Genomic DNA, 72089 nt, shown 5'->3' with positions numbered 1-72089 from the left:
AGCTCAAACTGTTTCTAAACAAGAGCTTAAAATGTTTCAAAACAAAAGCTTAAAATGTTTCAAAAACAGAAGCTCAAAATGTTCCACAATAAAAACTCAAAATGTTTCACGATAAAAGCTCAAAATGTTTCACAATAAAAGCCTTCTCCTCAGTCAGCTTACCCTGATCACAAACACGGGACACTTGACTTTGTTGGTGGAGGTTCGAACAAACTTTGTGGTGACGGCGTTCATTGGGTTGGTGCACATTCCCACAGGAGGAACCAGCTGAGGAAACAAACATCTGGTTCAGTCCTTCACATCTGGTGCTAAACACACAAGCGGTCATGAATATTAAGTGATGAGCAGAACCGGTCCGGACTCACCTCGTTGTAACATCCTGCGTCCGGCTGCAGGGCTCTGAAGTCTCGATGGTCTCGCTGCCACAAACGATTCTAAAACAAGTCAAGTTTTAAATGAATTATAAGGAAACAAGGTTTAATATCCCGTAAACTATTTGTTGATTTGGCTGAAAAAGATTTACTCTAAAGTAGATTTTTAAACCGGTGTATAGCAGCGTCTGGTCCATGTGCTAACGGCTAATCGTTAGCAACCGTAAAACATGACAATGGTCCATGTGCTAACGGCTAATCGTTAGCAACCATAAAACAGACAATATGAGCAGATCTCAAAGGACTTCTTCAGTACATTTGATTCTTCATTACTGAGCCTTTTTAAAGCCCTGTTAGCGTCACACAGGTGTGTTTACCTCCAGGTGTCTGATGACAGACGGGTTGTAGTCGATGGTCTTGCGGTTCACGGCCTTCCTCATGCGTTTCCCGTCGAAGGTGAGCTGCTGCATGGCCTGCTGCTGGGCGAAGTCGGGCCTCTTGTAGAACACCTGTCGTGGCGCTTGGTGCTGGAAGCGCGGCATGTGGAAGAACCGCTGCGGTGATCCGATGTCCGTCGCCATGGTGACCCGCTAAACCTGCCGGGACGGGACACCAGGTGGTTAGTTTACCTTTGGGACGGGTCCTGAAGGGGACGGGTCCTGAAGGGGACGGGTCCTAAAGGGGGCACGTAAGCTTTACAACCACGGCACGAACCAGACAGGAGAAAACACATCCGAGACGAAAAACAAGTCTGTCCAGACTGACCCTGATACCCATAAAGAGTCCTGATCCACGTCAACTAGTCCACGTCAGCAAGTCCACATGAACTAGTCCACGTGAATCCTTGTCAGCTAGTCCACGTCAACCACATGAACTAGTCCAAACAGCAGGAGAACCCTGAGCCTTCCTCTCAGCACTGGTTGTGTTCATGCTAGTGTTTCTGTGCGTCTGCTCTGGTTTATGCTCTTAGATGTTTAAAGGAGATGCACTCATGACTTCTGGTGACGAGTAGTTCTCTTGAACACGATGTTGAACACACTGACTGTAAGTCTCTTTGGATGGAAGCGTCTGCTGAATGACTGTGATGAACAGGTACTGATCAGTCATCATGTAAAGGGTTAAAGGACAATGTAAATATGAAAGAATGTTTCTTTATAATAAAGGAATTCCATCTGAACATTAAAGTCAAGGCTGATCAGAGTCCTCGTGTAGTGATTGTGTTCGTATCAATGTCACAACTGATGCTAGTCTGCTGAACACACACATGACGCTGAACACACTTCAACTACCTTCACTGGAAACTAATGAAACAACACAACGGAGTTAAAAAGCTGCTTTGACTCTTTATACAACACTTCATCCTTCAGTTTATCACAAACATTAAAGTACAATGTTTACCTCTGAGATATAGTGAAGTAGAAAGTACCCCATTCTAGTTCCTTAAACACAGTACTTGTCTAAATGTACTTCGTTACTGATATTCTATAAATCAATCATCTCTAAAACAACACGAGGTCTCTCATTGGTTAGCTAACCATGTGGCTAACACAGAGCTAACATTGCTACAGATGGTGTGACTTTTAATAATACAATATTATGAAAATGAAGATAATATGATGATGATAATGTTAAACAGACAGTTTGTGGGCGTGTTTCTCTGGTACTCAGAACGTTACTTTTTTAAACCATAACGTGTTTCTACCCGTTGATGCTAACGCCGTTAGCTCGTTGATGCTAAGACCGTTGGCTTGTACTCCTAGTATGGTAACAGACAGACTGTTAGCACATGTAGCTTACACTACACTATGTTAGCACACTGCTGACATATTGTGACTACAAGTGTAGTTAAACGTGCTGCTTCAGATGAACTGAACACTTCTCTGTGGAGCTTTATGTGGTTTATTAAGGGGTGTTTCACTGTGTATGGTAGCCGGATTAAATGGAGGCCCAGTGCTACAACAACAACGCTACTTATAGCTACTTAGCTAGCTACTGCTAATAAGAAAACTCACCCGACAATCTCCGCTGTAGAGTTCGCTCTCTAGCTATTACTAGCGGGCTCGGATCGTAAAGAAGCTCCGGTGAAGAAACATGGACGTCTCAGACTTTATTACTCTGGACTGACGAAGGTTTTGTCACGTTAGACTCCATTATGACGCCTCTTCTTCTTCTCCTTGGCCTACAGGAGAGCATGCCGGGAGATTTTGTTTAACAACGGGCGGGATAGCCAAGCGTCATCCTGCTAAGGATTCTGGGAAATTAGTTTTATCAGTTGCTTCATTTTAGAAAAAAAGTTAAAAATCGAATAGTTAAAAAATACAGTTTAGAGGACTTTACATTTGAATGTCACGCTCACATTTAGCTTCTTTATTAGCAAAGTACAACAGTATAATAACGTCTCTTTATTAAACACCACGGCACCTCGCTGTTCTCCGGCTGCAGTTCCTCGCTCTGCCTGTAGATAGAGGTGTTTCCACTAAAGGCGCCAGAGAGCATGAAGAGAGGAAGAACCTCACCAGTTATTGCAGTTCATCCTCTGGCATGTGCTGAATATATAACTATAATATATAATTATAATAATAATAATTATCATTATTATTATTATAATTATATTAATAATAATAATGATAATAATGATAATAATAACAATGACAATAATAATTATTCATGATTATCATTATTATTATTATTATTATTATTATTATATATTTAAGGTGTAAAATAAATATAACATATCTATAATCACACATTTTACAGTTTTACATGGACGGAAATAGAAAATATGAATGAAAGTACTTTAATTAGTTTTATTTCAACAGTTTTACATTTCATTAAAACTTTAGCAGCATTACAAGCTTCTTTTTTATTCTTTATTTCTTTTATTTAACATAAAAAATAAATCAAAATAAGCAACTTCTTTTATTTAATAAAGAAATAAATAAATCAAAATAAGCAACTTCTTTTCTTAAAAAAGTAAATGAATGAGTTACTTCTTTTATTTAATAGAGTGAGTGAATAAAGAAGCGACTTCTTTAATTAAATAAATAAATGAGTTACTTTTGCAGCACGTCTAACGGACATCATAGCTATAGTGACGTCACGACTGGGTCTGTCCAATCAGAGGAGTCCCTTTGGTCCGTGACCCCAGAGCACGAGCTCGTCTCTTAACGTTTCTCCTCCGCCAACCGTCGCCGGTAAGTTCTCTGATCTCATTATATTCAGATATTATAGATATTATAGACATTCAGCCGGTAATCTACCGGCACACGTTAAACAGACTCACACCGGGATAAAGCGCCGGTTAGATCTTTTTATTCTCCCACTTTAAACGTCATGAACCGTCTTTACGTCACCAGCTGGCGGCTAGCTAACGCTAATGCTAACGCTAGCCGCTAGCTCAACCGTCACTCTGAACCACAGACTTGTTTGATCGTTTTGCTCGGTTTTAATTTGATAAAAGTAGAATGTTGTTCCTTCTCTTAATGCTGCTCACCTGTTGGATGATGAAGAAGTGACTTCACCTGTTTCTGAATTAAGATCAGATGTTTATGAAGTGATGATTGGAGTCAAACAGCTAACTGATACAGAGGAAACATATTGAATGATGTTCACACACTGCAGAAGGTTAGGGTAGTCATTGTACAAATGTTCAATGAATTGATTATTTAGTTATAAACACTGATCACGTGACACAGAGGTGATGAACTCTGTTTCTTCCAGAAGTTCAGAGTGTCAGCGTTCATATGAGAAGCAGAGATGAGCAGCAGAAGCCGCAGGTCCTGGTGAGAGCTTCTCACACACCTGTCCTACCACACACACTTGTCCTATCACACACACACCTGTCCTATCACACACACACCTGTCCTACCACACACACACCTGTCCTATCACACACACACCTGTCCTACCACACACACACCTGTCCTATCACACACACCTGTCCTATCACACACACACCTGTCCTATCACACACACCTGTCCTATCACACACACACCTGTCCTATCACACACACACCTGTCCTACCACACACACACCTGTCCTATCACACACACACCTGTCCTACCACACACACACCTGTCCTATCACACACACCTGTCCTATCACACACACACCTGTCCTATCACACACACACCTGTCCTACCACACACACACCTGTCCTATCACACACACACCTGTCCTACCACACACACCTGTCCTACCACACACACACCTGTCCTATCACACACACCTGTCCTACCACACACACCTGTCCTATCACACACACACCTGTCCTATCACACACACACCTGTCCTATCACACACACCTGTCCTATCACACACACACCTGTCCTACCACACACACCTGTCCTACCACACACACACCTGTCCTACCACACACACACCTGTCCTATCACACACACACCTGTCCTATCACACACACACCTGTCCTACCACACACACACCTGTCCTATCACACACACCTGTCCTATCACACACACCTGTCCTACCACACACACACCTGTCCTACCACACACACACTTGTCCTATCACACACACACCTGTCCTATCACACACACCTGTCCTATCACACACACCTGTCCTATCACACACACACTTGTCCTATCACACACACACCTGTCCTACCACACACACACCTGTCCTATCACACACACACCTGTCCTATCACACACACACCTGTCCTATCACACACACACCTGTCCTATCACACACACACTTGTCCTATCACACACACACCTGTCCTACCACACACACACCTGTCCTACCACACACACACCTGTCCTATCACACACACACCTGTCCTATCACACACACACCTGTCCTATCACACACACACCTGTCCTATCACACACACACCTGTCCTATCACACACACCTGTCCTACCACACACACACCTGTCCTACCACACACACACCTGTCCTACCACACACACACCTGTCCTACCACACACACACCTGTCCTACCACACACACACCTGTCCTATCACACACACACCTGTCCTATCACACACACACCTGTCCTATCACACACACCTGTCCGATCACACACACACTTGTCCTATCACACACACCTGTCCTACCACACACACCTGTCCTATCACACACACACTTGTCCTATCACACACACCTGTCCGATCACACACACACTTGTCCTACCACACACACCTGTCCTATCACACACACACTTGTCCTATCACACACACCTGTCCTACCACACACACCTGTCCTATCACACACACACCTGTCCTATCACACACACCCTTGTCCTATCACACACACCTGTCCTATCACACACACACTTGTCCTATCACACACACCTGTCCTATCACACACACACTTGTCCTACCACACACACCTGTCCTATCACACACACACTTGTCCTATCACACACACCTGTCCTATCACACACACACTTGTCCTATCACACACACCTGTCCTATCACACACACACTTGTCCTATCACACACACCTGTCCGATCACACACACACTTGTCCTATCACACACACCTGTCCTATCACACACACACCTGTCCTATCACACACACACTTGTCCTATCACACACACCTGTCCTATCACACACACACTTGTCCTATCACACACACCTGTCCTATCACACACACACTTGTCCTATCACACACACCTGTCCTACCACACACACCTGTCCTTCCTGCTACACATGTGTCGTACAGTTGTTGCTGTAACTCTGTGTGTTGTGTCAGTACAAAGAGTCGCTCCAGATGTTTGGGACGTAAAGGACGATCCTCCACGCTGAATCTACAGACACCTGGATGGACAAAAGACGAGGTGATGTCATCATGTTAGCATTCAGGGCTAAATCAGGCTAACTCTGTGGAGAGTGGTTCTAATGTTTTAGAATATATATTATATAGATATATTAGAGCTGTGAAATGATTACAAATTGTAATCAAATTAATCACAGGTTTCTGTGGATTAATCATGATTAATCACATATTACCGATTTTTCTCATTATTGTGCGTCTTTGTGGTGCTTTGATGCTCGAGTCCCCCGTTGCCACTCGTAAAACTTCCCCTCGTCCTCAACAATATTAATCGGTCTACAGCTTTTTGTAATCCATTTGTTAACTGTGCTCGTCAACTTGTCCCAGGCAGACTTAGTGAGGGAACTACGTAGTTCAGTGAGGGTGGTTTGGTGCATTCCACTTAAACTCCCCTCACCGACCAACGCATGCGTCGCGGTGAGATGGTACTTTAGGCTGGTAGTGCTGCGGTGAAACGATGACGTCTTCCCGTTTACGTTTACGCCCCTTTTCCTAGAGGCGGGAATCGCCCCCTCTCTACGGCAACACTGATGGGACATATCTTCAACACCAGAAAGGACAAACATGAGACAGTCTGTTACATGTGTTTGTTTGGATAGCAGCTAACGTCTGACTGCATTAGACATGTTTGGATTGAGACCTGTATGCTTTTGCTTCCATTATTGTTGTGTCACCTTCGTCATCTTAATGTTTAGGATATATCCTTCCACTGCATATTGCAGTCCCTTTAGCCTTGATCCGGAGAATATCGCGGAGATATTACTCCAAACAGTCTCACTGACACTGACAGATATAGGCTGGTCCCGTCCTCACCGTGCTTTAGGGTCGACGTAGCAACAGTAACTAAGGGGGCGAACGGTCAACTGTGGGATATTAGCTCATTCTGCGCATACGTTAAATACGTTAAAAACAAATAACGAATTAATCCTGTAATTTAATCATAACGCGTTATTTTTCACAGCTCTAATATATATATATATATATGTTATATATAATGTATATATTTAATATATATTTACCCTCACCGGAAAGAAAAAATGAGTCTTATGGTGATGGTGATGATGATGATCTTCCTCCTCAGGATGAGAAGTTGCACAAACTGATGAAGGAGTTTGGGTCAAACAAGTGGTCCTCAGTTTCTCTGCATTTTAAAGTGAGTAGTTGTATTTTACCTCCGTAACTCTGGTCACAGGACAAGACAATGCTCGGTGTTCAGAAGGCGTCCTGACTGTCTCTGTTGTGTCTCAGGGTCAGAGGACAGAGCTGCAGTGTCAGCGGAGGTGGCAGCACATTAAAAATCCAGAGCTGGTTAAAGGTCCCTGGACTAAGGAGGAGGATGAGAGGGTGAACACTCACTCTCTAACCGGTCCACAGTACTATACTACTAGACTATAGTACTACTATACTTTACCTACTGTATCAAATTGCATCTTACGTAGTAGTCAGCAAGTCAAACTTTTTGACTCAGGATGTGTGAACATGACTCTGGACTTGTTTGACATGATTTGAGACTTGTTTGGCGCTACTCGGAGCTCATTTGACGTGACCCGTGACCCGGGACTCCTTTGAAATGATTCTGGACTTGTTGGATGTGATTTACCAGAACTCCTCTATAAACTAATAATCCTTGTGATGTCACTTCCTGTCCAGGTCCTCAAGCTGGTTCAGACGTTCGGCGTGAAGCGCTGGTCGCTCATCGCCAAACAGCTGCTGACTCGTAACGGGAAGCAATGCCGCGAGCGCTGGCACAACCACCTGAACCCGACGGTGAAGAAGAGCGGCTGGACTCTGGAGGAAGACCTCACCATCTGTCAGGTGCACCAGCTGCTGGGGAACCGCTGGGCCGACATCTCCAAGATGCTGCCGGGCAGGTTAGTAGATGTTTAACATCATTATTATCTTTAATATGATGATCCAGACCAAATCAGACCAGAACCAGAGATGTACCCGACATCTCAGATGGAATATTGAGATTTAAAGTGGAACTAAAAGTAACATTAATCTTCACAGGACAGACAACTCCATCAAAAACCACTGGAACTCCACCCTGAAGAGGAAGGTGGAGAAGGAGGGATACCTGCAGGTCCTGCACATCCACAACTCCCCCACACCAGCACCCAGGACCGCAGACCCCCCTAGCACAGCCAACATCCCCCCCAAGGTCAATGTCCACACATGATGATGGTGATGATGATGATGATGATGATGATCATGATCATGATCATGATGAGAATGATGATGATGATCATGACGGTGATGGTGATGATGTTCATGATGATGATCATGATGATGATGGTGATCATGATGGTGATGATGATGATGGTGGTGTTGGTGATGATGGTGATGATGATCATGATGGTGATGATGATGATGGTGGTGTTGGTGATGATGGTGATGATGTTCATGACGGTGGTGATGATGGTGATGATGATGGTGATGATGGTGATGATGATGATGATGATGATGAGAATGATGAGAATGATGATGTTCATGATGGTGGTGATGATGGTGATGATGATGATGATGATGATGATGGTGGTGTTGGTGATGATGGTGATGATGTTCATGACGGTGGTGATGATGGTGATGATGATGGTGATGATGGTGATGATGATGATGATGATGATGAGAATGATGAGAATGATGATGTTCATGATGGTGGTGATGATGGTGGTGTTGGTGGTGATGATGATGATGTTCATGATGATGATGATGATGTTCATGATGATGATGATGTTCATGATGGTGGTGATGATGGTGATGATGATGATGATGATGATGAGAATGATGAGAATGATGATGTTCATGATGGTGGTGATGATGGTGGTGTTGGTGGTGATGATGATGATGTTCATGATGATGATGATGATGTTCATGATGGTGGTGATGTTCATGATGGTGTTGGTGGTGATGGTGATGATGGTGATGATGGTGATGGTGGTGTTGGTGGTCTCTCCTCCAGCAGGGGGACAGTCTGTCCAGTGTGAAGGACGAGTCCAGCTGCTCCTCCAGCGATCAGACCAACCCTGCTCACCTGTGCTACGTCTGCGTCCCCGCCTCCTCCTCAGGTTACGGCTCCTCACTGAGCATGTGCGAGCTGACGGCGTCTGTGGAGCTGATGGAGGCGGTACGTCTCAGCTGAGGCTCTAGTTCACCTCAGATATGTTTGTGACTGGAGAGAAGCTGTGTGTGTTGACTCTACATGTACATACTCCTGATCTCACCTCACAGAACACCTGGAGCTGTGGCCCAAAGGAAGTGACCTCGTCTGTCTCCACCTGTCTGGACAGAGAGGAGGCCGACCCGTCGGTCATGGACCTGAGCAGGAGTTATGTAAGACAGCGTTTCAAAGTCTTCAGTTAGCTAACACCATAGATTCACTTCCTCATTCATCACATGTTCATAGCTTCACTGTCTTCAATGAGCTGGAAACAGTGACGGTGTTGTTGTCTGCAGGTTGCAGGCCTGAAGGAGCAGCTGGTGACCCGTGAGGACGGAGCCTCCTTCATCAGCAGCACCTTCTCCCCCTCTGAGGTGAGGACAGCTGGAGACGCTGCTGCCGTTAGTCCTGCTGAAATGTCCGTCTGAAGTCTGTCTGTGTTCAGCTCCTCAGCCTGTGTGGTGTGGAGGATCTGAAGTTACAGAGCCCGGCTCTCAGCTCCACCCCCGTCTGCTCCCTGAAGCACTCCACCCAGAGGGACCACTGCTGTCTGCACTGCAGCCGGTACGTCAGGCTGCTCATGTTTATTCATCATGTTACACTGTACTCAGTGAGCTCATCTATCTTTACTGTGTTCAGGACTTCCTCAGAGACCAGGGACAGCGTGAGAGCGCTGTGGACGCCGGCCCCTCAAACACCGACCCCGCTGAAGATCAGCAACAAGAGCCGGGCCGAGGTGAGAGGAGCCGGGTGGTAAAACAAGCTCGCCTCCTTTAGAGCTGTGGGTTGAGTCTCCTTTGTGGTTCAGGGGTCAGTTTGTTGGAGCGGCAGGATGAATGTGACGTGGGAGGAGCCAAGTGTGAATCCTGAGAGTCCTCAGTCCAGCAGCAGCTCTGAGGTCTGACACACACACACACACACACATCTACAACCTACACACCATGTGTGTGTGTGTGTTGGGATCCAACAGTGTTTGGTTATCAGCAAATATGAAAACATCAATTCAATTGACATCAATAGAATCATTAATGTCAGTAAGATTATGAACATGGACCAATAACCAACCATAATAAAGTCTCATAATTAACATTCACTCACAACGTCAGCAGTCTGAGACACTGAAGGTTTGATATCAGCTGTTATAACAGAGCTTATTACCTTCTAATACTAATGATCTAGTCAAGTAATATCTAAACTAACAACAACTACAACTCTGAGCCGCTGTCTGAAGTCCTCACACAGGAACCTGAGCTCCTGCCACCTGATTGGCTGATTGGATATTTGAGTAAACGAGTTGAACAGGTGTTCCTGATCAAAGACCTGATCTCACCTGTTCAACGTGGTCTACCTTCTACCTTCAAACACACAGTGAACACCTGAGTCAGGGATCTGTGAGGGGTCCGGACTCATCCACACATGTTGGACTTCTGTCCTCCAGGTCCAGGGAGAGAGTCTGCTGAGCTCCATCCTGCAGGTCCAGGGAGAGTCCAGATCTGTTTTACAGGACCAGGAGGAGTCCAGCTCTGGTCTACAGGTCCAGGGAGAGTCCAGCTCTGGTCTACAGGTCCAGGGAGAGTCCAGCTCTGGTCTACAGGTCCAGAGGGAGTCCAGCTCTGTCCCGGGCTGTGAGGACTTTGGCTGCTTCCCGTTGGATGGGCAGAAGGAGGTGTTGTGGTGTCAGCGGCCGGTTGGTTACCTGCACTCACCAGAATGTCCCGCATACAGAATGAACCCCTTTGAGGTGAGGACTGACCCTCTAACACCCTGAGACCTGAACCACAAGGATTCTGGTGCTTTGAGTCATTAATAACATTTTATTTAAATTAAAATACGACCTCTCACTGTCTCTATTGTGACTCCCACATGTAAATACTCACTAAAGTAGATTCATCCGCCTCTGAAAATAGTCCCCGACAGAGTCTCTCTACAGCAGGAACCAATGAGACGCAGACAGGAAGTGAGACGGTGTTAAGAGACGCACCGACGTGTTGAACGGATGACGTGAACCTGATTGTTGTTGTTGTTGTTGTTGACAGCTGAACGGTGAGTTACAGCTGCTGATGTTTGGGAAGACAGACGATCAGCTGAGCCTGACGGAGCAGGCCCGCCTCTACGTGGAGCCATGACATCATCACCTTCACCTTCATCTTCATCAGCTGAGACTCTTTTTACGATGGTCTCATGATGAAGGAAGCACCGAGGCCCCGGTGAATCATGAGCCGGTCGCTGCACAGAGCCGCCATCTTTTATTGATTTATAGCAGTCGACACGCATTTTATTTCTGTACTTTAATCAGTATTTTATACAAAAACACGACATTTACTGTAGTTTTACTGAAGACATCAGAAGTTTTTAGTATATTTTTATATTTTTAAAGGAACGGTCTTTTTAAGCTTCTATGTATTGATGTATTGATTATTGTTTGTTGTTTATTTCTTGAATCTGTCTGCTGGATGAACTCAGACACTTTATATTTATTCAAACTAAATGTTGCACTTTAGATCAAAACTCAACGTCTGAATCTTTATTTGAAACAAAGTGAACTTAAGGAGCTGAATGTTGATTGTAATGATTTTATTTGAATGAAATGTTTTCCAGTTATTGATCCTTTGTTCTGTTTCACACAAAGATGTTTAATAAAGTTCTGATCAATAAAAACAAACATCGTCTCTTATTCCCTGAGCTGTGACTCACAGGTCAGCGGTTCACTCTAGTCCGGCTGGAAGGCGGTGTTGATGGAGCCGGTCTCCAGAGGAGGGGGGGGGCAGCTCCTCCTCCTGGACTTGGACAGGACGCGGTGCAGGAGGCTGGGGGACCCGTGAGGAGGAGGAGCCACAGAGGCCCCGTGAGGAGGAGGAGCCACAGAGGACCCGTGAGGAGGAGGAGCCACAGAGGCCCCGTGAGGAGGAGGAGGAGCCACAGAGGACCCGTGAGGAGGAGGAGCCACAGAGGACCCGTGAGGAGGAGGAGCCACAGAGGACCCGTGAGGAGGAGGAGCCACAGAGGACCCGTGAGGAGGAGGAGCCACAGAGGACCCGTGAGGAGGAGGAGCCACAGAGGACCAATCGAGTCCAAGAGGCTGACGGACGCTGTTCTTCCTCAGCAGCCTCGGAGTACTAAGACCACTACGGGTTATAAATGATATTTATTACATTTATTACATTTATTACATTTATAACATTTATTACATTTATTATATTATATTTATATCATCAAAGACGTCGTGTGTTGTTGCCGTAGTTACCTCGTGCAGCCACAGGGGGCACCTTCTGTCATCATAGCAACCGGTACCGACCCCCTCCTCCCCAGCAGGGGGGGGGCTCCAGACCCCTGCAGGACAGAGACAGTGACCAATCAGCAGCTAGACCAGAGTCAGGACCACCAGAGACCTGATACCAGACAGAGACCAGAGACCTGATACCAGACAGAGACCTGATACCGGACAGAGACCAGAGACCTGATACCGGACAGAGACCAGAGACCTGATACCGGACAGAGACCAGAGACCTGATACCGGACAGAGACCAGAGACCTGATACCAGACAGAGACCAGAGACCTGATACCAGAGACCTGATCTCATCCTCCTTAAACAGAACCTGGATTAGGTCTGTCTGGTTCAGGTCCAGCTCCTTCTGCCAGCTGGACCGGTGCTACATCACCGCCACCACCTGCCCATCAGAGTCCAGAAGGGTTCAAAGACTCCCTCCTCCTCCTCGGTGTGTTTAGTCATGTTGAGATGAATTTACTCGCTCGTCTGTTTATTGTTCAATCAGATCCACGGTGATGGTTTAATGGACTACATTCATTGGCTATCTTTGTCCTTTTGTTAAAAGTCAATTAAATGATATTCAATATAATTCAGCTCAGCCCTCCGTCACAGCAGGGACCAGCTGGAGCTCAGTGTTGGGACCTGGTCTGGGATCCTTAATCTGCTTTAAATATCTGCTCAGCTCAGCAGGCTGTAAATACTCAGAGGTCAGAGGTCACACTGATGTAACCCTGGTTAACACAAACACACTGTTCAGATCATTGATCAGCAGAGTGATCTGATCAATCACTGATGGACATCCTGTCAACAGATCTCTGGGTTCAGATGGATCCTAAAAACTGGATGTTCATAATGCAATAAACCACCCAGTGCTTCAAAAGGAAGTCAGTGTCAAGACCTCAGAACTGGAGCATTGTGATCCACTTCCTGGTCATAGTGAGACTCAAAACCGACATAGAACGACCACAAAGAGACTCAAAACCACAAAGACTCAAAACCACAAAGAGACTGAAAACGACCACAAAGAGACTCAAAACCACAAAGAGACTCAAAACCAGAGACTCAAAACCACAAAAACTCAAAACCAGACTCAAAACCACAAAGAGACTCAAAACCACAAAGAGACTCAAAACCACAAAAAGACTCAAAACCACAAAGAGACTCGAAACAACCAAAAAAAGACTACAAACCGCCAGAAGGAGCTGTTAGAACCCCACAGACACAGGTGGACTCCTTAAGACTCACGGTTCATCATGTTGTTAAATATTTCCCGTTCATGTGGAGATGAAGGTGTTTTCAGTTTGTTTCATGTCGGGTTAGTTGAGGGTCATTTAAGGGCTTGTTTCTCTGAGGAGACGCACTCATTTACCACAGAAACACAAAGCTTTGACCTCTCTTCACCTTCTCTTCCTCCACATGTCTGGTCCCGGTCCCGGACCCGATCCCGGACCTGCACACTGACAGACAGGAGGAAGGACGTGAACACCGATCACTTCATCAATCCTCGGTGGTGACAGACGATCAGTACGTTACCTCGAGGAGAGAAGACGGTGGTGTAGACCTGGAGGTCGCTCTGCCTGTAGATGTGCTGCATGCTGCTCTCACACAGGTGAGCTCAGGTGTGTGACAGCTCTGTGGTGCGTTCAGGGTCACTCTGTGTTCAGCTCATGTTCTGATCTCAGGGTTTAACCAGTTAAACACAGTCAGGTGAGGATTATATAACAAGTGTTCCTGGATCAGATTAGACCGGATTAACACGAGAGGCTCTCCTAAGAAACACACTCACATCACACTAACACACACACACTAACACACACACACACACTAACACACACTAACACACACACACACACACACTCACTAACACACTAACACACACACACACACTCACACACTCACACACTCACCAACACACACACACACACACTAACACACTAACACACACACACACACTAACACACTAACACACACACAGTGTGTGTCCTCGGGTTGGTTGAACCTCTTCTTATCGGGTCATTATTAAAACTAATTGGTCGATAATATTCATTTGTTTAAAAACCTTGAAGCACCAAATTAATGTACCAAAAACACCTGAAGTGTTTTGAATCCGTGGACCAGGTCCTAGACCAGGTCCTGGTCCAGTAAGGACCCTACAGGATGCAGTACAAACAAACAGAAGACGACCCGACGTGTAAACACAAGTTTTATTTCACATTTATATGTAAATATATGTTGATGACGTGACGTCAGTAGAGCGTCAGTAGAGCGTCAGAGCGTCAGAGCTTCAGTAGAGCGTCAGTAGAGCGTCAGTAGAGCGTCAGTAGAGCGTCAGTAGAGCTTCAGTAGAGGGTCAGTAGAGGGTCAGTAGAGCTTCAGTAGAGCGTCAGTAGAGCGTCAGTAGAGCTTCAGTAGAGCGTCAGTAGAGGGTCAGTAGAGGGTCAGTAGAGCTTCAGTAGAGCTTCAGTAGAGCGTCAGTAGAGCTTCAGTAGAGCGTCAGTAGAGGGTCAGTAGAGCTTCAGTAGAGCTTCAGTAGAGCGTCAGTAGAGGGTCAGTAGAGCTTCAGTAGAGCTTCAGTAGAGCGTCAGTAGAGCTTCAGTAGAGCGTCAGTAGTGGGTCAGTAGAGCTTCAGTAGAGCTTCAGTAGAGCTTCAGTAGAGGGTCAGTAGAGCTTCAGTAGAGCGTCAGTAGAGCGTCAGTAGAGCTTCAGTAGAGCTTCAGTAGAGCTTCAGTAGAGCGTCAGTAGAGGGTCAGTAGAGCTTCAGTAGAGCTTCAGTAGAGCGTCAGTAGAGGGTCAGTAGAGCTTCATGGAGGCTTCAAACAGGCGGCTCAGGTCGTCCTCAGTGTGACTTCGAGGGGACAGTTTGGTCACTCGCTCCTGAAACCAGATCAAGAACATGAATCCTTTAGAATATATTTAAACAAACGGATCCTTCGTCCTCAGTGGATGAAGTATAATTATTATAACCATTCAACATATAAACTGTTTGACTTCATGATAGAAGTGATCCTTCCTCTCCTGAACCGGACTGAGGAAGAGGACTCATGAGGTTACCAGCATCAGACCAGCATAGAAGAGGCTGAATAGATCCTTAAGGGTCCTACCCCCCAAGAATAGAGGACAAGAAGACCCTTCTACTGTCTACCCCCTCAGAGGGGAGAATACAAGACGCTTCTGCTACCAGAGGAGAGAGAGAGAGAGAGAGAGAGAGAGAGAGAGAGAGAGAGAGAGAGAGAGAGAGAGAGGGACGGACTTTATACCGTTAGTAAATCAGTGAGAGCTGATTGAGAGGAACTCTCTCACAGTAGAGTGATAGAATGAGTTCTTGTGGCACAGAGACTGTTTCATGTGTTCTTTAGAACCATGTAGTCCTCTCCTCTGTCCTCTCCTCTGTCCTCTCCTCTGTCCTCTCCTCTGTCCTCTCCTCTGTCCTCTCCTCTGTCCTCTCCTCTGTCCGGTGACGCTGAGAGGAGCTTCAGGTGAGTCTCTGGTGGAGACTTCTCAGTCACAGATGGAGAGAATGTTCACACTAGGCGATAGTAAAGTACGACTCATCCTGGGTGTTCGGGTGACTACTGAGAGCAGGCCGTTAGCCGTACAAGACTTCCAGACAGACAATAATTCCAAAATCCTAACGACTCAGCTACGGGGTGAGATAAAAGGCCGAAGGTCTTGTTCCGACACCTCCAAGAGGAACGCATATCCTCACAGGTGGGCCAGCTGACGGAGTGACCACCGTGTGAGGTGCGTAAGACAGGAGCCGCTCACGCTACAGACCTGAGGGATGGTTCCTTTAACCAGCGCAGGGATGTCGTCGGTGCTGTAACCCACAGCTCCCAGTCCGTCCTCCACCTGCAGATCAAACAGGAAGTGACGCAGCGTGTCGGCCAGAACGGCGCCCGCGTCCTCTCTCTTCACCTGTCGGATGTCTGCACCTGAACCATAAGATACATCGATTTATTACGTTACATTTATATTTATTGAACAGGTGAGCAGGTGAACAGGTCTACAGGTGAACAGGTACCGAGGATCTCTGCAGCCTCCAGGTGGCGCTCTGGACACATCGGGGCTGTGAAGTTGAAGACGGCCGGAGACGTGAGGACGACTGAGAGACCATGAGGCTGAGGACACACACACACACACACACACACACACACACACACACACACACACACACACACACACACACACACACACACACACACACACACACACACTTAAATAATAAAATGTTCAGAGCTCTGTTTCTGAACTAAAAGTCACTTTTTATTTCTGATTGCGTTTGAAATGATATCATAACGGCTGAATATTTTGTTTTAAGAGTCAGATTTTGGTTGATGTCTTGAAACCAAAACAACATGTCAGCTGTTTAAGTGTCATATTAATGTATATATTTATATACATACAGTATATATATATACAGTATATTTATGTGTAGTTCCATGACTCACCACCAGAGCGTGATCCACGCTGTAACCCTTCGCTGAATGAGTCTTCACGTTACCGGCGATCGGATACGACATCCCGTGACTGAAGAGAGAAAACGTTTCATCTTAACGGTTAATCAATAGAAAGATCAATGATTTAGACATTATACCTTAATATACTGACACATTAACAGTGCTATGAATCATTATCTAAACAAATTAAGGACCTTTTACCACTTTAAAATGTTTAAAATAACATGCAAATTCTGAAGTTCATTCCACATTTTGGGGTTTATAATGAACTTAAATATTATATTATATCTGAATAACATCAAAGGTTTCTCACCACAGGTGAACTCCTGCATTTCCAAAGCCGATGCCGGCGAACACGGAGGCCAGGTGCATGCTGGACCGAGCCTCCAGATCCTCGGGGTCCCGCACCGCTCTGTAAACAACCAATCAACCAGTCAATCAACCTGTCAACCAACCAACCAACCAGTCAATCAACCAACCAACCAACCAGTCAACCAACCAACCAACCAACCAATCAACCAACCAATCAACCTGTCAACCAACCAACCAACCAACCAACCAACCAGTCAATCAACCAACCAACCAGTCAATCAACCAACCAACCAACCAATCAACCTGTCAACCAACCAACCAACCAACCAACCAGTCAATCAACCAACCAATCAACCTGTCAACCAACCAACCAACCAACCAACCAACCAGTCAATCAACCAACCAACCAACCTGTCAACCAACCAACCAACCAACCAATCAACCAACCAACCAACCAACCTGTCAACCAACCAACCAACCAACCAACCAGTCAATCAACCAACCAACCAGTCAATCAACCTGTCAACCAACCAACCAACCAGTCAATCAACCAACCAACCAACCAGTCAACCAACCAACCAACCAACCAACCAACCAACCAACCAGTCAATCAACCAACCAACCAACCTGTCAACCAACCAACCAACCAGTCAATCAACCAACCAACCAACCAGTCAACCAACCAACCAATCAACCTGTCAACCAACCAACCAACCAACCAACCAGTCAATCAACCAACCAATCAACCTGTCAACCAACCAACCAACCAATCAACCTGTCAACCAACCAACCAACCAACCAACCAACCAACCAGTCAATCAACCAACCAACCAACCTGTCAACCAACCAACCAACCAACCAATCAACCAACCAACCAACCAACCTGTCAACCAACCAACCAACCAACCAGTCAATCAACCAACCAACCAGTCAATCAACCTGTCAACCAACCAACCAACCAGTCAATCAACCAACCAACCAACCAGTCAACCAACCAACCAACCAACCAACCAGTCAATCAACCAACCAACCAACCTGTCAACCAACCAACCAACCAGTCAATCAACCAACCAACCAACCAGTCAACCAACCAACCAACCAATCAATCAACCAACCAATCAACCTGTCAACCAACCAACCAACCAACCAACCAGTCAATCAACCAACCAACCAACCAGGCAATCAACCAACCAACCAGTCAATCAACCTGTCAACCAATCAACCAAGCAATTAGTCAACCAACCAACCAACCAACCAAACAGAATCAGAACAGTTTATTGCCATGGTATGTTGAACATACAAGGAATTTGACAAGACGGGAGGTGCATAACATTTAACAATCAACAACAATCAACACAGTGCAAAGTAGAAAGATATAAATAAATAAAGTGAAATATAAAATAAAGTGCACAAACGAACAGATAACAGGACTATAAACAAGTGAGATGTAAGTGTAGTGTAAAAGTGTCGAGTGTAATTAAATAAGAACCTAGAAGGGATGTGCAGGGGAGTGACCGGTAGGAAATTGTCCTGGGAATGACCGAGTCAGTGGGGGACCCGGGCTCTGTTAATGAGCCCGACTGCAGATGGGAAGAAACTAGTCAACCAACCAACCAACCAACAGAACCAGTCAACCAACCAACCAATTAGTCAACCAATCAGTCAATCAACCAACCAGTCAACCAACCAATTGTTTGCATTATTTGTTATTTAATAAAATTATTATTATGTATTAATCTCTGTGTTTCTTAATTTCTTGTGTATTTCTCAGATATAACATTGATGAGGATCAACTACCCGCTGCAGTAAAAACACTAAATAAAACCTTTAGAGATCCTCCAGCAGGTCTGGATCTGAGGTGGAGTTCCTCAGGGTCCAGGTCCTCTGTAGTTCTCCAGTTAAACTTTATTTACCGCTTCATGTACTTGGCGACCACATGGAGGGCGTGGCGGGACCAGACGTCACTGATGGGGTTACTGCCCTGATAGGCGGGCCGGTTGATGGGGTTGGGGGGGCAGGGGCTCCTCTGGTGGTACGGCAGGGCGGTGTAGGACTCCAGAGCGTGACTGAGGAAGTAGAACCCAGATTATTATGTGCCTCCAGGTCACATGATGTCACTTCATATATCATATCTCACTGTCTACTGTAGTTTCATGAACATCAGGCACCGTTAACCCTCCGTACTGTTAAAACACTGTTAACCCTCCTTACTGTTAAAACACAGTTAACCCTCCTTACTGTTGGGGCACAGTTAACCCTCCTTACTGTTGGGGCTGTTAACCCTCCTTACTGTTGGGGCACAGTTAACCCTCCTTACTGTTGGGGCACAGTTAACCCCCCTTACTGTTGGGGCACAGTTAACCCTCCTTACTGTTGGGGCACAGTTAATCCTCCTTACTGTTGAGGCAGTTAATCCTCCTTACTGTTGGGGCACAGTTAACCCTCCGTACCGTTGGGGCACGGTTAATCCTCCTTACTGTTGGGGCACAGTTAACCCCCCTTACTGTTGGGGCACAGTTAACCCCCCTTACTGTTGGGGCTGTTAACCCTCCTTACTGTTGGGGCACAGTTAACCCCCCTTACTGTTGGGGCAGAGTTAATCCTCCTTACTGTTGGGGCAGAGTTAACCCTCCTTACTGTTGGGGCACAGTTAACCCCCCTTACTGTTGGGGCAGAGTTAATCCTCCTTACTGTTGGGGCTGTTAACCCTCCTTACTATTTGGGCAGTTAACCCTCCTTACTGTTGAAACTACAGTACATAACTATTCATACTGGGTGTTAGTGTTACATCATACTAGGGCGTAGCCGTACAAGACTCTCAGGAAGACAATGAATTCCGAAAATCCTAACGATTCAGCTACGGGGTGAGATAAAAGGCCTACAGTATTGTTCTGAGACCTCTAAGAGGAACGTATATCCTCGCAGGTGGAACAGCCGAAGGAGTAACCACCGTGTTAGGTGCGCACACCTGTCCCGCTTTTTAACGGGGCGGGATCCGTTCACACTACAATTGGACCCAAACTGTAACATTAATAATAATAATGATAATTAAAGCTGCAAGCAGCGATGTACGGGCCCTAGCACCTTCCCGCGTCTCGGGGGTACTGGCAGGTTGCCGGCAGACGCGAATGTCTTCAACCATCCATCGGACAAGGCGCCATTCCATCAAACGTGAAGCTTTGAGTAACTTTTAATTGCAAAGGTCTTTAAATTGTACTGACCAAATATGAAGTGGATCTGACAAAGTCCCTAGGAGGAGTTCGTTAAAGTATGGCGACTAGTTATCAAGGAAAAATTCACACAAAAATCAAAATGGCGACTTCCCGTTAATTTTAGAGCATGGTCCCAAGAGACTTTTTTAAAATGAAGGTTGTTCAATGTCAGTAGACCATTTTAGTAACTTTTCATCATTAATATCTTTAGATCATCCTAACCAAATTTGAAGTTGATAGCATAAATTCTGTGGGAGGAGTTCGTTAAAGTAAAACGTCTGAAAACGATGAAAATTTACAAAAAAGCCAAAAATGGCTTAACTACTGTATCGCTCCCTAGTGGTTGAATGGAATGAAAATTGTAGGGTACGTAACAATATGCGATGTGCATATATGAGACAAATTTCGCAATTATAGGTTAAATGGTTTTGAAGTTATGAGTATTGAAAAACAAATTGTATTATATAGATCAAATAATGATCCACAGCAAATTTAGTAGCAATCAAACTCAGTGTGTAGGAGGAGTTAGCAAAAATGTGTTTTTCACAAAATTCAAAATGGAGAAAAGTTTTGGTAGGCGGAGCTTAGGGGTCCAAGAGGCTTTTTTGTAGACCTCATTTGGTTGCATGCCTGTGTAAAATGTCAAGTTAATTGGACATACGGGAGGAGGGGGCTAAATTGTAGGGGGCGCTAGCGAGCAATTTTTTCATATTCGAGCGTGGGACCGATCAAATATCACATTTTTCACCAGTCCTGATATGCATGCCGACTTTGGTGAGTTTTCAGATATGATAAAGCCCCCAAAAAGGCAATTCACTTGCAGAATAATAATGATCTCTACAGTTTCAATAGGGACCTCGCGGCCCGACGTTGTCGGTGCTCGGGCCCTAATAATAATAACTCAATCAGGTGTTTTGAAAGTAAAACGGTGAATCTGTATAAACCTTCTGGACTCTGAACAGACTTGTCTCTTCGCACCGTCTCATAAACAGATTAATATTATAAACCCAGATTCTGAGTCAGAGGGTCGGTGAGTGTGTGACATCACTAGTTCTACAGATGTGTTACTCACGGTCCAGATGTGCTACTTAGCTGTAAAGATATTATTATAAAAGAGTATTAAATACCACCCTGTGTCCAGCATTCACACGTACATCTCACTGCAGTCTAGTTCATTTAACGCTATTCAGGACGGCTAATGTTAGCTTAGCAACACGTTAGCCAGGCAACACGTTAGCCAGGCAACATGTTAGCGGTTAGCTGGAAACATGATGCCAAAGTCAACGTGATGCACAGTCTCATGTGGTCTCAGTCTCATGTGGTCTCAGTCTCATGTGGTCTCAGTCTCATGTGGTCTCAGTCTCATGTGGTCTCTGTCTCATGTGGTCTCAGTCTCATGTGGTCTCTGTCTCATGTGGTCTCTGTCTCATGTGGTCTCAGTCTCATGTGGTCTCAGTCTCATGTGGTCTCAGTCTCATGTGGTCTCTGTCTCATGTGGTCTCAGTCTCATGTGGTCTCAGTCTCATGTGGTCTCAGTCTCATGTGGTCTCAGTCTCATGTGGTCTCTGTCTCATGTGGTCTCAGTCTCATGTGGTCTCAGTCTCATGTGGTCTCAGTCTCATGTGGTCTCAGTCTCATGTGGTCTCAGTCTCATGTGGTCTCTGTCTCATGTGGTCTCAGTCTCATGTGGTCTCAGTCTCATGTGGTCTCTGTCTCATGTGGTCTCAGTCTCATGTGGTCTCAGTCTCATGTGGTCTCAGTCTCATGTGGTCTCTGTCTCATGTGGTCTTAACGTTAGCCTTAGCATCTCTCTAGTTGTCGTTGACCCACCAGAGCACGTCGAAGCCGCTGTTAGCGGCGACCCTCTCGGGCATGCTCAGAGTGTGCATCGGGTCCACGATGCCCAGCGTGGGTCTGAGGGCTCTGCTGGCGATACCTGAACACAACCAATCACAGCTCAGTGTACGTGTGATGTCACAACGTTCCACTTCAACAGGTGTCAGAAATCTCTTTTACCTGTTTTGGCTTTAAGAGGCTCAAAGTCAAAGATGGCGACTCCGGTGGTCTCGCTGCCGGTACCGGCGGTGGTAGGAACTGAAATAATAAATAATACAATAAAGAAAGAATTTAATCACATTCAAAACATCCTCACATTCATGAAGGAAGGAAAGAAATGAACATTTTACTTAATTAAATCAAACGGATTAAACAAATCTAATTAATTGAATTGTTTGTTTGACATTTAAAATGAAATGTATCTAAAAATCAACTTGATAGAAAAATGTGTCCGTTTGTATTTTTTCTGTTAATATTAATTCAGTGAATGTTAAAAATATATATTATTATTTAGAACAAGAGAAGGAAAATAATTAAAATATCAATTAATATTAATTAATTAATTTATATCAATTAATTTATGTTAATTGCATTTTTTATATTTGACAGCATGGACAGAAAATATTAATACAAATTAATAAAATAACAGATTTAAAAATGAATTTGATAAAATGTTTGTATTTTAATGTATCCAAATTAAACTCAACAATGTATTAAATGTATTGAAATAACTTAACTATAGATATTATGTTAATCTGAACATTATGAGTTCATGAAGAGTTAGTTATTATGAATTCTTACCTGCGATCAGCGGCTTCAGAGCTCCGGTGACCGGCTTCCCTTTACCGATCGGAGCGTTCACAAAGTCCAGGAAGTCGGCGTCGGGGTGACTCGCGTACAGATTGGCTGCTTTGCAGGTGTCAATCACGGAGCCGCCGCCCACCGCCACGAACACGTCAAACGAGTCGTTCTTAGCGAACGAGATGGCGTCTTTGAAGCTGCAACACAAATAAAACAATTTAAAAGGAACAGCATGAAGCAGAATATAATAATAATAAATATGTTTTCTTTAGTGTTTTTTCTCCTCTGTCTTCCTACGGAAGCCCAGAAGGGTCAAACCAAATGCTGTGGATGCAACCTGTAAATTCTTATTTATCAATAAACTTAATGTTCAGCATAAAAACAAAACATTCAAAACAAAAGCACAACATCTTTTGCTATATTTAAAACGTTCTGATTGGTTCTAGATTTAATAAATGTGAACTCTTTAAAACAAGGAAACTCAGTGAAATTATCTTTAACTCCTGTTTTTATTTATGACACAATAACTCAGATCGTTAAGATATTTCTGTAACACTTCACTTAGTTCACAACTCATAATATATATTTATTACTTATCACTAGTGCTGGGCAACGATTACATCTTTTAATCGCATGATTGTTTTTAGATTAATCTCATTGTTATGTTAAAGTTCATAATGAATCTAAAGTAGTGTGTTGAGCTCTTCTATGTTAAAGTGCTGCTCTATGAACTAAAGGTCAACAACATTTGGTGTAAACACGTTAAACTCATCAGGTTCTTGTTAACAGCAGGATTCTCTTCACACAGCAGCAGTTATAACACAGTTATAATGATTCTGATCATAGATATTCAGCCGGTGTTCACAACTTTATCTTCATGTGTGTCAGAGATGAATTTAAATATACATCTTGAAACCTGAAACCTATCTACGTCATGTTTTATGTTTGTTAAACTCTCAGTAGTGATAACTAAATGATGTGATTATTATACATATTACTAACTAAGCACTTTAAAAACTCTACAACATAATTTAAATGAATCATTTATTTTTATTTGTTGCTTTTGTTGGTATGTTGTTCAGACACTATGCTACGCTGATGAGTGTAATATGTGTGGTGTTTGTTATAAATGTACGTTGGTACATAGAGGGTGATGAGAAGCTGTACATGGAGGGACTTAGGACCCAGGGGAACGTAGGGGAAGGAAACAGGAAGAGACGCCACACAAACAGCTGTTCACCACTCGCTGCTTCTTGTGTTAAAAATGTCGCTTAATAATAAAACTGCGTTAATGCGCGATAAAATAATTGCCGGCGTTAATTAATTAATGCGTTAACGCGATAACTTGCCCCAGAACTAGTTATTACATATTTACTACATTCCTGTTTACATTTTACACTTCCTGTTATTTATGTCAATATGTTAGATTGTATCCTTTCATTTCAACTTCGGCACTATTTTATGTCTTAAAGTCTATTTTTTTTTGGAGGTTGTTCATCTGATCACAAATAAGTTGAAAGTTAAGACATGGACAACAGAAGATAAACATTTCAAATGTTTCCAGGACAAAGATCTAAATGTGGTTCCATAACTCTGATATGGAACCAGGTCTGAACCCTGAGAACCATTAAAAAGACTTGAGACAAGCGAGTCCTCACAAGATGGGAATAAGGTGTAAGTCCTTATAACGTAGGAAAACCAGGTAAAACACACACAGAGTGAAATATACTCTGACAGCCAATCAGAGAGCAGGACGCCTCACCCGTTACCGTCTCTACACCCGACAGCCAATCAGAGAGCAGCTCACCTGGTGTCAGTGGGCTCCACCCGGACCCTGTCGTAGACTTTGTACTGGACCCCGTTGGAGACCAGAGACTCCAGGACGGTCTTCACCGGCGGGAGGCGGGACAAGTTCTTGTCCGTCATCACACAGACGTTCCGAGCTCCGAGGTTCTGCAGGTCCTGAGAGGAGAACCAGGAGAACCAGGTCACATTAAACATTCACTGAACTCCCTTTATAGAACAAACTGTCCTTTAATCAACAAAACAGAAATAAAATAACTAAACGGACGATTCTATTTGTGGTGATTATTGTATAATAATCAGATCTTTATGTCTCTTCACATTTTAATGATTTTAATGAAAGTGATTGTGAAATGAGGAACCATCAACACATGGAGCTCCAGAGTCTCTACATGACGATTAATAAAAACACAAGTTCTCCTTCATACGTGGACGACAACAACCAATCATATCGCTGCTTTGATACTGATGACATCATCCAATCAAACGACTCAGAAACAGACTGATCATCGTCATCGACCTGAAACTCATCTTCCTCATGATGTCTGTCAGGTTATTATGGGATGTCCTCTTCTATTCTAAACACTTCACTGATAAAAACACTCATTGATGATGAAGATGATGAAGATGATGAAGATGTGTGGTTACCATGCCGATCTCTCTGCTGACTCCTTCTCCATATCGGATGTTAGAACTCGCCATCTGTCAACAAACCGTCTTTAAGATACTTTATCAGCAGGTTTACAGATTCATATTTAAATGTGTCATTAAACATGTCTGTGACATCACAACGTGTGACTCTAACGTTTATTACTTCATGAATGTTTTTATAAACAGTCTGTTCGTCACCTCAAATGCGTAGTCGGTCTTCCGTACGGTGCAGGTCGCTGCTCCGACACCTGCAGGACAAACACACCTGATGACGTCAGCTGATCACCTGATCACCTGATGACGTCACCAGATCACCTGATGACGTCACCAGATCACCTGATGACATCACCTGATGACGTCACCTGATCACCTGGTGATGTCATCAGGTGATCTGATGACATCACCTGATGACGTCACCTGATGACGTCACCTGATCTTGGTCCTCTGTGGTGATCATAGACCAGTAGATCAGGAGCACTGACTGATGGTGAGACCTTACCTTGGTGGAAGGTGTTGGAGTGAGCCGGACATCTGCACCTGAACACAGAAACACAAACGTTTAAACTTTAAACAACTTGTTCTACATCAGGGGTCACCAATTGGCGGACCGCGGTCCGGATCCGGACCCAGGACCTAAAACCGATAGATGAGAACTATTAGATTCTGACGGAGCGCTTCTACTTTAACAAGTGTTGATAACAGATGAAGTCCTGAACACTGAGAATCATAGAACATCTGTGCTTTGATGACATCACTTCAACAATCAGTGAAATGAATGTTTACTTTATTTTAAGATTTTACAAAAACGTTTTACAAAAGTTACTGGAAGTGAGAAGAACGTTTATTTATGTGTTTCTATGTTTTATTTATAATTTATCATCCAGTTAAATGTGAAAACTGAGATTAATAATTGTTAAAATATATAATTGATGAACTTTCTTTATTTGATTTGACAGTTGTTGACACAGAGACGCTACTGCTACTAGACATATATATATATATACATATATATATATATATATATATATATATATATACATATATATATATATATATATATATAGTATATATATATACTATGCTCCAGAGCAGGCTAACTACATATATATATATATATATATATACATATATATATATATATATATATGTATATATATATATATATATATATATACATATATATATATATATATATGTATATATATATATATATATATATATATATATATATAAATATATATATATATATATATATATATATTTATATTGCACTAAATAGTGCGAGTTAGATATTATTGTGATGTTCTGGACCTTTTGGATACTCTGCTCTACATGATGACGTTCACCAGATTATGAAAATATATATTCACAAACAAACAAACAAACAAACAAACAAACAAACAAACAAACAAACAAAGCTTCATTCTTCTTGGATTTCAGATTCATGAAACTTTTATTAAATGTAACATGTTGTGTAGTTGTTGTGGTCCCTCTGGTTCTGGACTAAGACCTGGTCCACTATAGTGGATCAAGTGGACTAAGACCAGGTCCCCGTTCCTCGTACGTGGCTAACTGAGTTAGCTGGATAATGTTCAGGATGAGTCAGGCTTTTCGGTTCCTCGAAGCAAGTTTGGCAAAATCACCATAGCAACACATCCATCAGCCTGAACCTGCTCCAGCGCAGGCTAACTTCAGTTAGCTGGATTAGCTCCTCTTCCTCAGAGATCACTGATGAAGGAGGATATTAGTCAGATCAGCGTTTTATAGGGAGAGAGTTCTTCCACATCGCCAACATCCGTCATCACATCACCATGACTTCCTGTACGAGCGACGAGGAATCCTTTATTTACAGACTTGTGGAGCAGACATTGAACACCACACGCTGCAGCGAGCATGGACGCCTCACATGAATGATTATGAATAACACACACACACACACACACACACACACTGATCCACCCACACACACATTCACACACATTCAAACTCCTAGTTCTATATGTAATAGATCTATATTATAGAACTGTATTCTATCAGCGCACACAGCACATATACCCTGATCAGCATCTCTTCATTGGTATCAGTTAGATGCTCTTTGTTTTGATCTTCTTGGTGAAGAGTTGAGATCCTTCTTGTCTCTAGATCTCATTGGATGATGGTTCCATGAAGCTGCTGCCAGCAGCACGTTTAAAGACGAGTCCTGTGATTGGTCGGGCTGATGAGGCTTAAAATGAGCCGATACATGTTCCAACACTGACGCATCAACGTGTCTGTGACGTGTCGCCGTGCTTCTTGTCTCGCCCTCTCAGCGGTGGAGGTGTTAGATGATGTCATGATGATGTCATGATGATGGTCTGGAGCTCCTCACACGAGTTCATGATCATCTCCTGCTCGTCAGGACGGGCACGCCACCGACCCTGATCACTGAAGTCTGGTTCTACTGAACGAGACTGTTTGAGCGGATCAGCCTTTGAGGAACCGAGAGAACCTGACTTCAACCATCGGGTTCCTTTAAGCTGCTAACAGGACATCTGATCCACTTAGTGGACCACGAGGGACGAGGCCCTGGTCCACTATAGTGGATCAAGTGGACTCAGACCTGGTCCACTATAGTGGATCAAGTGGACTCAGACCTGGTCCACTATAGTGGATCAAGTGGACTCAGACCTGGTCCACTATAGTGGATCACGTGGACTCAGACCTGGTCCACTATAGTGGATCAAGTGGACTCAGACCTGGTCCACTATAGTGGATCACGTGGACTCAGACCTGGTCCACTATAGTGGATCACGTGGACTCAGACCTGGTCTCAGCTGGTCTCAAAGGGAACACGAGTCCTTCGTCACAAATCATTGCCAGGTTACCACGACAACCGCTCTTTGCCCCGTCACCTCGTCCATGTAGGGGTCAAGGACAAGTGGTTAGGAAAGGACACGAGGAGGTGACTTTTGTAGAGTAATCGACCTTTAGTGAAGAAAAAACTGGCTTTTAAATAAATAAATAAAGGTTTCACTGAACCAGGTCTACGGGTTCCTCTAGACCAGGTCTGACTGGACCACATATGAGTTTTGAGACCTGGTCTAAGAGACTCCTCAGGGTCTCTGGGCTAATGTAGACCAGGTTTAAGTTTAACAGGTCTAAGGAGCCCCTCTAGACCTTCAAAGGGTTAAAATAAAGAAACGGGTCTAACGTGGTCCGGACCCGGTCTACATGTGGTCTAAAGACTGAATGTATCCATCGTTCCGTCTCGTGTTGACATGAACACTATGACGTCTTTATCAAACATTTAAAGTAGAAACAGACCGAACCGGAGCTCGTGCAGCTCGTTGCGTAACCGCACTTTGTTTTTTCTCCAACTTTCAGGTGACGTCAGTTAGGTTTCAGTGCACGTGCATTCAGGTACTTACGCCGCGCGCTCGAGCTGTCTCAGCAGGTGAACGACTCGGTCTCGTGCAGCCATGTCTCCGGAGGGTCGGGGAGTGAGACCCGCGAGCTGCTGACTGACGTAAATGAACTTCACCGACGTAAAGCTAACAACAATACCAGCAGCAGGGAAACCACTACTTCCGTTTCCGCTTTTCAGAATAAAGCTCACTACCGGAGCTGAAGCTCGTTAATGATGACGTGATTAAAGCCTTTAGTGACGTCATCATATACCAACAACCAGTTAGACTTAATCTTATGTTCTCTGTAATGTTTGCGCTGTGATATTATTTATCTGTTATGTTTGTTTATTTGTATTTCATTCTATAAATCAGGCAAATTGTACCATTGTATTAGGATTCGTTTTGGATAAAAGCGTCAGCTAAATGACTGTAATGAAATGTCTATTTAATTACTTTACATATATATAAATAAAAACACATAAAACATCATAATGTGGAGGTGTTTCTGTATATCTGGACACAAACATCATGATTTAAATCAAAGACGATGTTTCAGTTTTATTCGTCCAAACACTGAAAGGTCATCGACACATCGACCTTTAAACAAACCTCTGACCGTCCAAACGTTTTATTTTATTACATTTCACTTATTTCTGCTTCAGAGGAGAAATAAAATGTCGACACGTCTTCACTTTATAAAACGTATTCTTCTCATTTTAAACGTCTTATATCATAATTGTTTCTTTTATTTGTCCTGATATTTATGGAATAAATAGATTAAATGTTTTTTTATGTGAGTTATTTTTTGGTACTTTCATTGAAAATTATTTCTTTTTTAAAATCTCATTATTTCAACTCACCTTCAGTATGTTTTATGTTAACTTATAAGTCTGACAAAAGAGTAAATAAATGAATGACTTTTTATTTTAAATGAAGATATTGATACATTTAGACTTTTTAAAGTCAAAATAGTTATTAACATATTTTTAAAGGGTTTTAAAGGGTTAAAAATTATTAAATAAGGTAAACTGGTGGAGTTTTAAGGTATAAATTCATGTTTGTAATTATTAAAGGACTACAATTATGAATTATATGTATACATTTAACCTTTTGGTTTAATGAGTTTAACAAACTAACTCAAACAAACTAACTTTCAGATTGACCTGGAAAAAAGGCTCTTTTATTGTTATTATTTCTTGAAATGAGGCCGTGGTCATCCTAAAACATACCTAAACACCCTAAAACATACCTAAACACCCTAAACACCCTAAACACCCTAAACACCCTAAACACCCTAAAGCATACCTAAACACCCTAAAACATACCTAAACACCCTAAACACCCTAAAACATACCTAAACACCCTAAACACCCTAAAACATACCTAAACACCCTAAAGCAAACGTTGGCTTTGTTGAAGTGCAGCAGAAGAACGTTAGAGAGGTTTTGGTACAGAGAGGTCAGGCGAGGTCAAGCTAATTTGTCATTTTGGAACCAGCTGTTCCAGCTGTTCCATTGTAATTGTATATACTATATAACTATATATTTCACTTGTTTTATCACTAATAGTGTTCAATCTATCCAAATACAGTAGTTTGGCATCACGTTGACAGCCTGAGCCCTCTAAGCCAGTGAACCTTGGATGATTCTCGTCTGAGTTCCAGTCTCCATGTGTGTGTATGTGAGGCTTTCTCAGCCTATGATTGGTCAATTTCAGTCATTGACACCTGCTTCGACGCGTCGGAGTCTCAAGAAGACAGTGGGCGTAAGCTGGTGTTGATTGACAGAATTGTTAGTCAGTAAAAATCTAAAATGCGCCGTGCCTAGCCGAGCGTAAAAACCAAAACGCCAAAATTGAAATCCTTCCCCCCCCGTTCCCCCGAGCCGGTCTGACCCCCCTTTCTCCAGGAAACAGTCTAGAAACACACAGGATATACGTCGAAGCCATATTTGAATCTAAATAAGCTGGGATTTATACGTTCTCCTCAAGAAAGTCTGCTCACGGTGAGAAGCCTTTCTGATGATTAGCGGTGGAGCGGTGTGTTGTTCTGCTGCTCGTTGGCTGTAAGTTCTGAAGATCTCTCTGGATTCTGACATATTGGTCGTCCGTGTTAGCTTTTAGCTTTGTGTTCGTAGCTTTGTCCGGAGTGCGTAGCTCGTCGAGTCATGGCGAAAAATACGTGATATTGTGGTGCATCTTCTAGTTGATGATATTAGTTTGTGTATAATTGTGTAACGTGTGTAAAATGGCTGGGATGATACTTTTGCCCAGAATCTCTTCGTTAAGTGTGTTTATAACATGTGTAGCATTCATTACATTCGTTTCTGAGAAGTGCATTCTACGACACGCTCTTCACTAAACGTTCTCACTGGAACCCCGAACGGTCCTCGCTACAAACTAACTCAAACAAACTGAGTTTAACAAACTAACTCAAACAAACTGAGTTTAACAAACTAACTCAAACAAACTGAGTTTAACAAACTAACTCAAACAAACTGAGTTTAACAAACTAACTCAAACAAACTGAGTTTAACAAACTAACTCAAACAAACTGAGTTTAACAAACTAACTCAAACAAACTGAGTTTAACAAACTAACTCAAACAAACTGAGTTTAACAAACTAACTCAAACAAACTGAGTTTAACAAACTAACTCAAACAAACTGAGTTTAACAAACTAACTCAAACAAACTGAGTTTAACAAACTAACTTAAACAAACTGAGTTTAACAAACTAACTCAAACAAACTGAGTTTAACAAACTAACTTAAACAAACTGAGTTTAACAAACTGAGTTTAACAAACTAACTCAAACAAACTGAGTTTAACAAACTAACTCAAACAAACTGAGTTTAACAAACTAACTCAAACAAACTGAGTTTAACAAACTAACTCAAACAAACTGAGTTTAACAAACTAACTCAAACAAACTGAGTTTAACAAACTAACTCAAACAAACTGAGTTTAACAAACTAACTCAAACAAACTGAGTTTAACAAACTAACTCAAACAAACTGAGTTTAACAAACTAACTCAAACAAACTGAGTTTAACAAACTAACTCAAACAAACTGAGTTTAACAAACTAACTCAAACAAACTGAGTTTAACAAACTAACTCAAACAAACTGAGTTTAACAAACTAACTCAAACAAACTGAGTTTAACAAACTAACTCAAACAAACTGAGTTTAACAAACTAACTCAAACAAACTGAGTTTAACAAACTAACTCAAACAAACTGAGTTTAACAAACTAACTTAAACAAACTGAGTTTAACAAACTAACTCAAACAAACTGAGTGAAAACACGGCAGCAGACACACAAACCTGTGAACCTGTCACAGTGTTTTCTGTTACTGCAGGAGATGAAGGTCAGAGAGTCCGTCCACAGTCCAGCTAAGAAAGGTCACATCATCATCATCATCATCATCATCATCATCATCATCTTCATCTTCATCTTCATCTTCATCTTCATCATTGGCCCCATTCACAGAGGCGTCTGAGCGCGTGCAGAGCCCCCCCCCCCCCCCCCCCCCCCCCCCCCCCCCGACACTCACACCGATGTATAAAATAGAAACAGCTCTTGTGTTTCTATTTGACTGAAGAGGCACAAAGAGACACAGCAGAGCTGAGAGGTGGATGAAGACAGACAGACAGACAGAGAGACAGAGAGAGAGACAGACAGAGAGACAGAGAGACAGACAGAGAGAGAGACAGAGAGACAGACAGAGAGACAGAGAGACAGAGAGACAGAGAGACAGAGAGACAGACAGCAGCTCTGCAGGACGATCAGGTAAGAGAACAATGTTTTGTATTTTCATTTTATTAAATCTGTGCAGACCTTTATAATCGTCCAGTGCATTAAGATAATATATATGTGCATAGAACCACTAATGTAATTTATGCATAATAAATATAAGCAAACATGTAAATGGTATAAATAAAGCATGAATAAATAACTACAGATATATTCGTGTACATAGACACACAAGTTCCTGCTCGTTGTAAACTTTGAGTGTCAGTTATTTCAAAACTTTATCGAACCTAATAAATCCTAAAAGATTCATTGTAACGACCCGGCAGCGAGCGGTGAACAGCTGTTTGTGTGAAGTCTCTTCCGTCTCTTCCTGTTTCCTTCCCCTACAGTCCCCTGGGTCCTAAGTCCCTCCATGTACAGCTTCTCATCACCCTCTATGTACCAACGTACATTTATAACAAACACCACACATGTTACGCTAATCAGCGTAGCATAGTGTCTGACCAACACACCAACAAATAAATGATTCATTTAAATTATTGTTTAGAGTTTTTAAAGTGTTTAGTTTGTAATATGTATGAATATATATGTACATATATATATATATATATATATATACATATATATATATATATATATATGTATATATATATATATATATATATATATGTATATATATATATATATATATATGTATATATATATATATATGTATATATATATATATATATATATATGTGTATATATATGTGTATATATATATGTATACATAAGCCTCCTGTCTTCCTTCAGGTTGTACCTGATGAAGATGAAGATGAAGATGAAGGTGTTGCTGTGGGTCGTTGCTCTGCTCGGCCTCCTCCTCCCTCGCTCTGCTGACTCTCGACCCGTCGACTCCTCCTCCTCCACCGCCGGCCTCCGTCGCCTGCTCCTCCTCCCCCGACCGCTGCTGCTCCACCTGGGGGAGGAGTTGTCCCTCCAGGTGGGCGGAGGTGGAGGCTCCTCCTCTCTGGCGGTGGGCGGAGCTCAGGAGGAGGAGGAGGTGGAGAAGTGGAGGAGGTCTGAGGAGCCTCCCATCTCTCTGGATCTGACCTTCCACCTCCTCAGAGGAGTCCTGGAGATGGCTCGAGCCGAGCAGATCGCCCAGCAGGCCGACAGCAACCGCAAGATGATGGACACCTTCGGGAAGTAGTCCTCCAACTACTGAGGTCGTCTGATTGGTCGGTTTCATGTTTCAGCTGCTTCCACTTCAACTCCTTTCACTGGACAGTTGCACTACTTTCACTATTTACATTAAAAATGTTCAATTGGAACCTAAACTTCAAACAGAATTCATCTCTAACGGTAGATTATTGATATCGAGATGAAAAAAGTACTTATTCATCCATCAAAAGGTAATAAATACTGAAATAAATAAATAAAATTCATTAATAAATATTCAAATGTTTAACTAAAATAATACATATTTTTCTCTTCTGTGTTTTTCTTCATTTATTTATTGATTTACTGATTAATTGCATAATTTTTTTAATTCAAGTATGAATTTAATTACTTGTGTTTGCATAAATTATAGCTTTCATTTAGAAGACTTAAGGCATATAACACTATAAACACATATATGTATATATATATGTACATATATATATACATATATGTACATATATGTACATATATGTATATATATATGTACATATATGTATATATATGTACATATATATACATATATGTACATATATGTATATATATGTGGATATAACCTTTGAGTGGAATCTTCACAGTAAAGGATTGGATTTGATTTTATTGTATACCTGAATGTGTTTGTTGGTAATTAAAACAGGTGTGAACATTTAATATTTACAATAAAACTTTTCAAAGTCACGTCTTCTTCTGCTGCCGGCTCACCGAACTTTATTTACACAAACACTCACCAGAGCACCAAACGTAGATTCATCCACCGCTTTCTCATTCATGTTGTTCAAGTGTTTTTCACAAGAGAAGTATCATTTGATTATTTTTAACGTTTCAGAAATGAGTGACAAGAAGAAGAAGAATGTCACCTTCTTCTTCTACAGAATTTATAGAAGTAGTTTGAGTTAGTTAGCGGGTTAGCTTGTCCATCTATAGAGCTAGCTAGTGAGCTAGCTCCGGGTGAAGTCGTCTCCTAGCGTTGAGGAGCCAGAGGGACCGTAGACCTGAATCTGTATCCAGTGCAACGTTAGCATGAAACCTGGTGGAATTAGCAGGCGAGCTAACCATCCAAATTAGTAAAATGTAACAACGTAATGCCTCATACACACCGTTGTAGGAAAGCACATCAATATTTGATGGGATTATTCAAGTGATGGAAGCTCGGTGGTGTTAGCAAGCTAGCTTAGCATCAAGTTCATTTCACCGTTTTGAGAATCACACGGTTTTTGTTCGTCTTAAAACAGACGCACTCAAAGTTCATCAGGAAAATTTATTTTACATTTTAACAGAAAACATTCAGATCTTCTATTTAACAATTAAATAATGAAAAAGAAACAGTGAAGTCAGAGAAGAAGACTGGAGACTGATCCAGATCCGGGACTCATGATCCTGAACCTGGTTTTACTTCTGGTTGAGCCAACTGAAGGAGAAGACGTGCTTTGTTCCATCTTTGTCCTCTGATTCATTCTGCTGATCAGACTGAAGAAGAAGAAGAAGAAGAAGAAAAAGAAGAAGAAAAAGAAGAAAAAGAGGAAGAAGAGGAAGAAGAAAAAGAGGAAGAGGAAGAAGGAGTAGATTTGATTTTTAAATTCCTTTTATTGATCCAGGACAGATCACGGTCACGTCATCAATTCAAAATAAATAAATAAAAACAACTCCTTCACCCACAGAAACACCAACATCTCACATGAACAATCATCCTTTTACTTCAGTCATCGGTCCATCAGAACCTCCACTACTACAACTAAACACCAAAAACAACTGAGGCTCAGAGAACCTACAGAGAGACACTGAGTCTTTTTAACAAGTCTACCTTTCTGTGTTTTTCTAAGAACAGTGATGTGTTTTTTAAGGCGGAAACGCTTCTTCTCATCCAGAAGGTCAAAGCTGAACATTTTCATAACTACGTTGACTGATGTGATGAATTTGGGGAAGTCACTGAAGTGATCGCTGACTTTCATAAAAAAAACGTTCACCAACGTGTGAACTGTTTTTCTCTCAGCAGAGTATTTGGGACCAAAGACAAACAAAACAAACAAAAAAAACTTTCCAAGACCCTGGAACCACCTTTTAAAAAGTTCAAACAGTGCTGACAGTCGAGGACACTGAAGGAACAGATGTATAAGAGTCACTCTGGGAACAGCTCTGGATCAAGGTGCTCTGTACCCGTTTGTGGCTATCGCCCCGTGTCCGACCCTCCACTGGAGGTCTGCTGTCCGCTTTCCAACGGGCAGCTTGTGCAGAGACCTCCAGCTGCCTTCAGGAGAAACATCTGGACCAAAGAACTCAGTCCACCTCGACTCCTTCGTCCCCGTCAAAGAGCGCCGGTTGACGACCTTGACGCAGGCGTGGTAGACGGCTTCTTTGCCCACATCCTGGAACTTGTCCAGGTGCGGGGTTGTGAAGGTGAGCAGCTGACTCCCCTCTTCCTGCCGCTCCCCCACAGAGGGGGAGATAAACAGAGAGGGGAAGCAGGACTCAAAGCCGTCACACCACTGGTCTCACAGAGACTCTGGGGTCTGGACAGGGCGGCACAGACCTCCTCCACCGCTCTGTTGATCAGCTGAGGTGACGCTGCCGTCGTCTCTCAGGACGTCCATCGATGTCGCCGTCATCCTCATCAGACGGCTCAGCGTGGTGCAGCCAGCCTCTCTGAGACTCGCTGGCAGGCTGGCAGATTGCAGAGTTTGAGATTTTATAAAGTTGTTAAAGGAACAAAGGTTCCTCAAACAACCACATTCCAGGAACCTCATGTGTGGCCCGTGTGGTCTTGAAGATCTTCACGCCTGCAGGGCAGCGCTGTAGAATGATGTTAGTCCCGTAAGGTCCAAAGTCTCTGGGTGCAGGAGGAACAGCTGCTTGTCGACCGCCCAGCTCTCCTCAGCAGCAGTCGAGCTGTGATGAACCAGCCTGGGCCACAGACGGAGTCCTTGAGCTGTCTGGAGTCTAAAGGAGGCCATGTTGGACTGGATGTGGATCAGTCCGTGTCCCTCTTCATCAACAGGCAGGTACAGAGCTGCTGCCCGGGCCCAGTGCTCGCCAGACCAGAAAAAGTCTACGATGGATCTCTGGACGTCCTCCATCAGGCCTCTTTGTGGCGTCAGAGCGATGAGTCTGCGCCACAGAGTCGAGGCAACTAAGTTATTGGCAACCAGAACTCTTCCTCTATACGACAACTGGGGTAGCAACTATTTCCATTTAGAAAAACGAGCGCACTCTTTCTCCTTCACTCCCTCACAGGTCTTTGCTTGAAAGCCCTCGTTGCCCAAAAAAACTCCCAGGACTTTCAGTCCCTCTTTCCCCCAGACCAGTCCAGACCAGACCAGTCCAGACCAGTCCAGTCCACCAGCAGACCAGGCGCTGCCCGTCCCTCCACTGTCCCACCAACAAGGCTTCACTCTTGGCCCAGTTCACTCATGCAGATGATGCCTTTTCATAAAACGATAAGGCATCCTGCAAACATTGAACGTCCTTCTGACTGTTGACAAAGACACACACATCATCTGCATAAGCAGATACAAGAGGAGGACGATGAAGACCGGAGGACCCGGCAGTGAGAGACCGCTGAGTCCACCTCTCAACCTGCACAGAGGGCTCAATGGCTGAGCTATATAACTGACCTGAAATAGGAAAACCCCATCTTCTCCCTCGCTGTACAGGGGTTGGTCGACTCAGCCCCGCCCCCGTCTTCACCATACATTGAGCACCACTGTACAATAATCCAACCCAAGCCAGAAAACCGTCACCAAAACCAAAAGCCTGAGTGCAGAACACAGATATGAGTGATCCACGCTGTCAAAGGCTTTCTCCTGATCCAAACACACAACACCAACGTTTACATTATTGTTCCTGCACAAGTCCAAAGTGTCCATACTTGTCCTGTCAGGTGCACAATATGTCTGGTCTGAATGTACCACTAAGTCCAGGTTGCCCTTGAGTCTCTTTGATAAGGCTCTGGTCAGCACCTTATAGTCAGTACAGAGGAGGACCACCGGCCTCCAGGTCCTGAGTAACACCAGGTCTCCTTTCTTTGGCAGCAGGGAAAGCACCGCTCGCTGGCAGGAGACAGGAAGTGATCCAGTTCCGAAACACTCCAAAAGAACACTATGCAAGTCATGTCCAAGTATGTTCCAGAAGCATTTGTAGAAGTCTGCGGAGAGACCATCAATCCCTGGTGCCTTACCCGATGCCATCTGATTAACAGCAGCCGTCAAATCCTCCAGAGTCAGCCCACAATCCAGAGCAGCTTTCTCCTCTGGGCTGAGCTGAGGAAGCCCCTCCAGAAGCTCCTGCCGACACTCCGTGCTGCACTGCTCCGCCCCAAAGAGGTCAGCGTAGAACTCCAGGGCACGGTTCCTCATCTCGCCCGGGCTGGTGGTCACTCTGCCTCCTGGAAGCCTAAGGCAGGTCATCTGCTTCCTCTGTGCCACCGATCTCTCCAGGTTGAAGAAGAAAGAGCTCGGGGCGTCCATGTCCTTCAGCTGGAGGAAGCGAGACCTGACCAGAGCTCCCCAGAGCTGCAAAAAACACGAACCCACCACAGCTTCAGAGAACTAGAGTCAGTTTTTCTGCTTTTCCAAATCAGCCCAAAAAGCTCAAAGCTCTTGCAGAAAGTAGTGTCCTGCAGGCGTTTGTTGTTGAAGAGCCAGCAGGACTTGACCCTTGACCTGGTGAAGTGATCAGCTGTACGGTGATGATGTGGTCACTGAAGCCAAGTGGACTGATGCTGCTGTGGAGCAATCTGGAGCTGAGACCCTGTGAGATGTATATCCGGTCTAACCTGGCTGCACTCACCCTGTTGTTGTTGACCCTCATGTGTACGGTCTGGATTGTGGATGTTTGGTTCTGCATGCGTCTAGCAGGTCTAGATGTGTGATGACCCTGTTCAGGCTGTGAGGTGATTGTGGACGTGGTTCCTCACCGGTCCGGTCTACAGTACAGTCCAAAGTGCAGTTAAAATCACCACCAGTAAAGGTTGTTGATGATGGTTCTTTAGTTCATTGTCCAGGATGTCCTCTCTCTCTGTTCCCTGGTTCGGTGCAGAAATATTGACAAAGCAGAATATTGAGCTCTCAATTTCTCCTCCACCGTCACGCTGGTACCCGGACGATCCTCACTCACTGCCGGAGAGACGGAGGAGGCGTCTCTGAGGACGCCGTTCCTCCCAAAAACACCTCGACAAAGCCCCGATCACTCACCACACACACCAGTGAACCCGTTAAAGAGACTCAGCTGATCATCCGCCTCAACAGAGGAAGAACCAGTGAAAGACCCGAAGACCAGGAACCATCCACAGCTAGAGCCACTCACACCTCCACCTCCACCTCCACCTCCACCTCCACACTCACACTCACAGGAGGAGGAGGAGGAGGAGAAAGAGAAGAAGAAAGAGAGGATGTAGGAGAAGAAGAAGAAGAAGAAGAGGAAAAAGAAGAAGAACGAGTAGATTGTTCATAATTCTATTTGAATTGAAAACATTTGATTTTAAAATGAAAACATTTATTTTTATTTAATGATTCTTTATCTCCAGAAACGTAAAGTTTCCTATAATTTAATTGTGATTATATTTGTAACAGATTAAAATGTGATTCAATTGAATAAATACAAATCTAAATAAATGAATAAATGTTAATTGTTGAACTTTTGACTTCATGTTCCTGAATGCAGCGTGTGATGTCATACCTGAGGGGCGGGGCTTGCGGTGGATGTGGGCAGAGGGGGCGGGGCCTGTGTGGTTAAAGAGGCGGGGGGTTTCGTCAGCGACGTCACGGTGGGCGGGGTCTCTAAGGGTCTCTGAGGGGGCGGGGCTGAGAGTTGAACACCTATAGGCTGAACGGGAGACAGAGGCGACTGCTGATTGGCTGAGCTCGTCCCTCTGACCCCCACCGCCTCTTCTTCATCCTCATCGTCGTCTTCATCACCTGAGGAGACAGCGTGGATGTGAAAGCAGCTCTCTGATTGGACGGTCACATGACTTCCTATTTCTTACGTTTGATGAAGTCGACTTTCATCAGCGCTCGTCTCTGAGGCTCAAAGTCAGCGATGAAGTGCTCCATGTTCTCGTATCCAGGCTGCACTGTGTCCATGTGAGCCGTGCTGCAGCCCTCCAGCATCCTGGAGATGATCCACTTTATTATTATTAATAATAATATATATATCTATTAATGCTAACATTAATACTAATTAATACTGTTATTGTTGTTGTTCACATGTTGGTAAAGACTCACTTCTGTAGCAGAGGTTTGGTCGTCTGTGGAAGAAAAGTTATTAAAGTTAATAAATATTATTTCATTCATAATGTTTAAAATACCTGCATTTTAAACTAAGTATTCACATATATATATATATATATATATATATATATATATATATATATATATATATATATATATAAATACTACAGTGTAGAAATACTACAGAGTAGAAATACAATAAGTGAAAATCTTACTGAAGTAAAAGCACAAAAGTATTCACATCAGAAAATACGATGAACCAAAAGTAAAAGTACTCGTGAATAATATTATATTATTGTATTATAATTATTGATCGTTGACATGTTCATCACTTTAAAGGTGAATATTATTCTAATGACTTTATATAATCTATAATATTACATCATCATTTATTAGTAATATTAATCTGCAAAGTAACTACAAATATTGAACACGTGAAAGTACTGAACTGAAGTACTAGTACCTCAGAATTGGACTTGTACATAGTGTACTTAGAGTAACTTTACTGAGTTACTTTGCAGGATAACTTCATGAAGTATTAATAAGTCTAATACTTGTGTTTTTAAGAAGTACACAGAAGTACTCGGTGAGTACTGAGAAGAACTACGACATCACTTCCTGTCTGTCGCGGTGCGTTCAGGGTCACCTGCAGGAACACGGCCATCTCGGGCTCGTCCATGGTCTGGATGGCGGTCTCCAGCTGCTTGGCGCTGGTCTCCAGGTGTTCGCTGTACTTCCTCCTCAGACCTCTCAGGTAGTCCAGCTTCTCCTCCTGCTCACAGCTGATCCTCACCGTCATCTCACCTTTCCTCTCCTCCAGCAGCGCGAACAGCTGGTCGAACGTCTCGCACACCTTCGACTTCTGTCTGCGGCCGTTCTCCTGAGAACAGTGAGTCAGCGTAATACAGGTGAGTCAGCGTAATACAGGTGAGTCAGCATAATACAGGTGAGTCAGCATAATACAGGTGAGTCAGCACAATACAGGTGAGTCAGCGTAATACAGGTGAGTCAGCATAATACAGGTGAGTCAGCATAATACAGGTGAGTCAGCACAATACAGGTGAGTCAGCACAATACAGGTGAGTCAGCGTAATACAGGTGAGTCAGCGTAATACAGGTGAGTCAGCGTAATACAGGTGAGTCAGCACAATACAGGTGAGTCAGCACAATACAGGTGAATCAGCGTAATACAGGTGAGTCAGCGTAATACAGGTGAGTCAGCGTAATACAGGTGAGTCAGCATAATACAGGTGAGTCAGCATAATACAGGTGAGTCAGCATAATACAGGTGAGTCAGCACAATACAGGTGAGTCAGCATAATACAGGTGAGTCAGCATAATACAGGTGAGTCAGCGCAATACAGGTGAGTCAGCATAATACAGGTGAGTCAGCATAATACAGGTGAGTCAGCGCAATACAGGTGAGTCAGCATAATACAGGTGAGTCAGCGCAATACAGGTGAGTCAGCATAATACAGGTGAGTCAGCACAATACAGGTGAGTCAGCATAATACAGGTGAGTCAGCACAATACAGGTGAGTCAGCACAATACAGGTGAGTCAGCATAATACAGGTGAGTCAGCACAATACAGGTGAGTCAGCATAATACAGGTGAGTCAGCACAATACAGGTGAGTCAGCATAATACAGGTGAGTCAGCGTAGTACAGGTGAGTCAGCACAATACAGGTGAGTCAGCATAATACAGGTGAGTCAGCACAATACAGGTGAGTCAGCATAGTACAGGTGAGTCAGTTTAAGACTCACGTTGACGGTTGTGCAGGTTTCCTCCAGCTGACTGATGACAGCCTGAGTTCTCTCATTGTTTCCAACTAACATGGAGATACAGTCAGTCAACTCAACCCACACACACACACACACACACACACACACACACACAGACACACACACACACACACACACACACAGACACACACAGACACACGTTAACAGAGAGAAAAATTATACCAGATTATGACAGAACCTGTCTGTGTTATGAACCTGTCTGTGGTATGAACCTGTCTGTGGTGTGAACCTGTCTGTGGTGTAAACCTGTCTGTGGTATGAACCTGTCTGTGGTGTGAACCTGTCTGTGGTATGAACCTGTCTGTGGTGTAAACCTGTCTGTAGTATGAACCTGTCTGTGGTGTAAACCTGTCTGTGGTATGAACCTGTCTGTGGTATGAACCTGTCTGTGGTGTAAACCTGTCTGTGGTGTAAACCTGTCTGTGGTATGAACCTGTCTGTGGTATAAACCTATCTGTGGTGTAAACCTGTCTGTGGTGTAAACCTGTCTGTGGTATGAACCTGTCTGTGGTGTAAACCTGTCTGTGGTGTAAACCTGTCTGTGGTGTAAACCTGTCTGTGGTATGAACCTGTCTGTGGTATAAACCTGTCTGTGGTGTAAACCTGTCTGTGGTGTAAACCTGTCTGTGGTATGAACCTGTCTGTGTTATAAACCTGTCTGTGTTATAAACCTGTCTGTGGTGTAAACCTGTCTGTGTTATAAACCTGTCTGTGGTATGAACCTGTCTGTGTTATAAACCTGTCTGTGGTGTAAACCTGTCTGTGTTATAAACCTGTCTGTGGTGTAAACCTGTCTGTGGTATAAACCTGTCTGTGTTATAAACCTGTCTGTGGTGTAAACCTGTCTGTGTTATAAACCTGTCTGTGGTATGAACCTGTCTGTGTTATAAACCTGTCTGTGGTGTAAACCTGTCTGTGTTATAAACCTGTCTGTGGTGTAAACCTGTCTGTGTTATAAACCTGTCTGTGGTATAAACCTGTCTGTGGTGTAAACCTGTCTGTGGTGTAAACCTGTCTGTGGTGTAAACCTGTCTGTGTTATAAACCTGTCTGTGGTGTAAACCTGTCTGTGTTATAAACCTGTCTGTGGTGTAAACCTGTCTGTGGTATGAACCTGTCTGTGGTGTAAACCTGTCTGTGGTGTAAACCTGTCTGTGGTATGAACCTGTCTGTGGTGTAAACCTGTCTGTGGTGTAAACCTGTCTGTGGTGTAAACCTGTCTGTGGTATGAACCTGTCTGTGGTGTAAACCTGTCTGTGGTGTAAACCTGTCTGTGGTATGAACCTGTCTGTGGTGTAAACCTGTCTGTGGTGTAAACCTGTCTGTGGTGTGAACCTGTCTGTGGTATGAACCAGGTGTGAGACAGCGTTACCTTCTGCTTGAGGAAGATGTCGTCCAGCGGAGCGACCTCACAGTCTTTGTGAGCTCCGAACACTTTGCACAGAGAACAGGTGGGAGCGCTGCAGGTTACACAGTAGATGTTGATCTTCTCCTCTTCATGTGTCTCACACATCGGCTGCTCCAGCTTCTCCTCTGGGACCGGTCTACTGCTCAGAGAGACAGACAGGGAGAGAATAATACTTCATATGGATCATTTAAATACATTTATACATCCATGTTCCTCCTCTTATCCGGGGTCGGGTCTTGGTGGCAGCAGCCCAGCAGGCTGACCCAGACTTCCCTCTGCAGCATGTTGCAGCTCATTCTGGGGGATCGAGGCGTTCCCAGGCCAGCTGGGAGATATAATCCCTCCAGCTGTTCTGGGTCTTGTAATGGTAAAATGTATTCTAGTATATTGGGATGTTTTGGAAGATGGGTGTTCTACTGAGGGGAAGGTACGAGATGCAGATAAACACAGCATTCCTACAGAGGTGAATCAGGTCATAAAACCTAGGTCCTGTTTTCCAGTGTTGATGTTTATATATATCTTTTATATATCTCATATGAATAAAGTAATGAATATATAAAGAGAGACAGACAGGAGGGGACCCTCACTCAGCAGACCATAGTTTATTAAAGTTGATTGGTCTCCATGTGAGAGAGAAACATCCAATCACAGCGACTTACTGCTGTCAGTGGAAACATGTTGTTGTTGTTGTTGTTGTGAAACTGTGACTCAGCAGAAACAGGAGCTGAACAGTTTCATCACACTTGTGTGAAAACATCTGTTAAACTGTGATGTCACGTTATCCATCTGTGTGATGTCATTGGACCTGGAAGGACTTTAAATACACAAACTTACCAAAATAAAAGCCAAGAATTAAAAAAAAAGAGTGTGTATTACCAGGTGTGTACAGGTGTGTGTGTGTGTTACCTGGTGCTTCCCTGTTTGTACATGTCGATGATGTTCTCCACCAGCAGGTTCCTCTGCAGCCCGTAGACTCCGTGTCGATCCAGAACCACCTCATGTCGGCAGGACGGGCAGCGGAAGCGTCCGCCGGACGTCACTGTGGAGCCGCTCCTCGTAGACAGGTAGGGATTGGACGCCTGCAGGTGGGCGGAGTCACACAGGTAGACGGTTAGTAAATGAGCTAATGTTAGCCAGCATCTCTGCTGAGACGTCCTCTAGGAAGCTGTGTGTGTCTGTGTGAGTGTGTGTGTGTGGGTGTGTCTGTGTGAGTGTGTGTGTGTCTGTGTGTGTGTGTGTCTGTGTGTGTGTGTGTCTGTGTGTGTGTGTGTCTGTGTTTGTGTGTGTCTGTGTTTGTTCGTGTGTGTCTGTGTTTGTGTGTGTGTGTCTGTGTTTGTGCGTGTGTGTCTGTCACCTGGAACACGTCGTTGGCACACTTGCGACAGAGGTTGTGCTGACAGGGCAGAATGACCACCGGCTTGGTGAACATCTCCAGACAGATCGGACAGACGAGCTGCTTCTCTAGGCTCTCCATGACGACGAAGAGGAGGAGGAAGAGGAGGAAGAGGAGGAAGAGGAGCCACCCGGATAGGAAATAAAAAGAGATGAAGTCCAAGAGAGAGAAGTAAAGCAGCAGCAGCAGAGGCCTGTTGGAGGCCTTCAGGCGGCAGAGTGAGAGCTCGGTCTGTTTTTAGACGGACAGACGTCAGGTGTTGCCATGCCGACATGCCCTTATATGTCAAAGGTCACGAGGAGGCGTGACAAAGGGGGGGGGGTATTAAAGGGACAGTGCAGTTATGAAGGAGAATCCTCCTGAGTTCATGAGAACAGATCCAGGAGGATCCTTGTGGATTCTGTGGACCAGATCTTCACCCTTCAGGTCTCTATGAAGGGTTCACAGGAGCTCATCCAGTCTACACTTTTTATGGACGTGGAGAAGGTTCCACCAGTGATGTTCCACCAGTGAAGTTCCACCAGTGAAGTTCCACCAGTGAAGTTCCACCAGTGAAGTTCCACCAGTGAAGTTCCACCAGTGATGTTCCACCAGTGAAGTTCCACCAGTGAAGTTCCACCAGTGATGTTCCACCAGTGATGTTCCACCAGTGAAGTTCCACCAGTGATGTTCCACCAGTGAAGTTCCACCAGTGATGTTCCACCAGTGAAGTTCCACCAGTGAAGTTCCACCAGTGAAGTTCCACCAGTGATGTTCCACCAGTGAAGTTCCACCAGTGATGTTCCACCAGTGAAGTTCCACCAGTGAAGTTCCACCAGTGATGTTCCACCAGTAAAGTTCCACCAGTGATGTTCCACCAGTGATGTTCCACCAGTGAAGTTCCACCAGTGAAGTTCCACCAGTGATGTTCCACCAGTGAAGTTCCACCAGTGATGTTCCACCAGTGATGTTCCACCAGTGATGTTCAACCAGTGAAGTTCCACCAGTGAAGTTCCACCAGTGAAGTTCCACCAGTGATGTTCCACCAGTGAAGTTCCACCAGTGATGTTCCACCAGTGAAGTTCCACCAGTGATGTTCCACCAGTGAAGTTCCACCAGTGAAGTTCCACCAGTGATGTTCCACCAGTGAAGTTCCACCAGTGATGTTCCACCAGTGAAGTTCCACCAGTGAAGTTCCACCAGTGATGTTCCACCAGTGAAGTTCCACCAGTGATGTTCCACCAGTGATGTTCCACCAGTGAAGTTCCACCAGTGAAGTTCCACCAGTGATGTTCCACCAGTGATGTTCCACCAGTGATGTTCCACCAGTGAAGTTCCACCAGTGATGTTCCACCAGTGATGTTCCACCAGTGATGTTCAACCAGTGAAGTTCCACCAGTGAAGTTCCACCAGTGATGTTCCACCAGTGATGTTCCACCAGTGATGTTCCACCAGTGATGTTCCAGTGTGAGTGAGAGATCGTCAAGTGTGTCGTGGGGAAAATGTCCAATTTCACTTAATGGACCAAAAAAATATGATTTAGTTGCTGCAAATGATGTTCCATTGTTGAGCGTCTGAGCTGCGATGTAGTGACTGGATTAGTAGTAATACTCCTCCAGACCAGAGGGGGCAGCAGGGAGCGCAGTAAGGACCTCGTTAATTTAAGACAGTAGAATTATGACGCGAGAGGTTGAGGTGACAAGACGAACAGCGATGGAGAAATATTTGAAAAGGAAAAACACAGACTCTGAACTGACACGTGTGATCACAGACATGTCTGCATAAAATATGATAATATGATAATACATCTGCATAAAATATGTTTATTATGTTTATTAAATGTTGACCCTGTTTGGCCCTCAACGTAGTCCCAGTGTTTAGTTGTGGCCTCTCTGTGATTGGGTTATATGCTGTATTATGCTAAATGGTGTCATTGTGTAACTTTGTTGGATCTTTTTAATGTAAAAAATGTGCCACGGCTCAGAAAAGGTTGAAAAGCACTGTTCTATGAGTCCTGTGGGGGGGGGGGGGGGGGGGGGGGGGGGGCTGTGATGACCTCATCAGGAACCGGATAAGAAGAAGAAGATGATGATGGTGATGATGATGATCTGAGTGGAACCCTTTATATCAGTAGATGATGCATTGACACTTTATTCATGATCATTAAGAAGAGAAACTTCTGGTCACAGGTTCAGATTTTTAAATGCAGCGAGTCATCGAATAAATACATCATCACATGACATCATCATTCTGTGACCAACAGGAAACACACGTCCAAACCAAAACATTATTTACATCACGATTATATAGTTTAATCAACATTAAATATGGAATTAGAGACAGAAGCTCCGCCTCCTCTCCTGTCAACATCACTCAAATCAACCAAACAACCAATCACAGCCTGAGTTTAGTTTACATGTTTACATGTGATGCACTGCAACAGATTCAAAGAGACGTAACAAAACAGATAAAAAAAGGATCAACGTATGATGTCAGAACCCCCCCCCCCATGATGATGCGTTTCCTGTCTCATGTGTGGGTGTCTCATATCTAAGCCCCGCCCCCCCATGATGATGCGTTTCCTGTCTCATGTGTAGGTGTCTCATATCTAAGCCCCGCCCCCCCATGATGATGCGTTTCCTGTCTCATGTGTGGGTGTCTCATATCTAAGCCCCGCCCCCCCATGATGATGCGTTTCCTGTCTCATGTGTAGGTGTCTCATATCTAAGCCCCGCCCCCCCATGATGATGCGTTTCCTGTCTCATGTGTAGGTGTCTCATATCTAAGCCCCTCCCCCCATGATGATGCGTTTCCTGTCTCATGTGTAGGTGTCTCATATCTAAGCCCCTCCCCCCCATGATGATGCGTTTCCTGTCTCATGTGTGGGTGTCTCATATCTAAGCCCCTCCCCCCATGATGATGCGTTTCCTGTCTCATGTGTAGGTGTCTCATATCTAAGCCCCGCCCCCCCATGATGATGCGTTTCCTGTCTCATGTGTAGGTGTCTCCATATCTTCGATGTCCATCAGTGATCAGCTGAGTTTTCTCTCCAGCGTTCGTCGGCTGCTGAACGATCGGAGCTTCAACGTCTGCAGACAAACAAACTAAAATATAAATATGAATAAAATACAAAAGAATTATTTCAATAAATGCATTGTTTAAATTGTGATTAAAACGCCTCAACAGCGACACCTGTAGGATGAAAGGTGTTGTTGTTCTTCTATCAATATAAACTGATTGCTTTCATGCTAATCTGTGATTGGACAATACACTTGAAAGGAGGTCGGACCAATCAGCATCCAGAATACAGTGATGACATCATTGGCCCAGTGATGAGTTCTATTCTGATGATATGATACGATATTGATAATGATGTCATTGAGTCATGAGAGAAACATTTAATCAATAATTGTCCGATAACGGATCATCTGATTGATGAAGCTCAGCATAAAGAGACGAAGAACGCAGGCTGTGTGACCTTCAAAATAAAAGCTCAGAACTTCCTGTCTCACCGTCGTTGCGTAGCTCCTCCTCCAGGTCGTCAGGTGAGACGTAGTCAGGCCCCGCCCCCTCACCTGTGGGCGTCGGCTTCAGTTTCCCACAGCAACAGTTACAGCAGCAGCAGAGACAGCAGCAGCAGTAAAACCCGGTCAGGACCCCACAGACCAGGAACAGGCCCTGAGGGGACAAGGGGACACGTCAGGATCCACTGCAAGACCTGAGACCAGGACCCTGAGGGGACACGTCAGGATCCACCACAAGACCAGGACCAGGACCAGACCCTGAGGGGACAAGGGGACACGTCAGGATCCACTGCAAGACCTGAGAGCAGGACCCTGAGGGGACAAGGGGACACGTCAGGATCCACTGCAAGACCTGAGACCAGGACCCTGAGGGGACAAGGGGTAACATCAGGATCCACTGCAAGACCTGAGACCAGGACCCTGAGTGGACACGTCAGGATCCACCACAAGACCAGGACCAGGACCCTGAGGGGACAAGGGGACACATCAGGATCCACTGCAAGACCTGAGACCAGGACCCTGAGGGGACAAGGGGTAACATCAGGATCCACTGCAAGACCTGAGACCAGGACCCTGAGGGGACAAGGGGACACGTCAGGATCCACTGCAAGACCTGAGACCAGGACCCTGAGGGGACAAGGGGTAACATCAGGATCCACTGCAAGACCAGTACCCTGAGGGGACAAGGGGACACGTCAGGATCCACTACAAGACCTGAGACTAGGACCCTGAGGGGACACGTCAGGATCCACTGCAAGACCAGGACCAGGACCAGACCCTGAGGGGACAAGGGGACACGTCAGGATCCACTACAAGACCTGAGACCAGGACCCTGAGGGGACAAGGGGACACATCAGGATCCACTACAAGACCTGAGACCAGGACCCTGAGGGGACAAGGGGACACGTCAGGATCCACTACAAGACCAGGACCCTGAGAGGACAAGAGGACACGTCAGGATCCACTACAAGACCAGGACCAGACCCTGAGAGGACAACAGGACACATTAGGATCCACTACACGACCTGAGACTGGGACCAGACCCTCACCTTGGCCCACCAGGTGGACAGCATGAAGTAGGTGTTGACGTTGTCCTCTCCGAACTGCTGGGCCACGTAGAGCCCCAGAGACCCGTAGGAGTCATAGATGTTCCTCTTGGTGAGGTCGGACAGGACGGCGTGGGCGCTGTTCAGCTCCTTGAACTTCTCCGCCGCCTCCGGGTTCTCCGGGTTCTTGTCGGGGTGGAACCGCAACGCCAGCTTCCTGCCGCCACACACACACACACACACACACGCCCTCACGTCAACACACACACACCTGTGATCAACAAGGGATCAGCTGAGTGATCACCTGAGGCTCACCTGTAGGACTTCCTGATGTCGTCATGGCTGCAGCCTTTCTCCAGACTCAGGACCTGATACAGAGACTCTCCAGAGGTGGACAAGGTTCTCTGCCTCCCGTCAGACATCCTGAGAGCATCACCTGTAACAGGAGGTCACAATCAGGAGCAAAACTACAACTATAAATCATTATTATGTCACTAAATATATGTACATGTGTATTAGTGATGTACAGCGAGCGGTGAACAGCTGTTTGTGTGGCGTCACTTCCCTACCCTCCTGTCTCACACACACACACACACACACACACACACACACACACACACACACACACACGTCTCGTTACAGGATCAAACGTGACAATATTAAAATGCATATTGTCGTGTTTTTAAATGAACATATCAGCACGAGAGAACAAACTGCTCTTAACTCTTTATTAGCTTAGCTTCCTCGTGCTACACGTTGCTGCCACGGTACAGACTACAGGTTCCATGCTTCCCCTACATTCCCCTGGGTCCTAAGTCCCTCCATGTACAGCTTCTCATCACCCTCTATGTACCAACGTACATTTATAACAAACACCACACATGTTACGCTAATCAGCGTAGCATAGCGTCTGACCAACATACCAACAAATAAATGATTCATTTAAATTATTGTTTTAGAGTTTTTAAAGTGTTTAGTTTGTAATATGTATAATAATCATATCATTTAGTGAGAATGAGAATTTAACAAACATAAAAACGTAGATAGGTTTTTGCAGTTTTCAAGATGTATATTTCAGATCTCTTACACACACTCTTAAACACCGGCTGAATATCTATGATCAGAATCATTATCACTGTGTTATAACTGCTGCTGTGTGAAGAGAATCCTGCTGTTAACAAGAACCTGATGAGTTTAACGTGTTTAAACCAAATGTTGTTGACCTTTAGTTCATAGAGCAGCACTTTAACACACAAGAGCTCAACACACTACTTTAGATTCATTATGAACTTTAACATAACAATGAGATTAATCGAGTTTAAAAATGTTAATCGTTGCCCAGCACTAATATATATATATTTATATAGATATATATATATCTATATTTATATAGATATATATATATATTAACCAGAAGCTGATCTGAAAACAGTTTGTCAAACTCAGGTCCTCGATCTTTTCAAACCAACATGAAGAATATTTCCATCTGATGATCAACGTTCTCCTCAAAGGTTAAAGAATTCACAGTAAGATTTCAATGAGCTCAGGTAGAACACATGATACACCTGATGATGTCACACAGGTGGGAAACATATTCTTCTCACCTGTGAAGGAAACACAGTTAGAGTTGAAGTTAGTAGCTGCCTGTTGGAGCCTGTTGGAGCCTGTTGGAGCCTGTTGGAGCCTGTTGGAGCCTGTTGGAGCCTGTTGGAGCCTCCACCTGAAGCCGAGCTGTCGTCTACCTGTTCAGGTGTTTGCGGTCTGACTGTGGACCGTAGAGGATCTCTGACGGCCTCCATCAAACATTCAGCAGCCGCCCAGCTCAGGTGACCACGAGCTGCCACGCCTGCTCATGTTTCACCGAGACGCTCCGACGCACACATTGTGACAGGGAGGGGAGGTCTCCATGACAACCAGGTGAGTCAGACAGGTAGACAGACATATACTGTACCGTCGCTAGTACGAAGAACAGTAGCAGCAGTATTAGTAGGAATAATATTGTTAGCATCGGCTACTTTAGTTAGCATCGGCTACTTTATTAGCTGACAACATGTCATATGTTGTGTTTAAAGCTTCTTGTTTAAGTCAATCAACAAATAAAACAACAATGCAGCTTTGACCAGATTATAAATGTAGAGGACCAACAATAGAACCCTGAGGAACCCCGTCAGTGATTATTGTAAATGTAGAGGACCAACAATAGAACCCTGGGGAACCCCGTCAGTCATTATTATAAATGTAGAGGACCAACAATAGAACCCTGGGGAACCCCGTCAGTCATTATTGTAAATGTAGAGGACCAACAATAGAACCCTGGGGAACCCCGTCAGTCATTATTATAAATGTAGAGGACCAACAATAGAACCCTGGGGAACCCCGTCAGTGATTATTATAAATGTAGAGGACCAACAATAGAACCCTGGGGAACCCCGTCAGTGATTATTATAAATGTAGAGGACCAACAATAGAACCCTGGGGAACCCCGTCAGTGATTATTGTAAATGTAGAGGACCAACAATAGAACCCTGAGGAACCCCGTCAGTCATTATTATATCAGGTCGGTCGGTTTAACTTCCTGCGCCACCTAGTGGTCATAAAATATGTGACACGCTGTGACATCCAACCAAACTCACTTCCACCAACAGACAGAGAGACAGAGAGAGAGAGACAGAGACGGACAGTTCAAAAGTCAACCTGAGGACGTTGCAGTGCATGATGGGAGGAGCTGAATGACCACACCATGAACAACGGACACAAAATAAATATGAAAACATGTCAGTCGTGAGGATAAAATGTTCATTTAATGATAAACAGAGAAACATCAGGAACCCAAAGAACCAACACAGAAGAGACACCTTTAGGTCTTTAAAACATAAAGAGAGTCACCAGAACACAACCCCCCCTCCACCACAGACAATACAAACGGTTCAGAAGCGTGCTACAGGATACAGGTCACATATGCTAATGAGGGAGGCGGATCGACCAATCAGGAGGCTGCTGACCGGGTCACACAGGCATCTGCAGCTGTGAGTACTCGTCCTGCGACTCCTTCTCCTCCAGATGAGGCTCTGCATCATCGGCGTCCAGCTGCAAGACCAAAGCCGTGTTAGCATTGATCCGTGTTAGCATGGAGCCGTGTTAGCATTGATCCGTGTTAGTAGTGACCCCTGTTAGCATTGACCCTTGTTAGCATTGAGCCGTGTTAGCATTGATCCGTGTTAGTAGTGACCCTTGTTAGCATTGACCCCTGTTAGCAGTGACCCCTGTTAGCAGTGACCCCTGTTAGCATTGAGCCGTGTTAGCATTGAGCCGTGTTAGCAGTGACCCCTGTTAGCAGTGACCCCTGTTAGCATTGAGCCGTGTTAGCAGTGCTAATGACCAGGTGTGACTCACACTCTGCAGCTCTCTGCGGGTGAAGAGGCGGGGCAGCAGCAGCATCCTCACCGGGATGGTCAGCAGCAGCATGAAGGGGAACGCCAGCGCCGCCGCCGTCGCCATTACGACCCACAGGAGAGAGAGACAGGTCAGCTCGACGACAGTGAACAGGTGCATCCTCAACGTCCGCACCTGTGAGAGAGCAGAGAGACAGACGGGACACAGACAGACAGCTGACGGTCAATCTGTGTATTTACATGTGATGTGCCTTTTTATAGAAACTTGTTTGCACAACTGACTTGGACTTGATGTTCCCGTCATATGGGGTCAGATCAGTCTCAATAATTGCAAATGCAAACAGAAAGATTCACAAATATATTCGATTTACAAATGCACGCAGAACAATTCACAAATACATTCCAATGCACAAATAAATAAATTACGATTTATATAAATGTAAAAAAAAAATCACAAATATATTTCTGCATTTGTATGTATTTGTTTGTGGATTTGTATGTATTTGTTTGTGGATTTGTATGTATTTGTTTGTGGATTTGTATGTATTTGTTTGTGGATCGCACTGCATTTATTTGCAAATCGCTTCACATTCATTTGTGGATTAATGAGACTGTCCTGACGTCGCTGGATTCACAAATGCGTTTTTTTTCAACATAGACCTGTCTGTAGCCAATCAGATGTCAGCCTCATTTTCAACCAATCACATGAGCGCAGCTCCCCCCTCCCCTCCCCACGAGACTGTCAGCTTTGTTGAATCAGGAAATAAATATTGTAACCGTCTGTGTTCACCCAGAGCTCTACGATACCTCATATCAGTAGAGACCGGACCAAACTATGTGTGTGTAAACCATATGGTTTACACACACATAGTTTGGTCCGGTTTCATGTCAAGGTAAGTCCCAGGGTCCCAGGGAACCAAAACAAGTTTAAGTCAAAGCCAACTAATCAAATGGTAAACAAGTTGTTAATTGTCTGCCTGCTGGTCTGCATTGCCAAACACTCCTGTCCCTGTGACTCAAGTCTGACTTTGGTGCAGAACCTGCGTCCTCAGTCAGGGGGGCGGGGCTAACCTTGCGGACATAGTTGTGGTCGGGGTGGTACTTTGAGGGCATCAGCAGCAGGATGAGTCGCTCGGTGAGCTGGATCCCATTCAGTGACATCACACCCATGTAGAGGAAGATCCCAAACAGAACCGCCAGAGGGATCTGACGCAGAACCTCCCCGATCACGATGGACAGACCTGAGGAAGGGGGCGGAATCCAGATCAGAAGAAGTAGTAAAGGTAGTGAAAGTAGCAGTAGCAGTAGTAGAAGTTCACTTCTTACCCACTAAAACAGCCACCAGGAAGCCCGTCACCCGCTGCTCCTTGACCTCCTGGATTCGGGGCTTGTCTCCGGGGGCGACGGCTTTGCTCATGACGGTTAGGGCGTTGGTGTGGGTCACGGAGCGCACCGTGGCCGCCGATAACCACGGCAAGCCGAAGAGCGCAGAGACTCCGCCCACCACCACGATGATGAGGAGATCCAGGTGGAAACCAGTTCCCTTCACCAGCATCCGCTCCTTCTTACTCACGATCAGCCTTGATGGACAGGACACAGGAGACATGTTTTTAATAGTTAAATATAAAAAAAGTAAACACAAAAGGCAAGAAGAAAAGGTTGTACGCTGTGATCTGGGACTCCATGAAGATGAGGATGAAGACCAGGATGGCCGGCAGGATGCTGGCAGCCATCATCCAAACAGGAAACTGCCCGTCCGACCCCAGAGGAGAGATCAACCAACCGCGCTTCTCCGGACTGGACACTGAGAATCCACTGGGCACGTTCAGTTTCTGTCAGCCAATATGAAGAGAGGGCAGGAGTTTAAATGTCCGTCCCAAGTGGGTTGTGTGTCTACACAGGACTCACTTGATCGGGTCTCACCTGGGTGTAGGTGTCCTCCACGCTGTAGTCCACCAGCACCATGATGAGGATAGCAATGGGGACACCAAAGTCTCCAATGATCCGACGGAGCTGAAACACACAGAACACCAGATTATTGATCAGTGGTGTGATTGGAAACTGAAGACTTCAGTGAGGAAAACACCTCCAAAGGTAAGAAACAACATGTCTACTCCAGGTCCATTGAAAACTAGGACCCAGTGATCCAGAGTCCCCGGATCTAAGATTCTGTTGTGCTCTTGTGTGGTAAATGTACCTGTGCCTTTATCTGTACATACCTGTGTACCTGTATACGTATGTACCTGTACCTTTATCTGTACATACCTGTGTACCTGTATACGTATGTACCTGTACCTTAATCTGTACATACCTGTGTACCTGTATACGTATGTACCTGTACCTTTATCTGTACATACCTGTGTACCTGTATACGTATGTACCTGTACCTTTATCTGTACATACCTGTGTACCTGTATACGTATGTACCTGTACCTTTATCTGTACATACCTGTGTACCTGTATACGTATGTACCTGTACCTTTATCTGTACATACCTGTGTACCTGTATACGTATGTACCTGTACCTTTATCTGTACATACCTGTGTACCTGTATACGTATGTACCTGTACCTTTATCTGTACATACCTGTGTACCTGTATACGTATGTACCTGTACCTTTATCTGTACATACCTGTGTACCTGTATACGTATGTACCTGTACCTTTATCTGTACATACCTGTGTACCTGTATACGTATGTACCTGTACCTTTATCTGTACATACCTGTGTACCTGTATACGTATGTACCTGTACCTTTATCTGTACATACCTGTGTACCTGTATACGTATGTACCTGTACCTTTATCTGTACATACCTGTGTACCTGTATACGTATGTACCTGTACCTTTATCTGTACATACCTGTGTACCTGTATATGTATGTACCTGTACCTTTATCTAGGTTGTGTACTCATACCTGTACCTGTACATGTATTTACTGACCCTGCCGGGGAAGAAGGAGCTGTTCTTGAACTTGCGCAGGTAGAAGGCGATAAAATACGTTCCCACCATGAGAACAAATGACAGCAGAGCTGTGTTGGGTTCTCCAACAACCTTCTCAGAATTCCCGGCAGCGGCGGTGTAGTTGCACAGAGACGGAGATACTGTGTTGTTTCCATGGAAACAGTTTTGGAGAGGATGCTCCTGAAATATCTAGAAAAGACAAAAACAAAGGAGAAAAACCTCAAAGTGGCATCTGTAAATGATCTAAATGATCTTACAACTCTTTCATCAGGCTGGTTGTGGACCTGTGGGACCTCTGACCTCACCTTGACCAGTTTGGCGAAGGTCTCGTAGATGAAGATGAGGGAGATGAGGAAGGAGAAGATCTCTTGAGTGAACCGGGAGACGAAGCGAACCAGGATGCTTCCCTCAAATGCCACGGTGAGGAGGACGATGAGCACCAGCCAGAAACCGATCCAGACCCGACCCGTCAGATACTCGATCCCATTGTCTTTACAAAACTACACGTGGACACACCAGGTAGGTTTCAAGGAGCAGAACAGGTGAGCTAACAAGATATGTTGCTCCAGGCAGCAATGTGGACCAGTTTGTGGGTGATCCAGGGTGAAGGGGGAACCCTTAATTTGCTGCTCAAGAGTCAGTGCCTTTCGATAGGGACATCTACTTTCATCAGAAAGCTACAACCCCTCTTTTGGTAGTTGAGGCAGATATTTTTGTTAGGAAACACCTTTAAAACTACTTCAAACTACTACAAGACAAAAACTAATTCTCAAAACAAGGGATATAGTCATCAAACGTTTAGCTTTTTACGGACCAATTCTGAAAGCCCAACTCAGGGAACCAATTTGATATGAGGGTTTGTCTTTTTCCCAAACTGAATATCTTTGTGAATCTCACTGCTCACTAGGTAACATGGCTCTATAACCTGAGTCTGACATACTGTAGGTATGACTGTGTCAGTTAGGGTGGACATTCCCATCTAACACCAGAGTCCATCTTTCAACAGAGACAGTCATCAGCTCCACTTCACCATCCAACCAAAGGTGCATTCTTAGGTCACCTGATATCAAGGAAGGCCAGAAGATGTGGTTGAAAACCTTGTATTTTTACATCAAGATGCTATTTTCAAGGTGAAGGGTGAACCTAATCAAATACTTCTATTCTAAATAATCTAAATATGTATTATCTGTTTAAGGCCAAGTGTAAGGCAAACAAAAGAGGACCCAGGACAGAACCCTGGTGCACACCACAAGGTGTTTCTCTGGAGTTTCAGATGAGGAGGCAGAGTTACCGTAGTTATAGAGATAAATGAGTTGAATGAAATGATAGCAGAGAACACAGAATGTGGTTCTCTAATAGCCAATCTCCCACTGAAAGGGTTTTTAGAAGCCTTCTTTGACGTTCGTCACTCAGGATAGACGAACCCAGAGACACAAGAACTCTGTTTCTAGAGATACACGTTGCTGTTACGTTTGTCAACAGGTAATATTTTGTTACAGGTGGGTTTCTGTCAGGTGAGCTCACCGTGTAGAAGGCCTCTTCAAACACCAGCAGCGGTCCGGAGAAGCCGATCACCAGCAGAGGCTGAGCGCCCAGCACACTGAACACGATGCCATGCATAGCCGTGGCAACGATCAGCTCCGACACACCAATCAGACCCTCTGTTTTCTCCCCTGAGGCACAAGAAAAGAGAACAAAGCTCTAAAAACAGGAAGTTTGGTATCCATCAGTGTTTCTTGAAGTCCAGACTCACCCAGAAGTCCTCCGAAGGTGATGGCGGGCGACAGTGCGGCAAAGTAGATGAAGACGACGGCGGCCATGCACTGAGGGTTCAGGGCATCTCGGATGTCGCTGAGGTACTGAGGGTAGCGCCGAGTCACATCTTTGATCAGACCTCCGAAAAGACGGCCTGATCTCCTCAAGGGCTCGTTGCCGGGTTTTAAGGGAACGAGAGAGTCTGGTAGATAGGAAGTGAGACTCTGTTACTGTCTGGTCATTGAGCTGCTACATCACAACATTACATAAGGATTGTTCATGATATCTCTAGACTTCATCTCAAACTGGAAAGGCCCTCTCAGAGTGCAGACCTCCGCCAAGGCCGTCACCATAGTTCTTCCCACGGTTCTTCCCAGGCCCATGCTACATCCATCCACCGAGTTTCGTGAAAAACTGGCCAGTAATTTTTCAGCAATCCTGACGACAAACAAACCAAACCGGAAACACAACCTCCTTGGCGGAGGTTTAAAATATGAGAGTTCTTTTGCCGTAAGTCATCTCCTGACTCTCTCCTCTCATCTCTTATCTAATAAAGGCTAAAATGCCCTAAACACACTTAATAACAACATTAACAGAAGAGATAACCGACCTTCGTCCGGCTGATCGACGGTCTGTTTCTCCTGCAGTTTGCCGCTCTGCTCCTCCTCCCTCTTTCGGAGCATTTCTCGTTGGAATCGGGCGACCGAGCGGAGCAGCTCATCGCCGCCGACGTCGGAGGGAGGGAGGACGACGCTGCAGTCCAAGAACCGGTTGATGGCCGTCAGCAGGTCTTGGCGGTCGTCGGCCTGGTACGCCGCCTCGTGGAAGAGCTAAAGGGAAGCGGACAGAGTAGCAGAATTCATTTGACCACATTACTTCAAGACAGTAGACACGACATGGCGCCATCTGGTGGGACGCACCTTGTCTGACATGAGCGTGGATATGGAGCGTCCAATCTGGTGGTAGTCAATGTTGGCGGTAGGCGGGCCCAGCAGGAGGAAGAGGAACCTCACAGGAACAGGAACCTCCAGGACGGACTCCAGCAGGACCGCCTCCTGCAGCCGCACGAACGCCATGGACGGCTGCTCCAGGAAGCCCACGCTGCCTGCAGACACATCAGAGGGATGCAATAAACCCACTGACTCTGTTCTACAGGTAGTAAGTAAGTAAGTAAAATGTATTTATGAAGCGCTTTTTACAGACATAAGTCAAAGTGCTTAACAGGGCAGAATTACAAACATAAAAAACACAATGTGACCATAGGGCCAATAATTTATATACACACAAAAAATACAAAATTAAGACATGGTTTAAAAGCAGGGCTAGGACATGGCTTTTACCCAAACGCCAGTCTAAAGAGGTGAGTTTTGAGCTGATTTCTGAATGCATTCACAGAATCTGCAAAGCGTAGCGGTGCAGGCAGAGCATCCACAGCCTTGGTGCTACTGCCTCAACAGCTCGGTCACCACGGGTCTTAAGTGGGACAGACAGAAGACCTAAAGCGTTTGACCTGAGAGCGCAGGCGGGTGAATAGGGTGAAGTAGATCAGCTACATACGTAGGAGCCTGACCGTGTAGTGCTCTGTAAATGAGAGTGGAAATTTTAAAGTGTATCCTAAATGCTACAGGGAGCCAGTGAAGAGATCTGAGTACGGGGGTGATGTGAGACTGTCTATTTGTCCTGGTGAGTAATCTGGTGGCAGCGTTTTGGATGACCTGTAAACGGTTAAGAGCAGATACACTGAGTGATGAGAAAAGTGTGTTACAGTAGTCGATGCGTGAGGAGATAAATGTGTGTATGATCATCTCTAGTTCAGCTGTTGATACTACAGATCTTAGTTTACCGATATTTCTTAGGTGGAAGAAACATGATCTGGACAGCTGCTTAACATGGGGGTCAAACGACATGGATCGATCAAAGAAAATCCCTAGATTGCGCAGGTTGCAATGGGCAGCAGAGGAGAGTGGACCAATACTTGATCATAGGGACAAACTCATCCGGTGCAATAACCAGAACCTCCGTCTCATTGTCGTTAAGTTGTAAGCAGCTTTCTGCCGTCCAGTCTCTGATAGCATTGACACAGTCCAGGAGCCTAGTTAATGTGAAAGCCTCGCTGGGTTCAATAGGACACAGGATTGAAGGTGATGATGTCGTATGTGATGATGTCGTATGTGATGATGTCGTATGTGATGATGTCGTATGTGATGATGTCGTATGTGATGCGTACCCACGAGGACGACGGTGGCCTCAGCTCTCTCTGGGATCTTCTCCATCAGCTTCACTTCGTGTTTGGATCTGGAGAGACTGATGGACAGGGCTTCCTTCTGAACACACATACACACTCATAAATATATATATATATAGAATACATATATAGACCTATTTCCTGTTAGTAAACACAATGACGTATTTTTGTGGCCGGAGATTAGATCGAGGCAGAATAATTCTCTCAACATGTAAGTTAATGCTGTATAACAAGTTTTGTTGGGTTGTTTTTTTTCTAGTTAGCTGGCTTGTTTGTCCATCGCTAGAGCTGGCTAGTTAGCTAGCTAGCTCGTCCATCGCTAGAGCTGGCTAGTTAGCTACTGTAGCTAGTCTTTGGGGCTCCTGCCTGCTCTCCTCCAGGCAAAGACGTCTCCTAGCGGTGAGGATTGAGGCAGAGGAACCGTAGACTCACCAACCTGCTGTTGGGCTCATTTTCTGTAACCAGTGGAACGTTAGCATGAAAGCATGGTTGAAGTAGCAAGGAAGCTAGCGAACTAGCCAGCTGCTAAATGAGTAAAATGGAACACCTCAATGCTTCAGCCACACACTCACACACATACAGTGTACAGTGGACTTAGTGCTATTTAATTCAGGCTGTCTCTTGGTCACATGACCCCCAAAACAGGAAACAGCTGTTATCACTTCTGCTTTGATTGGTTCATTTGATCCCACTGAAGCTTTAGATTATTATCAAACTTTGAGTCTGTAACCGGTTTCTTCTTACTTTGGACTTCTCTCCGTCAGCCTCTCTGTGATTCGTCAGATTGGTGGAGGGCTCTGATTGGCAGTTGTGTCTGTCCGTCAATGTGGCCATGTTGGCTGCAGAGATGTACTTGCTAAACAAGCTGTGATCTTTCTCATCACTGGGGTGACTGGTGAAGAAAAATAGAGAAATATATTTATGAAAGATATGGTCCTGTTGATGGATGAGTCAGTGGATGATGAATCATTAGATGGATCAATGAATCTTTAGGTGGATGCATGAATCAGGTGGATCAATGAGTCAGTGGATGGATGAATCATTAGATGGATGTATCATTAGGTGGATGAATCATTAGATGGATGAATCATTAGGTGGATGAATCATTAGATGGATGAATCATTAGGTGGATGAATCATTAGATGGATGAATCATTAGGTGGATGAATCATTAGATGGATGAATCATTAGGTGGATGAATCATTAGATGGATGAATCATTAAGTGGATGAATCATTAAGTGGATGAATCATTAAGTGGATGAATCATTATGTGGATGAATCATTAAGTGGATGAATCATTAAGTGCATCCTTGAACCTGTGTTTGAGCAGCAGAGCTCGGAGGACGTTGGCTCGGTCTTCAGCTTTGATCTGATCTGAGATCACCATCTGCTCCACCACCTGCTGAGCGATGCCCGGCAGAGTCTTCTGTTTCAGATCCAGAAGCACCGCCCCTGAAAACACAACGCCGTGACATCACACACTGACATCAGACACTGACATCACTTCACGCCGTCATCAGTATACTGGTTTTATTTCACTTTATTTCCATTTAAGAAGCTTGAGCTCCTTTTATCGCTCCTACCGGGTCTACAGGACTCTATCAATCCCCTTAAATTACATAATCTCCTCCAGTCAGATGAAAAATGGATTGATATATATGGGAACAAACAGTCATGAAACCCTCCCTTAATTTATCCCATTTGTAATCAAAGAGAAAATGTTATTTGGTAAATATTAAGGACTTTTATACCCATACAAATATTAGCTAGCTAGCTAGCTTGTCCTTCGCTAGAGCTGGCTACCTATAACTGAAACATCTAAATTTGCACCCAGAATAGAAATATTATGGTCTTTTTTTGAGGGGTTTAGTTATTTAAATTAAAGGAAGAAATAAGGCATCTCTGGCTACGCACTTATTTATAAAAATGAATCAATGTGGTTTAAAGGGACGTTTAAACGGTGGTGCTGTGCCGTGTTTTCTCCACCGGGGGACAGCAGAGAGCCTCCTCTCACCGTGGGAGATGGTTTTTCGTAGCTCCAGCAGCGAGCGGAAGGACAGCGAGGCGACGTGAGGTCTCCCCCAGCGCTCCGTCTCCTCCTCCACCTCCTCCTCAAACTTGATCCATCGAGCCGTCTCTCTCCACTGAAGCTCCTGGTTCCTGTCGATCACCAGCTCGTTCAGCTCCACGAACACCTGGACACACGGGACAAACTCGTCTATGTCACTTAGGAGGACATTAAATCCTCAGACCTCTAAACCTAGAGACCAGAGAGTCCTCTAAACCTATAGAGACCAGAGAGACCTCTAAACCTATAGAGACCAGAGAGACCTCTAAACCTATAGAGACCAGAGAGACCTCTAAACCTATAGAGACCAGAGAGACCTCTAAACCTAGAGACCAGAGAGTCCTCTAAACCTATAGAGACCAGAGAGACCTCTAAACCTAGAGACCAGAGAGTCCTCTAAACCTATAGAGACCAGAGAGTCCTCTAAACCTAGAGACCAGAGAGACCTCTAAACCTATAGAGACCAGAGAGTCCTCTAAACCTAGAGACCAGAGAGTCCTCTAAACCTATAGAGACCAGAGAGTCCTCTAAACCTATAGAGACCAGAGAGACCTCTAAACCTAGAGACCAGAGAGTCCTCTAAACCTATAGAGACCAGAGAGACCTCTAAACCTAGAGACCAGAGAGTCCTCTAAACCTATAGAGACCAGAGAGTCCTCTAAACCTAGAGACCAGAGAGACCTCTAAACCTATAGAGACCAGAGAGTCCTCTAAACCTAGAGACCAGAGAGTCCTCTAAACCTATAGAGACCAGAGAGACCTCTAAACCTATAGAGACCAGAGAGTCCTCTAAACCTAGAGACCAGAGAGACCTCTAAACCTATAGAGACCAGAGAGACCTCTAAACCTAGAGACCAGAGAGTCCTCTAAACCTATAGAGACCAGAGAGACCTCTAAACCTATAGAGACCAGAGAGTCCTCTAAACCTAGAGACCAGAGAGTCCTCTAAACCTATAGAGACCAGAGAGACCTCTAAACCTATAGAGACCAGAGAGTCCTCTAAACCTAGAGACCAGAGAGTCCTCTAAACCTAGAGACCAGAGAGTCCTCTAAACCTAGAGACCAGAGAGTCCTCTAAACCTATAGAGACCAGAGAGACCTCTAAACCTATAGAGACCAGAGAGTCCTCTAAACCTAGAGACCAGAGAGTCCTCTAAACCTATAGAGACCAGAGAGTCTTCTAAACCTATAGAGACCAGAGAGACCTCTAAACCTAGAGACCAGAGAGTCCTCTAAACCTAGAGACCAGAGTCTTCTAAACCTATAGAGACCAGTGAGTCCTCTAAACCTATAGAGACCAGAGAGTCTTCTAAACCTATAGAGACCAGAGAGACCTCTAAACCTATAGAGACCAGAGAGTCCTCTAAACCAGAGAGTCCTCTAAACCTATAGAGACCAGAGAGTCTTCTAAACCTATAGAGACCAGAGAGTCCTCTAAACCTAGAGACCAGAGAGTCCTCTAAACCTATAGAGACCAGAGAGTCCTCTAAACCTAGAGACCAGAGAGTCCTCTAAACCTATAGAGACCAGAGAGACATCTAAACCTAGAGACCAGAGAGTCCTCTAAACCTATAGAGACCAGAGAGTCCTCTAAACCTAGAGACCAGAGAGTCCTCTAAACCTATAGAGACCAGAGAGTCCTCTAAACCTAGAGACCAGAGAGTCCTCTAAACCTATAGAGACCAGAGAGTCCTCTAAACCTAGAGACCAGAGAGTCTTCTAAACCTATAGAGACCAGAGAGTCTTCTAAACCTATAGAGACCAGAGAGTCCTCTAAACCTATAGAGACCAGAGAGTCCTCTAAACCTATAGAGACCAGAGAGTCCTCTAAACCTATAGAGACCAGAGAGACCTCTAAACCTAGAGACCAGAGAGACCTCTAAACCTAGAGACCAGAGAGTCCTCTAAACCTATAGAGACCAGAGTCCTCACACCTTTAGACCTTTAGAGACCAGTTGTGTGGAGACGAAGACAATATAAATCTAAATCCATGAAGAAGTCCCACAACAGTAACAGCTTATCAGACGTGTGTTAAATGTTTCCTGTCAGAATGTCTTCAGGTCACCGTGTTTCCATAAATCCATTTAGTTCCATAAAGACAAAAAAACACCCAAAACAAGGTGACAACTTTTTTTCTCCAAATTGTGTAGTGAAATACTTCATAATGAGCATAAAATTATGCAAATCAGGACCCAGTTTACCAGATAAATACCAGGTTCAGACATCTTTAAGTTAAATCAGGTTTAGTGATGAACGTGTTTTACAATAAATACAATAAAAACACTCAAACCAAAAACCTGACAGACTCATAATGATTTAAACTGAATCAGACTAAACCAAAATAAACCAAAATAAACCAAAATAAACCAAAATAAACCAAAATAAATCAAAATAAATCAGACTAAACTACTCGTTAAGACTAAACTAAAGAAAAACCATCCGGTACCTTTCTGTGTCGACTCTTTAGGTCCAAGACCACCATCCTGAGACAGACTGAGAGAGAGACGGACCTCTGAGTTCACCCCACTCTACCTGTGTGACTCTACCTGTCTGACTCTACCTGTGTGTCTCTACCTGTCTATCTCTACCTGTCTGACTCTACCTGTCTGTCTCTACCTGTCTGTCTCTACCTGTCTGACTCTACCTGTCTATCTCTACCTGTCTCACTCTACCTGTATGGCTCTACCTGTCTCACTCTACCTGTCTCACTCTACCTGTGTGACTCTACCTGTCTGACTCTACCTGTCTATCTCTACCTGTCTGTCTCTCCCTGTCTGACTCTACCTGTCTATCTCTACCTGTCTGTCTCTACCTGTCTGTCTCTACCTGTCTGTCTCTACCTGTCTGTCTCTACCTGTCTGACTCTACCTGTCTATCTCTACCTGTCTGTCTCTACCTGTCTGTCTCTACCTGTCTGACTCTACCTGTCTGTCTCTACCTGTCTGTCTCTACCTGTCTGACTCTACCTGTCTCACTCTACCTGTCTGTCTCTACCTGTCTCACTCTACCTGTCTGACTCTACCTGTCTCACTCTACCTGTCTGACTCTACCTGTCTTGAGTCTAGTGTATCACCCATTCACCACCAGGATTAACCTCCCGTCTCCTGTCAGCCTCATTTCAGTTTGTGTAGTTTTCTTACATCAGAATCACGTCTTCAGTTTTACTCAAAACTCTTGAATCAGTTCAACACAAACATTGAGAGGTGAGACTGGATTGAATGTAGTTAAAGAGTGAGACCTCGTGAGGGGTTCGGTCTGGCAGCAGATGTTGGAGGTGAGACTGTGTTCTGATCTGGTCTTTGGTGACGTGAGCGATCGGCCCTCTGGAGCTCCGCTTCACCAGGTGACGCCTCACTGCTGGAACGTCGTCCAATCGGTGACCTGAGGGGGCGGGGCTTGAGGTTAAATCCTGACTCACACACACATGTTTACATGACTTGTGAGGACATTACATTGACTTACATTCATTTCCTGGAGACTTACTATAACCCTGACCCCGAACCTTAAACCAGGTCTTCACCCTAAGATGTGATGATTTACATTATGGGGACATTTTGTCCCCACAGAGAAGACGAGGCCCCACAATGTGACACACACACTCACACACACACACATCCCTGTACTTCTGTCTTCGTGAGGACCCTTACCTTAACGTAGACCTTCATAACTAAATACTTGACCCTGAACCTTAAAACAAAGTCTGAACCCTCAAACCGGCCTTTGAAGAAGTGAAGACCCTCCAAAATTTCCTCACACACACGCTGTGGTCTCATGGGAACTTTCTGCAGTTTAACAGAGTTTCAGGCTCGATTGAACTTCAATGAAGAATCTGTAAGAAGAGACGTGAACTCTGATTTATCCAATAAGCTAAAAACACACACACACACTCACACTCACACTCACACACACACACACACACTCACACACACAGTCACACTCTCACACACACCTGCACACACACACACACACACACACAGTAATCTGCAGGTGAGTTTCAGGTTTCTGTAAAAATTAGATTTTCTCTCAAACGGGATGTTTTTTCACATAATTTCTTGTTTGTTTTCCTGGAAATAATCGTCGAATCACATTCCAGCAGTGAGAGTCAGCTGACCGGCGCCCTCTACCTGTCTCACTCTAACTGTCTCACTCTACCCGTCTCACTCTACCCGTCTCACTCTAACCGTCTCACGCTACCCGTCTCACGCTACCCGTCTCACTCTACCCGTCTCACTCTACCCGACTCACTCTACCCGTCTCACTCTACCCGTCTCACGCTACCCGTCTCACTCTACCCGTCTCACTCTACCCGTCTCACGCTACCCGTCTCACTCTACCCGTCTCACTCTACCCGTCTCACGCTACCCGTCTCACTCTACCCGTCTCACTCTACCCGACTCATTCTACCCGTCTCACTCTACCCGACTCACTCTACCCGACTCATTCTACCTGTCTCACTCTACCTGTCTCACTCTACCTGTCTCACTCTACCTGTCTCACTCTACCCGTCTCACTCTACCCGTCTCACGCTACCCGTCTCACTCTACCCGTCTCACTCTACCCGTCTCACACTACCCGTCTCACTCTACCCGTCTCACTCTACCTGTCTCATTCTACCTGTCTCACTCTACCTGTCTCACGCTACCTGTCTCACTCTACCTGTCTCACGCTACCTGTCTCACTCTACCTGTCTCACTCTACCTGACTCACTCTACCTGACTCATTCTACCTGTCTCACTCTACCTGTCTCACTCTACCTGTCTCACTCTACCTGTCTCACGCTACCTGTCTCACGCTACCTGTCTCACTCTATCTGGCGTGAGACAACAAAATAAAAAGTTCTGCAGTGACTCGTCGTATGAACCCTGGAGGATATGAAGGAGCTACAATACTACAAACACAGTAATGCAGCAGTAATATTGATCCAGAAACATCAGATATTAGACTTTTTACTGATCAATCAATACTTTTACTAACTACTTTATATACTTTCATATGTTCTGAATCAGGACTTTTACTAACAGATTATTTTATCACAGTGGTTGAATTTAAGTCCATTTACTGAGGTTTAGTTGAACAAACTCATTTTTTTGAGTTGGGACTATGTTGAACCTCGTAGTAACTTTTAGACGACGTCTTCCTGTCTTCTACTTTCTGTGTCAATAAAGTTTTTCTTCACTATTTGTTATTGTTTAAAAGCATCTCTGTGTTTATTAAGTTTAACTTTAAGAGTTAAAAGTACTCACTGAGATCCTCCTTCTGTCACACAACACACACGAGAGGAGAAATACCAGATTCATGTTGATCCAGGAGACCGACAGAGTCCTTTAAACCAGGACCAGGACCAGGACCAGAACCACACTCACACAGAAACAATAGATAGAGGCCGTGGGCTCAGTGTGTAGGAGGACCGCGTTGTGTTCAGGTCACATGATGAAGACCAAGAAGTGACAGAAAGCTCTTTCATGTTGGGAAACATTCCTTCAGTGTGTCTTCAAGTCAGAGTGCCCCAGTGCATGCTGGGAGAGAGTCTGCAGCCTGTACTTACAATGACGACACGAAGCTGCTGATTTTAGCTTAGCACGTTAGCATGCTTACACTAGCTAATTAGGCAGCAGTGTGCTGGAGTGTCCACTGGATACGGTGGAGGTGGAGGGAGACAGGAGGACGATGGCTAAACCATCATCCCTGATGAGCAACACCTCCACCCCATGAGCAACACCTCCACCCCATGAGCAACACCTCCACCCCATGAGCAACACCTCCATGAGCAACACCTCCACCCCATGAGCAACACCTCCACCCCATGAGCAACACCTCCACCCCATGAGCAACACCTCCACCCCATGAACAACACCTCCACCCCATGAACAACACCTCCACCCCATGAACAACACCTCCACCCCATGAACAACACCTCCACCCCATGAACAACACCTCCACCCCATGAGCAACACCTCCACCCCATGAACAACACCTCCACCCCATGAGCAACACCTCCACCCCATGAGCAACACCTCCACCCCATGAACAACACCTCCACCCCATGAACAACACCTCCACCCCATGAACAACACCTCCACCCCATGAGCAACACCTCCACCCCATGAACAACACCTCCACCCCATGAGCAACACCTCCACCCCATGAGCAACACCTCCACCCCATGAGCAACACCTCCACCCCATGAACAACACCTCCACCCCATGAACAACACCTCCACCCCATGAGCAACACCTCCACCCCATGAGCAACACCTCCACCCCATGAGCAACACCTCCACCCCATGAACAACACCTCCACCCCATGAACAACACCTCCACCCCATGAACAACACCTCCACCCCATGAACAACACCTCCACCCCATGAGCAACACCTCCACCCCATGAGCAACACCTCCACCCCATGAACAACACCTCCACCCCATGAGCAACACCTCCACCCCATGAACAACACCTCCACCCCATGAGGACGCCCTGCAGCTCTGCAGCTCCTTCACACCGGCTCATTCACCCCCAGTGTGAATACATATACATATATGTATATGTATATGTATATGTATATGTATATGTATATGTATATGTATATATGGTGTGTGAAGGAGAGGTACCGCAGGTCCTTCCTGCTGCTGTCAGGCTGCACAACCAGCTGTGCTCCCAGTAGACACACAACACAACAACACAACACTAACAACACAACACTAACAACACACTAACAACACAACACTAACAACACAACACTAACCACACAACACTAACAACACAACACTAACAACACAACACTAACAACACAACACTAACAACACAACAACACAACACTAACAACACCACACAACACTAACAACACAACACTAACAACACAACAACACAACACTAACAACACACTAACAACACAACACTAACAACACAACACTAACAACACAACACTAACAACACAACACTAACAACACAACACTAACAACACAACACTAACAACACAACACTAACCACACAACACTAACAACACAACACTAACAACACAACACAACACTAACAACACAACACAACACTAACAACACACTAACAACACAACACTAACAACACAAGCAACACACTAAACCATAAAAACCCTCCCGTAGCTGAGCCCACGGTGGATAGAATCTGAACTGTAAGTCGCTTTGGATAAAAGCGTCTGCTCAATTAATTATATTAATATAATTAATATAATTAATATAATTATATGTAACTATAATAATCATATTATTAGAAGAGTGAAATGTTATAATTATAAGTTTTGTCTTGAAGCTGTTCAGAATGTGAAGTAAAGTTTTATATAAAAAGTAAATATATATATATTTTATATATTCATATATATCAATATATTTATATATATATGTATATATATTATATATACATATATTTGTATATATGCTTTATATATAATATATATACATATTCACTGACTCTTGATGCCGTCCAGGTCGACACTCATCAGCGTTTCTTCCTCGTCATCGTCGTCTCTCGTCATGATGCAACCCGGTGAGAGACTGTTGTGATTGGACGAGACGGTCGGAGCATCACTGAGAAGGGGAGGAGTTACACGTCAGGTGGATTCAGAAGAGGAAGTCCCATATTTACCTCTCAGGTGTGTGTGTGACTCACCTTGGCCCCTCCTCTCCACTCTGACTGTAGGACTCCTCCTCTTCCTCCTGGTCTTCTTCTATGGTGGCTGCGGTGTTAGGGGCGGAGCCTCTTCTCCCCTCCCTCCTCCCCTCATTGGTCCTTTTCCTCCTGCTGTCAGCGGGCGGTTTGGAGAGAGTCTGATGGACGTGGAGGGAGAAGTGACGGTGATCTGCAGCAGGAGGATTTCATTAGGACCAAGGACCCCGAAGGTCCCTCAAGACCCCGTGACAACCTCAGAGACCCCCTAAAACCACCTCATAGACCCACCACTAGAACCCAGAACCTTCATAGGCTACATTCTGGTTCCCTACCCTCAAAGTCCTGCTCATCGTAGACTCTACTTTTCTCCGGTGGGCTGCGAGCAGCAGGACCCAGAATCTGCTGAAAACCCTGAACATCAAAGACCTTGTTCAGGTCCTCCTCTTCTTCATCGATGTGGCCCCGTGGAGGAGGAAGAAGAGCCGGATACTGGAGGAGGAGAGAGGAGGAGATATAGTCCCTGAACGCCCCGTGCTCATTTCAGTCTTCATACTTTAGAGATTAATTTGATCGTCTGTTGAGACTCACTGCTGACAGACTCACGTCGGCATCAGGACCCAGAGAGTTCTGATGGTGGCTCATGGCTCCTTCAGAGGTCAGAGGTCAGAGTGGGTCTGATGGTCGAACAACCTGGAGGAGGAAACACTGGTTATCAGGGTTCATGGTCCCTGGAGGGTGGACTGTGTGTGTCTGTGTGTGTGTACTGTGTGTGTGTGTGTGTGTGTGTGTATGTGTACTGTGTGTGTGTGTGTGTGTACTGTGTGTCTGTGTGTGTGTGTGTGTGTGTGTGTGTACTGTGTGTGTGTGTGTTTGTGTGTGTGTGTGTGTGTGTGTGTGTGTGTACTGTGTGTGTGTACTGTGTGTGTGTGTGTGTGTGTGTGTGTACTGTGTGTGTGTGTGTGTGTGTACTGTGTGTGTGTGTGTGTGTGTACTGTGTGTCTGTGTGTGTGTGTGTGTGTGTGTACTGTGTGTGTGTGTGTGTGTGTGTGTGTGTGTGTACTGTGTGTGTGTGTGTGTGTGTGTAACAGAGCTAACATGAGGGGGAACCAGAGGGTTGGTGCTACGTTTCCATGACGACGCTGTTGGTCTGGATGGCATCATCAGCTGTAAAGTCCTGATGAGAGAGACGGGCACGCTCACGTGCACTAACAACGTGTGAGACGTATTGAGACTTATTGAGACGTATGAGACGTATGAGACGTATGAGACTTATTGAGACGAATGAGACGTATGAGACGTATGAGACGTATGAGACTTATTGAGACGAATGAGACGTATGAGACGTATGAGACGTATGAGACGTATGAGACTTATTGAGACGAATGAGACGTATGAGACGTATGAGACGTATGAGACGTATGAGACGTATGAGACGTATGAGACGTATGAGACGTATTGAGACGTATGAGACGTATGAGACGTATGAGACGTATGAGACGTATTGAGACGTATGAGACGTATGAGACGTATTGAGACGTATGAGACGTATGAGACGTATGAGACGTATGAGACATATTGAGACGTATGAGACGTATGAGACGTATGAGACGTATGAGACGTATTGAGACGTATGAGACGTATTGAGACTTATTGAGACGTATGAGACGTATGAGACGTATTGAGACTTATTGAGACGTATGAGACGTATTGAGACGTATGAGACGTATGAGACATATTGAGACGTATGAGACGTATGAGACGTATGAGACGTATGAGACGTATGAGACGTATGAGACGTATGAGACATATTGAGACGTATGAGACGTATGAGACGTATGAGACGTATTGAGACGTATGAGACGTATGAGACGTATGAGACGTATTGAGACGTATGAGACGTATGAGACGTATGAGACGTATTGAGACGTATGAGACGTATGAGACGTATGAGACGTATGAGACGTATGAGACGTATGAGACGAATTGAGACGTATTGAGACGTATGAGACGTATGAGACGTATGAGACGTATGAGACGTATTGAGACGTATGAGACGTATGAGACGTATGAGACGTATTGAGACGTATGAGACGTATGAGACGTATGAGACGTATTGAGACGTATGAGACGTATGAGACGTATGAGACATATTGAGACGTATGAGACGTATGAGACGTATGAGACGTATGAGACGTATGAGACGTATGAGACGTATGAGACGTATTGAGACGTATGAGACGTATGAGACGTATGAGACGTGAGTGACATCATGACATGAATCACAACAAATGTGTTGTTAAATGAAGGTAAAGAGAAACAAAGTAACTATTTAGAGCTTCTTTATTATCACATAAATCAAATCAAATAGTTTAAATCTGTAAAGTAACAAAAGCAGTAAAAAGTACATGTACCTCTGAGATGTAAATGTACTGAAGTACTTCAGTGGTGATATTTGAAACGACCAATCAGAGAGCTGATTGGAGGAGACAGGAAGTTGAATATCTTCCTATTGGCTCCTGACACACGTGTGATGTTTACATTACAGCATATTCATTTTTGCAATAACTGGACAAATATACTACTTTATATTTTGACTTCTGAACTTTTTTATGTCTCATATTCTAGTTTTTCTTCTTCTGC

At 44.6% G+C, this 72089-nt stretch overlaps 7 protein-coding genes across 8 annotated transcripts in view; 2 read left to right on the top strand and 5 right to left on the bottom strand.

Moving 5' to 3' along the window:
• The window catches only part of wdr33 (WD repeat domain 33), a 16686-nt gene extending 14128 nt beyond the window's left edge, over nt 1–2558 (bottom strand). For both annotated transcript variants that reach the window (XM_079172864.1, XM_079172865.1), the window contains exons 1-4: nt 2384–2558; nt 749–967; nt 366–434; nt 163–267 (exon numbers count right to left, since the gene is read on the bottom strand). In XM_079172864.1, the coding sequence (XP_079028990.1) occupies nt 163–267; nt 366–434; nt 749–952 (378 nt within the window). In that variant the 5' untranslated portion in view covers nt 953–967; nt 2384–2558. The remainder of the gene's footprint in view (nt 1–162; nt 268–365; nt 435–748; nt 968–2383) is intronic.
• A 1556-nt stretch (nt 2559–4114) lies between these two features.
• Nucleotides 4115–11456, top strand: LOC306705986 (uncharacterized protein; the record flags this gene model as incomplete). The annotated part of the gene is made up of 12 exons (XM_079172899.1): nt 4115–4153; nt 7252–7323; nt 7419–7514; nt 7821–8041; nt 8181–8331; nt 9133–9297; nt 9402–9503; nt 9627–9704; nt 9776–9894; nt 9970–10066; nt 10769–11071; nt 11367–11456. The coding sequence occupies 12 exons, from the start codon at nt 4115–4117 to the stop codon at nt 11454–11456; spliced, it is 1533 nt and encodes a 510-aa protein (XP_079029025.1).
• Nucleotides 11457–14792: 3336 nt separating this feature from the next.
• On the bottom strand, nt 14793–29195 carry adhfe1 (alcohol dehydrogenase iron containing 1). The gene is made up of 14 exons (XM_079172461.1): nt 29079–29195; nt 26171–26208; nt 25870–25919; nt 25669–25722; nt 25025–25179; nt 23218–23414; nt 22597–22674; nt 22411–22516; nt 19282–19434; nt 17370–17468; nt 17048–17126; nt 16621–16717; nt 16374–16531; nt 14793–15473 (listed from the first exon to the last, which is right to left on the bottom strand). Exons 1-14 carry the CDS (start codon nt 29129–29131, stop codon nt 15390–15392), a joined length of 1401 nt encoding a protein of 466 aa, XP_079028587.1. The 5' UTR covers nt 29132–29195; the 3' UTR covers nt 14793–15389.
• A 4431-nt stretch (nt 29196–33626) lies between these two features.
• Nucleotides 33627–34004, top strand: LOC306706439 (uncharacterized protein; the record flags this gene model as incomplete). The annotated part of the gene is made up of 1 exon (XM_079173525.1): nt 33627–34004. The coding sequence occupies one exon, from the start codon at nt 33627–33629 to the stop codon at nt 34002–34004; it is 378 nt and encodes a 125-aa protein (XP_079029651.1).
• Nucleotides 34005–35262: 1258 nt separating this feature from the next.
• LOC306705878 (E3 ubiquitin-protein ligase TRIM63-like) lies at nt 35263–45067 on the bottom strand. The gene is made up of 9 exons (XM_079172751.1): nt 44799–45067; nt 44351–44523; nt 43410–43583; nt 41999–42095; nt 40880–41113; nt 40228–40250; nt 39990–40114; nt 39683–39921; nt 35263–35479 (listed from the first exon to the last, which is right to left on the bottom strand). The coding sequence occupies exons 1-9, from the start codon at nt 44916–44918 to the stop codon at nt 35402–35404; spliced, it is 1263 nt and encodes a 420-aa protein (XP_079028877.1). The 5' UTR covers nt 44919–45067; the 3' UTR covers nt 35263–35401.
• A 2740-nt stretch (nt 45068–47807) lies between these two features.
• Nucleotides 47808–49808, bottom strand: LOC306705714 (dnaJ homolog subfamily C member 5-like; the record flags this gene model as incomplete). The annotated part of the gene is made up of 4 exons (XM_079172540.1): nt 47808–47920; nt 48329–48494; nt 49390–49603; nt 49702–49808. The coding sequence occupies 4 exons, from the start codon at nt 49806–49808 to the stop codon at nt 47808–47810; spliced, it is 600 nt and encodes a 199-aa protein (XP_079028666.1).
• Nucleotides 49809–52375: 2567 nt separating this feature from the next.
• slc4a2a (solute carrier family 4 member 2a) lies at nt 52376–70091 on the bottom strand (the record flags this gene model as incomplete). The annotated part of the gene is made up of 21 exons (XM_079172898.1): nt 52376–52473; nt 52780–52953; nt 53850–54019; nt 54105–54358; nt 54444–54610; nt 54702–54791; nt 55723–55932; nt 56049–56243; nt 57268–57416; nt 57497–57700; nt 58109–58328; nt 58419–58603; nt 59726–59822; nt 60488–60635; nt 61060–61195; nt 61758–61938; nt 65050–65192; nt 69252–69367; nt 69450–69639; nt 69782–69938; nt 70053–70091. 21 exons carry the CDS (start codon nt 70089–70091, stop codon nt 52393–52395), a joined length of 3306 nt encoding a protein of 1101 aa, XP_079029024.1. The 3' UTR covers nt 52376–52392.
• Nucleotides 70092–72089: the final 1998 nt, after the last annotated feature.

Source organism: Pholis gunnellus (genome assembly GCF_910591455.1).
Source record: "Pholis gunnellus genome assembly, chromosome: 14".
Lineage (NCBI taxonomy): Eukaryota > Metazoa > Chordata > Actinopteri > Perciformes > Pholidae > Pholis > Pholis gunnellus.
This window is presented reverse-complemented; position numbering and strand designations above follow the sequence as displayed.

Coding starts and splice junctions, on each gene's coding strand:
- adhfe1 (XM_079172461.1), bottom strand. CDS start 29,131: ATGGCTGCACGAGACCGAGTCGTTCACCTGCTGAGACAGCTCGAGCGC. Junction 17,127..17,369: donor AATGCAGGAGTTCACCTGTG/GTGAGAAACCTT, acceptor TTCTCTCTTCAG/TCACGGGATGTCGTATCCGA. Junction 16,532..16,620: donor GGAGGCTGCAGAGATCCTCG/GTACCTGTTCAC, acceptor CTTATGGTTCAG/GTGCAGACATCCGACAGGTG.
- LOC306705878 (XM_079172751.1), bottom strand. CDS start 44,918: ATGGAGAGCCTAGAGAAGCAGCTCGTCTGTCCGATCTGTCTGGAGATG. Junction 39,922..39,989: donor GAAAGTCGACTTCATCAAAC/GTAAGAAATAGG, acceptor CTGTCTCCTCAG/GTGATGAAGACGACGATGAG. Junction 35,480..39,682: donor CCGCAAGCCCCGCCCCTCAG/GTATGACATCAC, acceptor CTTCTTCTTCAG/TCTGATCAGCAGAATGAATC.